Source organism: Lactuca sativa, chromosome 4 (genome assembly GCF_002870075.4).
Source record: "Lactuca sativa cultivar Salinas chromosome 4, Lsat_Salinas_v11, whole genome shotgun sequence".
Lineage (NCBI taxonomy): Eukaryota > Viridiplantae > Streptophyta > Magnoliopsida > Asterales > Asteraceae > Lactuca > Lactuca sativa.
The window spans coordinates 47,013,353-47,084,322 of record NC_056626.2 but is presented as its reverse complement, the minus strand read 5'-3'; the positions used below and the strand labels follow the sequence as shown (position 1 = coordinate 47,084,322).

Here is a 70,970-nt window from a genome sequence, read left to right as displayed (position 1 = left end):
AACTAGTTTATTTTTTGATTTTATTGTAATTTAAAGGTTGTTTAGAATTGATTTTTTAACTTCAAAAGTGGTTATGGACAAATCACAAAAGTCTTATTGATTTATGATGGTGCCACAAAAGCAAATAAATTAATAAATTAAAAATGTTTAGCTTAAAATTTTCTATTTTAAAATATTATGGTTTAGAAAATAAAATAAGGTTCAAAAAGTTAAGTTCTATATTTAAGTTTGCTAAACACTAAGCCAATAAATAGTAGTTATGAAATTAAACCCCAAACTTTTTTATTATTTGATAAGACCCTAAAAGTAGTTTATCATAACTTATAAACTAACTGTCATGTGAGTTAGTTTTTTGATAAACTTATAAACTAAAAATTAGATTTTCAACTACTTAGCCAAACTGAAACTGAAGGTTGATATTGTATCAATGTTACAAAACATAAGAAAAAAAAAAAAAAAAAACTTAAATCATATGTTGTCCCATGATTAGGCCGGACGGAGTGGTGAGCGGGGAAGCCACGAGAAACGATCACACACAAAGAAACACCGCATTGAGAGTGCGGGAAAGGAAACGTGGGTAAAAGGTGGGGGGAGGGAGTCCCGCACTCTCTCTCTTCACATGATTGGCTGGTTATTTTTTGTTCCTTTTTTTATTCCAAACCGCTATATAGCCGTTATATATATATATATATATATATATATATATATATATATATATATATATATATATATATATATATATTCTTTCCCTTTTCTTAACCTATAAATATTACAATATTCTATCTTTTTTTTAACCCATAACCTATATTTCTCTCCAAAAAATATTATTCAAAATGTTATCATCTTCATCATCCGATTCGACGGCTGTAGAGAAGGCTAAGTTTATCGGTTCCGTCATGGCGAAAACGGTTCATACTATCAAAACCGACTAGACGAAACATCACGTGGACGATATAACCCAAGAAAGCCGTCGTTGCGTAGAAATCACGAAGTCGGATACGATCGTCTTATAAAAGATTATTTTGCAGATGACGTCATCTACATTGTAAAGTTTCGACGTCGGTATGAAAGGGAAGCTCATTTTAATTAATAAAATGCTTTTTATTTTTAATTAAATTTTATGTTTAGTATTAATAAAAATTAGTGAGGGAATGGTTTCCCACCCATTCCTTGGGTTTTAGGGGAGGAAAAAGAAGTAAAAAAAAGAGGGGTATGACCCACAAAAAATAAGAAAAGCTTCCCTCTCATACCCTCCGGTCTTGGAGGTAAACCAAACCTTGAAATAGTAACAATCAAAAGTTTGTACTTCACCTCAAAACCTTCTTTATAAGATTTGACTCAACAACTTTAATGAAAAAAATTGGTTGTATACTTATATTCCCTACAAAAGCCATTTATTTGTTTACTATTTGCCACTTATTGTCATACGACATAAGTGACTTGTTTGGAATATATTTTCTTATACGGCTAACAAACATCCCTTAATACATTTGATACCTTTGGTCAAAACCATTTATAATCATCATTAAATAATACATGTAAAGCTACTATTATTTTCCTTGTTAGATATATTTTCATACCAAAATACCGTCTCAATTCAGCCGTTCCAAAATAAATTAATTAATTAATAAATAAATACATCCTTTCAAATATTATATTAAATTTCCATTTACTAAAACCCTAAAAAACTTGGAAGGTAACAAATCATCTAAATTAATATTGAATTGCCTTAAAGTTTTAGGGTGTGTTCAGCAAAATTAACTGGTAGCGGGTAACTTGTAGCGGGTAGCTTTGTAGCTTGTAGCGTTTTGTTAAACGTTACATGAAGTAACATTTGGATTTGGAGCGTTTTGTTTAAACTAAACGCTAGAAACTTGTAGTGCCAAACGAGACTTTATGTTCAAAACGGAACGTTTTGTCAAACGCTAGAAGCTAGAAGCTCTCAAACGCTCTGTGCCGAACACGCTCTTAGAATGCCTGATTAAGCCAAAGTTAGCATTCTATTGGTAGATAGAATATGTTTTGTTGATAGTTATAGAAACAACACATGTGCCTTGTAAAAAAGTTTGATTTTTAAACATTTATGAAAAATGTGCTTTCGCATCGACCCCAAATTTTCATTAGTTTGGTGAATATTAGATTTTTTGCCAATAATTTTAGCAAAATTGCACATGACCTAAACTATATTTTGGTCTAGCACATAACATGGTTCTATTTGTAGCGTAGGGATGATGGGTGTGGGATGAGGGGTACGGTAATGATTTGGTAGGGTTAAGAGTGTTTCAAAGCTAGTAGATGTATGAGGATTGTGGTATTTATAAATTCATTATGATTTTGGTTTTGAATGATCGTTATGTTAATCCATATCGCTTTTACATAAATTTGATGATGGTATTATATATATATATATATATATATATATATATATATATATATATATATATATATATATATATATATATATATATATCAAACTGACTAGATTAGAATAAAACTCGTTTTTTTGACAATTGTTTAAAGGATTAATGTCATAAAATAACAAATAATAATATATAATTTTCTATCAATTATCTTTTAATTGCATTCAGTGGACCAATCATTTTTTTCGTGTTCTCATTACATAATTCGGGTAGATTTCAACTGTGTAAATCGATACACAATCCAACATGATGTCAACTGTGACACCTAATATTTGCATAAGTTGTTCACTATCATGTCGAAAAAATAAACATTCGTTATCAATGTCGAAAGAAATGAACCTTCATCATCAATGTCTAAACAAAATTTCCAGATCCGAAAAATTCGACATTTCGACATTCAAGTCTTCAAAACTTCAACACTTCGATACCAAGACTTCATATCTTCGATAGTCGGGTCTTTAAAGCTTTAATACTCAAACTCACCAAGCAAACTTCGCAAGTAAGACATTTGAACAAGCTTTCCAAGCAAGATCTTTGAGTAGGCTTCGCAAGTAAGACCTTTGAAGCAAACTTCGCAAGTGAGAAGTGGCAAAACAAACTTCGTAAGTGATATCTTGAAGGAAATCCGTAAGTGAGATCTTGAAGCAAACTTCGCAAGTGAGAAGTGTCTAAAAAACTTCATTAATCAAAAACTGTTAGCAAAGTTTGACATCCAAAACCTCCAAGAACAAACTAAAATACAATATTTTTGGATTTTTCGAGTTTTTCTGAGGCTTCAAACAAAAAGACAAACAAAACAAAAATCTTTTTGAGTTTTTCAAAGTTTTGTGAGGCTTCAAAGAACAAAGAACAAAGAATAAAGACAAAAATCTTTTTGTGTTTTTCGATTTTCTAGAGAATCAGACCAAAAGAAAGATAAGAAACAAAAATGAAATAAAGAGAATGTTATTTGAGAAAGTTTTGCTATCAAAAGCAAAGGTCAGAGGCAAATGTTAAACATCGTCATCAAAATCGAAGCGTTTTATGCCTTCCCATACACATCTTTTCCAGCCTTCCCAAAAGGTTTGATTTGCACTCTGATGTCGAAAAATTTGAAAAAACTTCTTTATGCAAACCCTATCCAAAAACAAAGCTTGAAAAATCACCAAAAAACACTATGTCAATAGGTAGCCTTTAAACTACAAACCATCCATAACAAAGACTAACTATTTTCGATCTCGATATCCAACTATTTCGCTTCCCTAAAACTCATTAACGTCAAAGACACAAAGCCTAAAATCTTGCTTTCCAACAAAACACTCTTCCCAAAACACTTTTTTAGTTGGACACGAGCCCCAAAACACGTCAGTCAACAATTTTTCTGTAATTTCCAAGAAATGTTTTTCACCTTTTAATGAGACACGCATTGCAAATCTCTTTTTCTGTAGGTTATCTTTTTCTGACGAATACGATTTCCAAAATGTTGTAGACTCGTCGCAATCAAACTTTTTCTGATCTCTTACTTTTTCAAATGTGCAAAAGTCAACAACCGGCTGCCTCACTTCCAACTATAAATTTTTTTTATCAAAATCTTGAGATACGTGTATGTTGTTGTACTCAATATATCTTAGCTTGTTGATTTGTATGCAACATACATCAAGACATTAAAATCTCATAAACTTTTTATTTAATATCTATCCCATCATTTCCTTAACCGGTGGATAAAAGCAATAACCTTGCCTTTGTTAGACACGTGCTTTTTTTGTACTTTAAACTTGCATTCTCCCTTTTTGAATAAATTAATTCACCTTTTTAATAAACCCATTTGAGTTACCCATGGTACAACTCAATGATGTGAATCCATAAGAACTACGAATCTCTTTTAACTCCACTCATATCTCACCACCAACGAAATGAATTATCTCCAATAATAAGAGCTCCCCTTCAAAATAAGTTTCACCAATTAACATGAATTTTTAGGAACCCACTTGGACTTGAGAACTTGAGAAAATGCCTTGAAAATTCTTTTCCCTTTCAAAAAATATGAACTGAATAAAGAAGATCCTATATCACACTTATGAGAATAAAACGACTTATTGACTCTTTGGTGAGAACTAAAAAATTACCAAACATCACATTGTACCAATCATGACACTTTTTCTCACTACTCCAATATCGAAATTCGTCATCATATCGAATTTGAGAACCTTCGACATTTTTGGCTTTGAAATTCGACACCTTAACAACATTTGATGATTTTTGCTTAGGCACCCAAATTTTCTTGAATTTTCTCTTCTTCTTCTTCTTCTTTTTCGACTTTTTCGACTTAAAAGATTCGAAATCAAAAGACACAACATCTTTCTTTACAACTACGAAATTGCACTTTTGAATCACATCCTTTGGAGTTTGATACATTTGAACATCTTGACTTTTCAGCTTTCTGTAAAGCATTATTCCTTTAAATGAAACACAAGAACAAGAACAATCTTCAGTTTGAGTTCCAGCTGAACAAAACACTTTCACAACTTCAGGGGATTTGCTTTGAAATTCTTCAGTTGACACATCAGATTTGGAGTGTAGATCTTCTAAGTCATAAGAATTTCCCAAAACACCTAACTCCCCCTCAATATGAGCATTTGGAGTTATCTCCTTTTCTAGAACATCAAGAACATGAAGAACACTATGAACATCTTCAAGAAAATCTTCAACACATTCAAGAACACAAACATCTAACATCAATTGTTTATTTTCCCAATCCAAATGATCTTTGATAATATGAAATTGCTTCATCAATCTCTTATCATCTCTTAAACAACAACGATAAAGATCACAAGATGTGGATCAAATATCTCTCCATCAACAGAAAGATTATACATCTCAGTAACATTCTTCAAATAAGATGCACCAAAACGTTGCTAATAATGTCCCTTATTACCATTATAAATTGGATTTGTAACTTTTAATCCAATTTCTTTAATGGAGGATAACAACAATACTGTAGAATCCATTAAATCTTCAACAAGAAATCATAATTCGAATAGGGAGAAAACGGATCTGAAGTGAGTTTTAGAGAGAGAAAATAGATCTGAATAATATTCTAGAAAGAGAAAATATATCTGAATAATGTTCTAGAGAGAGAAAATTGAATCTAAATGAATCAAAGAAATGAATTCGATTTCTGGAACAAGAATTCCTTCCAAAAATAGAATACTTACAACACTCAAAGATCGATATAAGATTCGCGAGATCAAATTGTCATTTAGGATCATTTTCTTGAAATAGTTGCTTAAACCTCTAAGATTAAGCTTGATACCACATTTAAGATCCCATGGAAATGACATTGTAGAATTAATAGCAAGCAACATGAATCAAACAGTAATAATAAGAACACAAGGTGTAAATAATTCTGTTTAAGCTCAATTAATGTCTGGAATGTAATCTCAAGTGTACAAAATAGGAAGTGTAAGAACTCTCTCTATCTACACGTAAAGCTATACCACTATTTAGAGTAATGCCCTCAACAGTCAACAGACTTAAAATGGACAGTGTGACTAAGCTATTAAAGTACAACATGAAAATGCACATTAAAATACATAGATGTAACGAAGGACCTTCCCTTCGATATAGAAAACATCTATGACCTTCTATAGAGAAGTTGGGTCTCTACATGGACTTTAATAGAGAAGCTTCCCAATCACCTTTTCTATTGCCTTCCCAATAAGCCTTCTCAGCTGCTTCTCAATTTGGCATTCTCAACCGCTTCTCAAGTGGCATTCTTAACCAGCAATGCCACATCCTTAGATTCAATATTTCTTGATTTAACATATACCTCCCAATCGACAGGTAGAGTTTCGTATTAACTTGGTACTTGGTGTTGCACTGGTGGCCAAGGTACCCTATCGGCTTGACCCTCCTGAGATTAAGGAATTACATGAATAATTGCAGAGACTTATTGATAAGGAGTTCATTAGACTTATTTGTTACCCTTGAGGAGCCCGATGCTCTTTGTGAATAAGAAGGATAGATTGTAGAGGATGTGCATCGACTATCATGAGTTAAATAAGCTTACAGTGAAGAAATGTTATACTTTGCCGATAATCAATGATTTATTTGACCAGTTATAGGGAGCATCTTGGTTCTCCAAGATCGGTCTTAGATCAGTCTACCATCAGATGCGAGTGAAAGCCGAAGACGTTGAGAAAACAACGTTCCATACATGTTATGGTTACTATGAATTTATGGTGCTGTCTTTCAGCCTCATTAATGCACCTACAACATTCATGGATCTCATGAATAGGGTGTATAGACCGATATTAGATCGCTCGGTGATAGTATTCATCGATGATATTCTTTTCTACTCAAAGACAACGGAGGATCACATGGTGCACCTTCGGGATGTGTTAGAGACACTCAGGAAGAAGAAACTTTTCACAAAGTTCTCAAAGAGTGAGCTCTGGTTATGAGAGGCTTAGTTCCTTAAACATGTTGTAAATCAGAAAGGTATTATGATCGATCTGACCAAGGTCTCCGTAGCGATATAATGGGAGGTTGCAAAGACACCTACTGAAGTTCATAGTCTTATTGGGTTGGCTGGATATTACCGGAGATTTATTCATGACTTCTCCAAAATAGAACTGCCTTTGACCCAACTGACAAGGAAGACGTCAGCGAGCGACAGGCAACTTTCGAGGACCTGCATAGACGGTTGTGTGAGGCATCGATTTTGACACTACCTGATGAGATGGAGGATATGGTAATTTATTGTGATGTGTCATGATGGAACATCAGCCTCCGACGAGTCTTTTGGTCTTCTGCTGCGGCGGAGATCTGACATCACAATCAGAGAGACGCGTTAGAGCCGTCCCAGGGACTGTGCCCCGGGAGCGGGCTCCAACGGTCAAGTTAGATCAGCTAGAAGATCTGAGATGGTCCTCCATAGCTGGAGAGGGCCATCTTGGTGCTAGTGGTGGTGTATGGCGGTGGCGGGTGGCGGCTGAGCCACCCGGGCGAAGTATAGTGGCGGCTGAGCCATGGGGGAAGATCTGGGGAAGGTCTAGGGAAAGGGTCCCTCTTCATGGAGGAGGTACTGTTCATTATATAGGGGACAATTAGGTTAGGCCTTGGGCCTGCCCAATTCAGGCCCAGCTAGCAGGGAGCTAGGCAAGGCCGCCCGGAGGCACCGAGCGGGGCTGACGGGCGCGCACCAGGAGAGGATGGCAAGGGAGTGCCAGGCGGGGGAGCGCCTGGCCGAGCCGACAGGAGAATCCTCAGCAGGGGTGGCAAGGGAGTCCCCAGCAAGGGCTGGCAAGGGAACACTAGGCAGGGCTGGCAGGGGCGCGCCAGGCCAAGCTGGCGCGCTAGAGCAGTCTAGGCCACGCTAGTGGACCATTCCTCATCAAGTCCCCCCAGTCTGGTGTTATTGGTACGCATCCAATGACATCGGACTGGAACTAGTCATATAAACCAACAGGAGAGTCCCCAGCGAGGCTGGCAAGGGAGTCCCCAGCAAGGTTGGCAGGAGAACGCCAGGCAGGGCTGGCAGGGGCGCGCCATGCCAAGCCGGCGCGCTAGAGCAGTCTGGGCCGTGCTAATGGACCATTCCTCATCAATTCCCCCCAGTCTGGTGTTATTGGTATGCGACCAATGACATCGGACTGGACTTAGTCATATAAACTGTGCGTCGTCAAGTCCCCCTAGTCTGATGCGATTGGGTTGCTGACAATCGGATCGGACTAGTTAAAGCACCAAATCATTTAAATAATAAAGAGAAATGACCGAACCTTGCCCACGAACGTCGTGGGGTTATGCGATGAGCCAAACGCTGCTTGAGTTGACTTGATACTCCTTCGCTGAGAGTGCGAGCTGGTCGGTGAGATGCAACGTAACTGTTGCTGCGATCATGCGGACCGAGGCTGCTAAAGAGTGTTACGCAACACTGATGTTGGTGGAATGTCGGATCGGGGTAACTAAGAAGCGTAAGCTTGCCATTCAGTCCCTGAGACTGTTATCCGACGTGATTGTTGTGGTAGCCATATGAGATGGGATGCCACCAGTAACCATCTACATAGTCTACATTGCGACGTACCAACCCTATTCCCCCCCCCCCCTTCGTAAGGGATGCAAGGAATAGATTCCGAGAGCTTGGCGACTAGGTTGCTTAGCGAGGGTCACGTAGTAAGACTATTGTCGATAGCCAGACAATAGAATTGATAGGCAGCGAGGCTATAGGGTGGGGTTACGCAGCAGGACTGTTTCTGAGAGCCAGGAGACAGAGGTGTTGTGGGATCATAGGTAGTAGGGCCGCTGTCGGGATGACCTTCTTGCTGGAGAGTATCCTCACTATAGCAGGTTGTAATGCGAATAACACTTCACCGATCGTCCAAACACCAGAGAGCCGTGATGACTGTGAGATAAGAAACGCCAAGATCACGGTGTGGAAGAAGCTTGTGATGCGCGCTTATGATGCGCGACTTAGGAGAATAGCTTGGGCTTAGCAGCCAATGATCATGGAGGTGTTACGCGGGAGAGAATCGCACGGAATGGATCGGGTTTAGCTGCTGACGATCGTAGATAAATCACACAGAAGAGCATCATGTGGAGTGATCAGGGCATGTTGCTATACTGGAGTCGGGCTGAGAAGCCAGGCGACTCGAGGCGAGGGTACTGAACCTTGCATGCGGAGCTTGCCGCTATAATGGAGTCATGCTGGGAAGCCAGACGACTCAAGGCGAAGGTACTGAACCTCGCATGCGGAGCTTGCCGCTACAATGGAGTCGGGCTAAGAAGCCAGGCGACTCGAGGCAAGGGTGCTGAACCTCGCATGCGGAGCTTGCCACTAGAATGGAGTCGGGCTGACAAGCCAGGCGACTCGAGGCGAGGGTGCTGAACCTCGCATGCGGAGCTTGCCGCTACAATGGAGTCGGGCTGAGAAGCCAGGCGACTCGAGGCGAGGGTGCTGAACCTCGCATGCGGAGCTTGCCGCTAGAATGGAGTCGGGCTGAGAAGCCAGGCGACTCGAGGCGAGGGTGCTGAACCTCGCATGCGGAGCTTGCCACTAGAATGGAGTCGGGCTGAGAAGCCAGGTGACTCGAGGCGAGGGTGCTGAACCTCGCACGACTGGGCGTAGCACCCTACAATCTATGTGTCTAGCTCGTATGACCAGTCTGAGTTAAAGCAGAATGGTACCTGATGCTTTGTTGCATCGCTAGTCGTACCAATAAATGATGCCTCACTATCTTGGCTGTTTGCGGAGAGCTATGTGGCGGTGCTACTTAGAGCTTGATAGTGTAACTATTGTCAAGTGGTGCGTAGCGAGACTGATGTCAGGAACTGGCCAGCAGGGCCATTGAGACCCATGCAGTGAGCTGCTAGCGATAGGTGAGTAACGCGACTACTGAGAGTTAGACCACGCGGTTACTCTTTCAATTCGGAATACCAACGTCACCTCGGGGATACATCATCATTCATGGTGTCATCTTTTTATGTACTTTAACTCTTCTCCTTGGTAATAAAAATCACTTATACATAGTGTCGTACCAACCTTATTTCCCCCCCCCCCCCCTTTTTCTTTAGAGGAGGCGAAGACGGATGTATAGCCGCTGAAAGGTGAGATACATAGCTGCTGGAAAAGAGCTAGGAAACCGAAGTACTAACATAATTGGGTAGCACAGTTGGCGAGAGCTAAGCAGCGCAGCTGTTGGGAGTCAGACACAGTAGCTGCTGGTGGTTGGACTTTCTAGATGTTGAGCTAGGTCGTGTCGCTGTTGAAGGTCGAGCTGTGCGGCCACTAAGAGCTGGGCAGTAAGACTGGCGGGGTCGGTCAACATGGATGTGAGAGTTGATAAGCGAGACTTCCTGGGATTGGTCAACACGGCTGCTGATGGCCGCGCAACGCAGTTACTGATGGTTATTTCAGAATGCTTCATGAGTAGTAGTAGTGCACTGCTCCTCTCCATCCTTTTTTTTTTGAAATTCCAAGTACTCTTAAATGCAACTGACTCTTGACTTTTAAGATTAGCCCATGTAAGTTGTTGACGTGGCCTGATAATAAGAAGAGGCCCAAGACAAGTGTTGGCAGCCCATTTGCCAAAAGTAAACCCAAGGTAATTCTTTTTTTGGTGCGTATACGCACTGAAAGTGCCCCATAGGTCCATCTCTTTTTCTTCCTTTGCTTTCGGATCTTTTTTTTTTTAAAGTTCTGAGTGGATTGGACTGTGCTACATTTTCCTTTAAATTAAACTTTGTTGGAGCATCACGTGGTTAATTTACTCTTACAAAACAAGTCCATTGTTTTCTTTTAGCCCACCAACATTAAAATCAGATTTAAGTGGAAGTCAAAATGCTAAAAGGAGTCCAGTCTAAGCTTATTGTTTGAACCGTTTTAGGGTGTTAGGGTATCGGTCCAAAGGCAGTCACGAAGGATTTGAAAGATGAACAAAAGAAGCGGGGGAAGAGGGATCAATTCACGGCGACCCTTCGTTCCTCTCCCGTCGTCGGCAGCAGATAAGACCAAGACCAAGGGAAAGATCTGATGACGAAGGGGTTGCAACGGTGATGGCAGCCGACGCTGATTCGAGGTTTGATCGGAGGCAGGGGCTCGCCTGTAGTGTTGCTTGTGGGTCGGCATTGTTGTTTGACTGAGTCAGCCACAGGGGGTGGTCTGACTGCCCGAGAGAATAGATGGTCTGGGTCACGTCTCCGTTGGACGCTGTTGGAGACGCATTGGCGGGGTCGACAGGGACTGGTGAGAGGTGGTGATCATCGCTGTGGCATTTTGGTGGTATTTTAGTGATGTATTAGATCCGATAGGTGGCGACTACTCGAACACAGCAGGCCGGCGATTGATTGTTTTTGGGTTCCGTGTGCTGGGGAACGGCGGCGGCTTGCTAGGTCGTCGCTTGAAGTTGTTCAGCGATATCAGGTTGTCCCTTGGGGCAGCAAACGATCGGTCTTGTTGCGGATGACGCCTATTACTAGGACTGCCTCGCGATGGTGATTGGCAATTGGTGGTGATTTGGTTGCAGGTTATTTAGTGGTGACGATTGTCACTAAAGTTAGAGTTGTCATTGTCGGCTAGCCGAGAGACGCTGATGATGGCGGCTGTGATCTGCGACTCTAGAGCTTGGAGTTGCTTGTCGGTTGCAGGTGATCCAACGAGGTTTGGTGGGGGTTGTTGTTGCCTAGGCTGGGCCATCAGGGCTAGAGGTTGTCCACCAGATGCATCGTGTTCCAAGGAAAGAGTGTGCTAGGTGGGGCCCGACTGTTTTGTTTTTTCTGTGCATAAGGGATTGGATCAGATGGGGGTCCTTTGTTTCTGACTTCTGTAGACAACTATGCCCCTTGTCTTGTCATTAGTCTGGTGCACTGTGCACCTTTACCTCTTTTTTTTCTTTTGTCGTTTGTAGAGCTCATTGTTGTAATATTTTGTACAATAAATATGAGCTGAGCTGTGAAATTTTATCTATATATGCATCTTTTCATTTCTTTGCGTAGAAATCGCTTTCCGTCCCTCTTTTTTTCTTTTTAAAACCATTTACTGGAATGGTAAATGAAACATAAAGGTAACTTTGAGATGGGTTAAAAGTGAGTAAATGGTGTGTGAAATGCATACGAAATTCTCAGACGAGGATTCTGGAAATTTAAGAACATAAAAAAGTTCATTTATTTCTACTTCAAGTTTCAAGACTTCTCCTCCCATCTCTCTTTTTTTCTTTCCAGGTTTTGTAAAATGTACAAACCACACAACTGAATGTACAAATAGATGTTTCAAAGATTGAAATTATAACACATAGCTGGAGAGGACCATCTTGATGCTAGTGGTGGTGTATGGTGGCGGCGGGTGGCGGCTGAGCCACCCGGCCGGAGTCTAATGGCGGCTGAGCCATAGGGGAAGATCTGGGGAAGGTCTAGGGAAAGGGTCCCTCTCCATGGAGGAGGTACTGTTCATTATATAGGGGACAATTAGGTAAGGCCTTGGGCCTGCCTAATTCAGGCCCAGCTAGCAGGGAGCTGGGCAAGGCCGCCCGGAGGCGCCGAGCGGGGCTGACGGGCGCGCCCCAGGCAGGGCTGGCAGGCGCACACCAGGAGAGGATGGCAAGGGAGTGCCAGGCGGGGGAGCGCCTGGCCAAGCCGGCAGGAGAATCCTCAGCAGGGCTGGCAAGGGAGTCCCCAGCAAGGGCTGGCAGGGGTGCGCCAGGCCAAGCTGGCGCGCTAGATCAGTCTAGGCCACGCTAGCGGACCATTCCTCATCATGTCACATCAAGGATTAGGAGCCTTGCTCATGCAATGCAGTAAGGTTATGGCATATGTTTCTAGGTAGCTAAGGCCCCACGGAGCAAGGTACCTGACACATGATCTGGAGTTGGGAGTAATGGTCTTTACTCTCTAGGTTTTGAGGCGTTATCTTACGGGAGTGGAGTGCATGATATACACCGACCATAAGAGTTTGAAGTACTTAATGGATCAACAGAATTTAAATATGCATCATAGGAGGTGTTTGGACGTGGTTAATGACTGCGACTACGAGATACTTTACCATCCAAATAAAGAAAATGTAGTTGTAGATGCTCTTAGTCGAAACCCAGCTAGTGATCCAGTTTGAGGGATTTGTTTTTGAATGCTAGTGGTTATCCTATTGCTCGAGATGATTGGAAATGCTTAGGAAGTGGTGCTTCTTAATGAAATCCCAAGCATAAGAGAGTTTAGGGTGAGATTCTAATATTTTCCTGAGATAGTGGAGGTTTATTGACCAAATACAGACGAGTGTAGGTTCCTTTCATGGGAGGTAACAAGCAGATACTGATAGATGAGGCTCACAAGTCCAAGTTCTCCATTAACCCGGGGGAAACAAAGATATATCGAGACCTAAGGGAGAACTATTAGTGGCCCTGCATGAAGTTGGACATTGCTTGTGACTTTGGCTTCGACGATACATTTGATGTTGCAACTTCCTAATTCTTTGGATGGTGGGTTTTCCTTTGATCAATTCTTAAAGAGATTTGGCAACTCGAACGGTTGCTTCCAAAGTAGTTGCTAGTTTCACCATTGGACTGAAATCCGTTAGTAGTCTATTAGCAATTTTTTTTTATCTTGGAGAGTTCAATAAGAACCAAGTAAGGAATTAACTTCGTTTTCTCAGTAAAGGTTGCAAAATACTTTCTAACACTCATCTTTCCATTCCTCAAATCTTGAAAATCCTTGATTACTTCGAAAATGTTTCTTTTTGAGCAGTATTCCCTTTTTAACTGCACGAGGAAATCCCCCCACGACATCTTCCTTGTGTATTCCTTTGGCATAGTGTTAGCCAATCGTTTCCACCGACTTAACACTCCTGTCTTTAGTTGTTTGGTTGTGAAGATTGTTTTTTATTTGTTGCTACAGTCATAACTTTCAAACACAATTTCCATTTCATAGATTCAATCCATAACAGTCGTTGGTGTTGGTTCTACAGAAAGACTTGGTGGTTAGGATGCCATGAAGTCCTCATACTTGCATCTATTTTTGCCAACCTCTTCTTTTATGTTGTTTCTCCAAACCCTTCGTGGTTCAGTTTGATTTACAACTTTACTACATCTTCCTTCTTTGGGCCGAACTTCATTCAGCATGGGGTTCAATAATCGGTGCAATGACTTCTCTCCTATTCTCTTGGAGCATTTGTCTGGTCTCTTCCATTCGCTCAACTAGCATCGCCCACATCATGGCTTGAACTCCTGCCATCGTGATTGGTTTATCTCCTGTCATGACTTTTGATGCACTCTCGATCGTACGTTGAGGTTCAAGTTGTTGATCTTTGTTACTATTTCCTAGTCTGCTACATGTTCTCACCATGATGTTCTGTACCCCAGAATAATTATCCAGTTTACTGGAATCTCGAGTATATTATGATAAGGAAGGTTTTATTTATGTTTAAACGCATTTATTCTCCTTATCACTCTGAAAAATTACATGTCAGTTCTAATACATTAATTTATATGTTTAGAAGCCTGAACACATAAAGTTTCCATATCAAGGTCAGCAACAAAACTTAGACCCTTTCTAATAATAACAATCTAGGTAGGTAACCAAAGGCATGCTATAAATCATTTAACACATATCATCAAATTAGGCATCTCTTATAAAGTAAGCTAGTGATTTACATAGAAAGTAAGGTATTCAACCTAAGTTATGTTATATAATAACTTTATTATCACATAATTTTATTTAAGGCGTATACCGTAAAATATTCTAGTGCTTGTGTCTATTTAGGCATTCAACCTAAAATATACTAGACACATATCTCGCCATTATCACTTAATCACAAAGTTTAAGTCTAGGTATGAATCCTTATTCCTAGTTCGCTTAAACTAATGCTTTGATACCAACTCTGACATCCACTAATTTTCAGAACCACAAAGAACATTCTTTATGCTTTAAAAATCATGACACTTCATTTGTGGAAAATCCTAATATATAAAATCTTTTTGAGAACAAAGATTGTCTCAAATAAAATCATAAGGATGTCATAATCAATACATATATATATATATATATATATATATATATATATATATATATATATATATATAAGTTACAACGTAAAGATCTAATGGTCATGAACACCGTTACATGGTGTCTCTTAATCACTCGGCATCCTAATCAAGTTTTAGTAGCTTAAGTCTCAAATATAGATACCTATAAACCAGAAATACCCATCCCTAATCGGTCCTCACTGATCCTATTCCACGACTGTCGGTAAGATAAACCATTTTAGAGCAAGGGTTTGACTACACAACTAGCGGCTTCCTTTTCTAGTAAAAATCATAAAGGTACATGACCTATTAGAGTATTTGATGAATATTGTATCCCATGCCATCTATGTCTGTGGGTTATGAACCCACACTAGCAACATAATTCATAAGACCGTCTAAAATGATCAAGTGTTGTCATCTTATTTTGGGAGATGACCAGACATACCATTACAGCTGCCTGATCTGGACCCACCATGAATGGTCATCCAAAAAGGAATAGTATTTGTACTTCACTATGTATTTTGTACCATTAACACCAGAAAGTGTCATGGAACATAATTCTACTCTCTGTTCATAACTTAAGCATATTCTCAAAACGAGAAAACCCAATGTCAAACGTAATTTAACTAGGCATCTATAATAAGTCTTATCTTATTAACGGGAAAATATACTAGGCTTCCAATACCAACTATGTTTAGGCAACACTATCCTAATTCAACATATATATTTAACACATAATAATTAGCTAATAATATACTTTTATTTTTCTCTCAATTAATACTTCTATTATTGCTATCACATAATATATATATATATATATATATATATATATATATATATATATATATATATATTAACATATATAGAATCATATCTGGTTCACATATCGTATATCATCAAATACATTTCTAACACATATTCCAGGCAATAAGCATATAGCTCACATATAAACATTTCGACAGATATTCAATACTTTAATTGACATAGGTGGATGATCGGTGATTTTGGTAGAGTTTCGCCTAACACCTTAGGTTTTTCCTTTGACACGACCTAAGTACGATTAATACTGAGTCGTAGTCTAATGTTCCTCGTGACTAATGATAGTCTAGATTCCTCAACAATCCCATTGTCTACATCAGGATCTATCAAGTAAGGAATAACCAGGTAAGATCATATCAAAGGTAGGGTCCGTTTAGTATACAGACTATACTATTTGGAAATATCACTTTAAACACCTCACTAAATCTAGCCTAAAGATCATCCACATAAGTAGATGAATCAACATTTGGCATGGAATTACTGATAAATTTTATTTGGTAAATTCATAACAACGACTATGAATATAAATATAAGTTACAATAAAAGCAACATAAGTGTAGCTTAACTTATAGAGATTTTTCTCATAAAAGTCCAAAAATTGCACTGGTGGAACTTTGACTCGAAAGCTTCTACTCGTTGGGCTCTCAGAGACCTCAAAGCTTCACTTAAATACCCTAAGTACTTAGAGGATTTAAAATTTTTTAGAGAGATATTTCCAGAGAGAAGCTCTAGTGGAGGGAAGAATGAATGAGGGGTGTTGCTTTATTTATAGGGCAAAAATTGAGTTTGCGCGCCGCGTTCTCCGGCCACTTCGTTTCTCTTGCGTTGTGACACATGTCAACTTTCTGTTGGTCCACACCCGCTTGTCACTGGGCGCCATGCACTGCATGTGCTCAGGTGCACTCAAATTTTAAAAACTTTGAAAAATCGTATCTTCTTTATACGATCTCTGTTTTTTACGTTGTTTATATCCACGCGTAGCTATCCACGAGATCTACAACTTTTTTTTAGACTATATTGACTAATTTTCACTTTATTTTTAAAGTTATATTTTTAACAAACTTAGACTGTTAAATTCCATGCAAAAATCATAACACTTCCATACGACATTCGTTCTCAACTGTCTTTATATTGACAGACTCTTAATCATGACATCTTCAACTCTCCTTTAAATTGTTTTACCTAACAATCAACCATTTAATTTCGATTTCAGTGTTAACACAGTTGCGCTGAAATTTCGAAAAATCATAAATTCCTCATATGAAGTCATATTTGGACGTTCTCTATGCACATGCTCTCGGTTTTACGATTACTAAGACTTTCATTTAGATTAATTTGACTAATAAGCAATCGATCTCTGATTCACTTTTCATGATACACATAGCCGTGTCGGTTTGATCGCGAATTCGAAGAAACATAACTTATTCATATGAAGTTGGATTTAAGCGCTCCTTATACCCTCGAGATAGTCATTACGGATACTATACCTTTAGCTAAGATTATCTATTACACCTTAAATGTCTAGTTCGAACCATGACATCACTTCTCAATTCGCTACTTATCATGGTACTCGAACCATGACATCATTTCTCAATCCGCTACTTATCATGGTACTCGAACCATGACATCACTTCTCAATCTGCCACCAATCATGGTACTTGTACCATGATATCGCCTCTCGCGGCTATCGGATCCTATCCCATCATACCCTGGTGACTTCGTGTTGTTGAGCTCCCGGTACAACAACGAGTCACCCCCTCGTGGCCTAGCAGTTGCGACAGCTTCGGTGGCTGCAGCAGCAGTAGCTTCCGAAACAGCAACATATCGCTCATCGAACGTCTCAATCAGCGTGGTCTCAATAGACCCAAACATCTCGTGTATGACCTCACGTATGGCCGTGGCCACTTCATCATGAATCATCCTGCGAATCTCATCATTGCTAACTCTGCTGCTCTCTGGTGTCTGACGTGTACCCACCATGATGTCTCTGAAACACAACACAAAGATACTAGAGACTCGATCGAATATACTCACACTCGATAACCCAACCCTACTTGTTCCTTGGTACCCTAAGGATTCTTACTTGGACTGCTCATTGATCCGGTGTTTCCAGTAGTACGAGCCCTATACTACCTTTCACACCACATCAGTATTCCTACCAAGTCCTCTTCCTAGGATCCCAGATCACAAGTACTCTACATCTCGCTAAGCATAGGCTACCCTTTGGTAGACCTCTCATAAGCTCTTCACTGCTACCTACTCACTCTCGAAGCATCACATAGCAGCGGTAATCTCCTAGGCTAAGGCATCACAAATCAGGCCACTCTAGTCCTAATATGAATACCTAACCTACCCTAGCATGCATAACATATAATGTAAGAGTATTTTGGGAAATCACCGTTCGGGCGCTGACTGATCGTACACACTGTTCCTCCTGTTTTTTCTCAAAATCTTTTACTCTTTTAGAAAAATAGTTTCTTTTATGAAAAACTTCCTCAAATCCTCAGTTTGAGTTTAGTTACACCCGAAGGTGTATCCGAATCCCTCAAACCAAGGCTCTGATACCAACTTGTAACGACGTAAATTTCCAAAACAATTTTTCATTTTCAATCATAATAAATTTTATAAGAACAATTTCAAAACCCATTGTATCACATATTATCTCAATAAACAACCCCAAAATCTCAAGTACATAAATCTTCATCAGTGTGTACAAATCATGTCGGCGCCTTCCTACGATCCTCGCTAGTACCTGAAACACATATCATATAACACGGTAAGCATAAATGCTTAGTGAGTTCCCCAAAATACCACATACAACACATACGCCACTCAAGGCCATAGCTCTATGGGACCTTCCGATGCATGTGTCTCAGGGGACTTCCGTCCTAACCGTGGTAGACCTTCCGGTCCTACCCATAATGACCTTCCGCTCCTACCCATAATGACCTTCCGGCCCTCCTCATCGACCTTCCGGTCCGTCTCATCTTGACCTTCTGCTCCATACCGTGTTGACCTTCCGGTCCATTCCATGCTACTCATAACATACATAACACATACCTATCACATATCAACATATATCACATACTCTGCATAGCATATAAGACCTTCCGGTCACACATAATTACCACTCTAGGTAAAGTAAAGTGAGAAGACTCACCTCGAAGGATGTCTAGTAAGCTCTCGTGCTTGACGTCCTCGATCTAGCTTCCGCCTACCAACATGATAACATCTCTAATCAATATTTTTCTGTTGTCCTCATCTATAAATAATGGGTAGAAGACCATTCTACCCCTCCCTGCCCTCTCTCGAATCAGCTTGACCAAAACCCCATGGTCAACTGAAGTCAACTCTAGTCAATGGTCAAACTTTGACCAGACTCTTCGAGTGCACTCGAGTGACTCGGCGAGTCCATGCGTGTCCTCTGAATCCTCAAAAAGCCTCACTCGACTCATTGAGTTAACCTTTCACTCAACGAGTTACCACTAGTCACGAATCGCAGGGCAACCCGACTCGACTTGCCGAGTCCCCATATGGACTCGACGAGTTCCCTCTATGGCAACACTCAAATGACCTTCTGATGTCAGATCTGTTTCTCTGACTTATAGATCTGACCTTCTTACACCCAATAATCACGTAAAGGTTCAATCTTTAAGCTCATGCAACACTCTTATGCCCTTACATGAAAAAATAGCTCCTAAAATGGCAACCTAGATCCATAACCCTAAAGGGACTGCATAAAGCTGGAAGATTGGGACTCTCTGGACCTCTTAAGGTCCAGATCTAAAGCTTATTCCACATTGGGACCTCATATACTCCATATTCCTTAAAAAGAAAAGGGGCCAAGAAACCCTAGATTCATGCAATCAACACCATACAGAAGGAAAGGTCCGATTTATTACCTCAAAGTGAAGCTCCTTGCTTCAAAGTCTAAGAATGCCAACCTCCTCTGGTCCCTCATGCTAGAACCCTCCTTCTCCTTTGCAATGTCACACTAAAAAGGCTCAAGATGGCTCTTCTTCACTATCTAAGCTCTTTGGTTCGAAAGGAGTATCTCAAGGGTGTAGGTGGCCGCCACTACAGGTCGACGAGTTGAGGCGCCAACTCATCGAGTCACTCCTCATAACTCAAGAAGAAATACTCAAATTGTCATGCCTGGAAATCCGGATGTTACAAAACCCCTATCTTCAATTGTGATAATGGAAATTTGAAGATGAAAACAAAAGTATCCATGGTCAAAAATCGTCCAATTTAAGCTTTTTTATAGTCGTAGTGGCAAGGTACGAAGAAGACGGTGGTGGGTTAAAGGGATAGGTTTACGCTGTGCAAATTAACTGTCAATCGAGCAGGGGAGACAACGGTGGTCATCTTCTAACATTTTAAGATAGCAACGACGAAGTGTTATGACAAGAAAAGAGCGGAGACACGAGGAAGAGGCGAAAAGATTCCATTGGAGCAGAAAGCGGTAGAGTAAGAGAGAAAACATGTGATCTAGTAGACAAAAGAAGTCGATGATTGTACATCCTTTAGCCGAAGCTGATGAACAGTAATGAGCTCAACCAGTTACTGTTCATAAGCCTATGCAAAATTTATATGTATATACAATTACATAAAATTAGAACAAATGAACTACTTTGGGTTATATCATACTAGAGGAAGTGTTGTCATTTTTGATACATTTTTTTTTGTCTGCCACATCATCATCACGTGCATTTGCCACACCTCTTCAACATCTAATCATTTATGAGGGGTGGGTTCCCACACTTTTTATAAATTAAAATTAACAATTTTTTTTAAATATTTTTTAATTGCTAATAATAATAATAATAATAATAATAATAATAATAATAATAGTAATAATAATAATAATTAAAAAACCTAAAGTCGTACAACCTTACAAACTTTGAAAAAAAATGTACAAACATAAATACTTAAACACCTAAAAATAAATAAAAACTTAAAACATCATAACTACTACAATCTAATGGAAGTATTCATCTGAAAAATGACCTTCTAAATCATCGACCGATTCCGCGTTAAGATCGATGTGGTCAACGGTTCAAATATGTTCCGTCAAGTTTCTGCGAAAATCATGATGTATCTCAACATTATGAATTGTCTCTCTTCTTTCCAAGTAATATTTGCTTCCAACCTCAAATATTTGTGTCCGCGGAACAATCTCGTTTTGGTTATACTCACGTATTGTATTTCCTTCATCTTCGAGAATCATATTATGCAATATGATATAAGTATGCATCACCTCACATTTTATATGTATATATAATTACATAAAATTAGAACAAATAAACTACTTTGGGTTATATCATACTAGAAGAAGTGTTGTCATTTTTTATGCATTTTTTTGTCTGCCACATCATCATCACGTACATTTGCCACACCTCTTAAACATCTTATCATTTATGTGGGGTGGGTTCCCACACTTTCTATAAATTAAAATTAACATTTTTTTTAAAATATTTTTTAATTGCTAGAAATAATAATAATAATAATAATAATAATAATAATAATAATAATTAAAAAACCTAAAGTCGTACAACCTTACAAACTTTGAAAAAAAAAATGTACAAACATAAATACTTAAACACCTAAAAATAAATAAAAACTTAAAACATCATAACTACTACAATCTAAAGGAAGTATTCATCTGAAAAATGGTCTTCTAAATCATCGACCGATTCCGCGTTAAGATCGATGTGGTCAACGGTTCAAATATGTTCCGTCAAGTCTCTGCGAAAATCATGATGTATCTCAACATTATGAATTGTCTCTCTTCTTTCCAAGTAATATTTGCTTCCAACCTCAAATGTTTGGGTCCGCGGAACAATCTCGTTTTGGTTATACTCACGTATTGTATTTCCTTCATCTTCGAGAATCATATTATGCAATATGATATAAGTATGCATCACCTCACATCTTCTTCTCATCAACAAACATTGCATGGTATTTCAGTATATGTCAACGTTTTCAAGAGAACCAAACGTTTGTTCAAAATCTGTCATCGCCTTTTTCTTGATCTTTCTTAAACTCCAACTTCTTTTTATCATTAAGACAAGACATGTTAAGGACATTTATGTCATTCATGGAACCTGTAGAACCATAGAAGGTATGCCATATCCACAAATCTTGTACTGTCAGAACTTTAAGTATGATGGTTGGGTAACCATGATCACCTTGGATGTATTGACCTTGATATGCATTCATACAATTGCCCAATTCCCAGTGGAGGCAATCTAGGCTCCCTAACATTATTGGGAAGCCATCCACATTTGTGTGATGATCATATAATTGTTAGGCATGACTATAAGTAGGTTTATCTAAATATCGTGTATCATACAATCTCATAGCATAGTTGTAAAAATTGCGAATACTTTCTCGTGCAGCACGTACGAACATCCTAAGATTCTCATCTACTGCATAAGGGGGAAGTGACATATGCTAGTTGATGAAGTGTAGCTGTGCGTTTTTGTAAGCGAGCAAAACCTATTGTACATCTAACATATGCGCATTGTTTGAAAATATGAACATGCTTCCATGACGTTGTTGACTATACAATGAAACAAATGTTTGTACATACATATTCGCTGTCGAAAAAGTAGTCTTGGAAAATCACATGCTCATAAAATAATTGTGCATGAGGCGTTGGTGAGTTGCTTCACGATTTCTTGTATGTATCTTTTTTTAATCCACATTGCATTTTTGACATTCTGATGCAATTCTTCTATGTTTACTTCAACGGATTGAACAACATGCATAGACGTTTCTAACACGACCTAAAAAATTCCAGAAGATGAAGACGAATACATTTTTAGAGAGAAGAAAGAAGTAGATTTTAAAGTGGTATGACACGATGTGGTTTTTTTTTTGATAGAGTGGTGTTTAGGGATTGTATTTATAGGGTTTTAAAATTGAAAATAAATAAATAAATAAATAAAAATATAGCCTTTTGATGATTGGTGGTCGGAGGATATTGAACTCAATTATAAGCTGCCGAGTACCCATGCTGAGTTGCACCTTCCGAGGACGAAACGCGATATGCACCGAGTTCACTTAGGTGATGTCAGTTCGATGCCGAGTCCACTCCCTACGACCTAAGTTTTTACACAGTTGGAGATCATATCATATTTATATAAATGATTGAAGCTAAAACCCTAAGTCAAGGATATTAAATTGAACATTCTGAATAGGTGATTACGTTAATTTAAGGTTTATTCCCAACATAACTAACTATAACTATAATAAAAGTATAAATACAAAATCAATATCTTTTATAAAACACTTTTATGTTGTTTTTCTATTTTCTGAAATGGGCCGGCCCACGATTGCATAGCCATGTAAGTTCTAACTTCTAAGCTCGTATATTTAACAAAATATAAACCCTAGATTCATCTCCTTCACTCTTCAGCGCCTCTAACGCAACACGCACAGAAATTGTGCAAGGATCGATCGAGAGAGCAGCTCCAGCTTCGGAAAATGAGTTACAAAGTTAGTATTCTTCATGTTTATCTCTTAAATTGATTTCTCCAGATTAAACCTAATCTCAATTTTTACTTTTCCCTGTTATCGCTTGAACAAACTACGGTGTTTTCTTTTCTAGATTGCAATTTTGTATAGTAGAGTTATGGAAAGCTGACATTTGATTGTTTATTCCGTTGTCTTCGTTGCAGTTCCATCAGTTTCAGGTTGTAGGCAGAGCCCTACCGACGGAGACAGATGAACATCCGAAGATCTATCGTATGAAGCTTTGGGCTACCAACGAAGTCCGTGCTAAGAGCAAGTTCTGGTACACATCGATAATCTCATTTCACCTTTTTTGCTTTCGATCCAATGAATTACATGTTATACACACACACTTATGTATTTTGTTTGTTTATTACATGGATCGATAATCATTGTATGGTGTTGGAAATCAGGTACTTCCTCAGGAAACTAAAGAAGGTGAAGAAGAGCAATGGTCAGATGCTTGCCATTAATGAGGTAATACAAATTCCCACTATATTTTATTGGTTTTGTGCTGAAATCATATACTTTATTCCATAATATTTGTTGTACATGTACAGATTTTTGAGAAAAACCCAACGACTATTAAGAACTATGGTATTTGGTTGAGGTATCAATCGAGAACTGGATACCATAACATGTACAAGGAGTACAGGGACACAACCCTAAATGGTGGAGTTGAGCAGATGTACACTGAGATGGCTTCTCGACACAGGGTTCGTCACCATTGCATTCAGGTGATCAAGACAGCTACCATTCCTGCTAAGCTTTGCAAGAGAGAATCCACCAAACAATTCCATAACTCCAAGATCAAGTTCCCATTGGTGTTCAAGAAGGTTAGACCTCCAACTAGAAAACTCAAGACCACTTACAAAGCTTCAAGGCCTAATCTGTTTGTCTGAGTGACCACAACCCTTCTCATCGCATTTTGTTTTTCGTTTGGAATTATATGTTAGTTTCTACTCTTAATCTTGGATATTTGGTTTTTTTAAATGGAGATTGGTGTTGTTGCTTTGAGAATTACATTTTGTTACAGAATGAGACTTTATTTTTCTTAAATTATGCTTCGGTTCTCTTAACCTTGATTACTATCTTTGATTGGTGAAAACCTAAATTAGATTTTCATTTAATAAACATGTTTTTATATTGAATAATAGTTCTGCAAAATAACCATCCATGAACAAACAGAACAGTTGTCTATATCTTATTTTCAATCGAAGGTATTATTCATATTAAGCTCAGATTCGTATGAAATACCCAAAACTATTTAACACATATTGTCATATAAACAACTAAATGTATTCTAGAAAACCTAGATGGATATTATATGTTTGCAATGAATCGAAACAAAATTCACTGGTAAAACCTATATAATACGAAGTAAACTTGAAATCGTTACACTATTAATGACATAACTCACAGTGAGCATAATATAATACTTAAGATACTTTCAAATTTCAGTTTGTTTAAAGTATCTATGGTATTCAAATTAGGGTGCCAAAATTTAAATGCTTTGTTGACTTAATTTTTGATCTTTTAATTATTTTCTTAAAAAAGATATAATGTATTACATTAAAAAAAAATAAACAAACATGAAGATCTAACAATTTAGAAAATTTAAATTTATAAGAAAAAGATAAAATATTATTTATTAAAATTGAAGTGTTTATTTATCTTTTAAATTTGAAATAATAATTTAAATAAATAAACTACTAAAATAATTGAATTTAGTTTAAAAATTTAGAAGTTAAGAAAGTTGCGTTAATGAATCAAATGAAAAAAACTATAAAAATCTAAATTTATTACATTTAAGTATTATATGAAATTTAATAAAATGAAAAAAACTATAAAAATCTAAACAAACATGAAGATCTAAATTTAGAAAATTTAAATTTATAAGAAAAAGATAAAATATTATTTATTAAAATTGAAGTGTTTATTTATCTTTTAAATTTGAAATAATAATTTAAATAAATAAACTACTAAAATAATTGAATTTAGTTTAAAAATTTAGAAGTTAAGAAAGTTGCGTTAATGAATCAAATGAAAAAAACTATAAAAATCTAAATTTATTACATTTAAGTATTATATGAAATTTAATAAAATGAAAAAAACTATAAAAATCTAAACAAACATGAAGATCTAAATTTAGAAAATTTAAATTTATAAGAAAAAGATAAAATATTATTTATTAAAATTGAAGTGTTTATTTATCTTTTAAATTTGAAATAATAATTTAAATAAATAAACTACTAAAATAATTGAATTTAGTTTAAAAATTTAGAAGTTAAGAAAGTTGCGTTAATGAATCAAATGAAAAAAACTATAAAAATCTAAATTTATTACATTTAAGTATTATATGAAATTTAATAAAATGAAAAAAACTATAAAAATCTAAACAAACATGAAGATCTAAATTTAGAAAATTTAAATTTATAAGAAAAAGATAAAATATTATTTATTAAAATTGAAGTGTTTATTTATCTTTTAAATTTGAAATAATAATTTAAATAAATAAACTACTAAAATAATTGAATTTAGTTTAAAAATTTAGAAGTTAAGAAAGTTGCGTTAATGAATCAAATGAAAAAAACTATAAAAATCTAAATTTATTACATTTAAGTATTATATGAAATTTAATAAAATGAAAAAAACTATAAAAATCTAAATTTATCACAACAGGATATGTTGTATAATTACATTATTATTTTCATTTCTAAAAATTAAACAAAGTTTTATATATAGATTCCAAAGCTTTCGGTCTCTCTTAACTCATAATTCAAGCAAATGATAGGTACTATTAGGCCCTCATCGTTTAGTATTAAAATACATAATCCATGTCCATATAAATGCATTTTTCAAAAACAAAAACCAAATTACATAATTTCCAAAAGCCACTACAAACTGTCTTTAACTTTTATTACTCAATGCTAGCCTCCAAATGTTGTTTTGACTTAATCTCACGTCTAAATTGTTCTTTATGATGCAACACACATCGGTTTGTTGTTTTCATAAATTCAAGGTTTAAATGCAGAGAACGCCACAACGGAGTTATGTCCACCAAAACCAAACGAATTTGAAATTGCTGCACATAATAATAATAATAAGTTTGAATCAGTCAACTCATAATAACTCACGCCACAAATCATGACAAAAAAGTGCATAAACCACAAGAAACTCACCAACGTTGACTTCATGTTGTTGCTTAATATTTGCAACTGTGTCAAACTCAACTGCAGGCTCTGGGTTCTACAATATCACAAAAGATAAATAACATGCCATGTTACGAAATCATAAAAAGATAGAAAAATAAAACAAACAAAATTAAAACGTACAAATTGATTAATGGTAGGATGAAGCCATGAGGTTTGAATGGCTTTAATGCTAGCAATGGCTTCTAGACCTCCGGCTGCACCTAAGCAATGTCCAATCATAGACTGAAACAATAGAAAAAAAAAGATCCGAATATCCAATCAATGAGGTCAATATGGACATGTGAAAATTTTGCAAAGGACAAAATAGGGAATTCACCTTGGTCGAGTTCATTTTGATCCCATCCGTGCTTTTGAATACCTTCTTTACAGCATTTACTTCAGCCAAATCACCAACCAATGTCGAAGTTGCATGCGCGTTGATGTAGTTAACCTAAATAAATATATTGTTTACCAGATTAAGTCATTCATTAAGTAAAAGACAAATTCGTCCAAATGAAAAACAAAAAAACAAAACAATTAAACAAACCTCCTCTGCTGACACACCAGCATCTTCAAGACAACTCTTAATACAAGAAGAAACACCAAGCCCATCAGATCGTGGATCAGTCATATGATAAGCATCACAATTTACAGCTCCTCCTAAATATTCAGCAAGTATCGGTGCACCCCTTTTCATTGCATGTTCCAAGCTTTCCATCACCTACAACACCATTTCAATTTTTTTCTATTAAGACATTGTACTTTAAAATAAATTTATCTACCTTGTTTTTTTTTATATTATAGAAGAAAATAGATAAATGAAACTACATTTGCTATTTCTTGCATTTAACATACCAGAACACCAGCACCTTCACCCATGACAAAACCATCTCTATCTTTATCCCATGGCCTAGAGGCTGTTTGTGGATCATCATTTCTCTGAGAGAGAGCTCTACAAGCTACAAAACCACCCAAACCAATTGGAATAATGGCAGCTTCAGTTCCACCAGCAATCATCATATCAGCTTCGCCTCTACGAATATGATTTGCAGCAGCGTAAAAGCAGTAATTTGAAGTAGCACATGCAGTTGAAATCGAGTAATTTGGTCCCATAAATCCGATATCAATAGCAAGCAACGCTGAACCCATGTTTGTAATCGCATAAGGAATGAAAAACGGAGTGATTTTTCTCGGACCTTTTTCGATTAGAGCCTTGACTCCATCGGAAAACACAGTAAGACCTCCCATTCCTGTTCCAACGAGGACACCAGCACGCTCTTTATCAATCTGCGTAAACAATAATTCAAATTTCAAAATGAAAAGGAAACTTCAATTAAACAAACAACTTTACCATATTTTGGGAGAATAAATCGGGAATGGGTTATACGATTAACGAACCTTAGAGAGTTTATCGCCACCAAGATCAGCATGTTCAAGAGCTTTTTTACCAGCAACAATGCAATAACGGAGGCAATCGTCGAGTCTCCGATCGTTTTTACCGTCGATATACCCATCGGATGTAAACCCACGAATCTGACCACCGAATCGGGTCGGAAACTTGGATGCGTCGAACCTGTCAATCAACCCGATTCCGCTCTCTCCGGCTAACAATTTCTCGTAGTAGGTGTCAACGTCGTTTCCGAATACGGATACGAGACCCATACCTGTAATGACTACACGTTTTTTGGGGTCTGTTTCGCGTTTAGGTGCGGAGGCGGACATTACGATGGTGGCTCTGCGTGGGGTTGGGAGTGCGAGGGGTTTGACATTGATGTGGAATGAATGGTGGCGAAGAGGGTCGAGAGGGGAGACCCGAAGTTGGGTTGATTGGAGAAGAGCTTGAGATTGCATGGTGGTGTCGATGGAGAGGAGGCGATGATGAAAAATGGTGGAAGTATTAATAGCGCAGCGCTGATACTTGTAACTTCAGTGTTTCATCGATACAAACGATGTTGAGGAGGAGTGGGCGGTGATGTTTGTTGACTGCGTGGCTGCGCGTGGCTCTTAGTGCGTATCAGAATGTTTTATTGGGATGTTTAAGTTGGATTTTATTTTTAGAGTAACATACAAAATTGGTTTATGTGTTTTGTTATTTTCTTCAAATCAAAATGTTTTATAAAAAAGTTAATCCACATATATTTTAGAGCATGATACAAAAATATTCATGCGTTGTGTTGGGCTGGCCTTAAAAAATCTTTTGATATGAACAAAGTTTATAAAAAGGCAAAGGGTAAAATTCTTGATGGTAGATATATATATATATTTTTGAATGGCAATAAGATAGTAGAGATTGTTATTCATTAAAAATATCATAAATTGAAGAAGGCTCATATATTAAATTAGTCACAATTTTAGCAGGTATTATAGAATGACCATGTGGTCCGTGAATTTACGAGTTTGTAATCAAAATATTGTAGTTGAAAAAAATATTTACAAAAGTATAGTACTTTTGAATTTATTTACCATATAAACGTATTTTTTTAATAAAAAAAGAATTATGTTAGGTCTCTTGATACCCATCAGCTTCTATTGAAGACTGAATATGGTCACTCCATACCGCTAGACCATTGGCCCTTTGGTAATAATCTCTTATATAACCACTGATTACCGGGATTTATTCTTCTTCTCTAGTATTCCATTTTCTTGATGTCGTTGCACCACCGCTGAACTACTCTACAAACATTGATGAACCGTCGTCTGCCATTAGCCCATTACCAATGTGGGATGACCACTGATGAAACCCTTGTCGGTGACGAATCCGTCCTCCTACAACGTCAAACTATCTCCCCCCCCCCCCCCCCCCCCCCCAAACACACATACCACCGTCAAGGAACCATTATCCACTGGCGGAACCAAAAAGAAAAGCCAGAGGTTGCACCACTAGAAAAAAACACATTTCCGAACGAAGTTTCCATTACAAACTTGTCACTAAACCGACAAATTTACACTGAATTCACAATTATTAGACTTTGTGATGGATCGCCAACAGATTCGTGACGGATTTTCGAAAATTTTTCACTAAATTTACATTTGACGGAAATTTTTTAGGCGTAGCCAGTACTACCCGTTGCTACATAGTAGTTCCGCCCCTACCATTATCGATGCTGTGTCAAAATCAAATATGTTGATTTCTTCATATTTTGCTAGATTTTGTGGAAAGCCAAACATAATCGAACCTGCTTGTTTTGTATTTAGGTATAAGATGCAATTTTATAAAATTTCTAAAATTCCTTACTAACCCGATGAAATCATGCAATTTGGCCATTGAACTATGCAAAAAAAACAAAGGACCATGCCGGTGAACAGTAAAAATGATTTGTCTGTCTTTGTTTTTCTTTTTAATTCTCTATAAGGTGGGCCTACATCAAACTATTTCTACTATTGTTTTGTAAATATTTTTCAAACTACCATATTTTTGTTGTTAAAAGGTTATATATAATACAAACTTGTCATTTATAAAGGAAAAATGTTGTGGTATATATTGATTTTTCAGGTGTTTACTACGCGGGTTGTTTAACTTGGATCCGGGTTTGACCCGGTGTATATAAAGCTGATTATCCTTCATTTGTGTAGTTCAGATTACAGATTCACTCTCTCACAAAGATTGTTCGCTATAGTTTTAGGGTTTGTACCAGGGTTTCAGTTCATATTCTTTTGATCTTGTTCTTGTTGTTCATTAGAGAGCTGAGAGTTATTGTAGTGAGGATTTCTGTGTAATCTGTATGATGAAAAACCAACTGTTTCATATATAAATGAAATGTTGATGTTGGGAAATTCTGAGTTTATGTTTTCGTACATGGTATCAAAGCTTTAGGGTTCTTCATCTTCGTGGTTGATGATCATCGAAGGTTTATATCTTCAATTGGTGTTCATCGAAGGCTACTTCATCTGAAGACGTCATAAGAGGTTGTTTCTACTTCTTATGTTCAGTTTCTTTTAGATCTGTTACCAGATCTGTTGATCGATCGTTTTTTTCTGTTGGTCGATCGTTTTTTTTCTCTCCGATTAAGGTTTTTTTATCATTTTCTGTTGATCGATCGTTTTTTTCTTTTTATCGTTCTTCGATCTTGGTACTGTGAGTTTCTTTTGTGGTTCATTGCAGGTGGTTGAACCTGATTTGTATTCTGGCCGTGTGATAGTGGAACATCGGAACTCGCAATAAACGACACTCCATCAATCGATCAATCTGTTGTCTGAAATAACTCACTAGGGGTCGGATTTCATCACCGATCAACCCTATGTTGGGAACGGACAAACAGAGTCGGTTTGTTTTTCATCCCGTCTTATAAAGCACTGTGAGGATTTTCTTGTTCTTTTTTTTCTCTCTCTCAATTATATTTAGTGATTGGAAGATCCTGGTGTTTTGTATACACCAATTATTTTTTCCTTCTTCTTTGTTCGATAGTTTTCTGTGTTTTGTTGACTCTGTATTGATTGTCTTGGGCCCCAACAAACGTGGTGACCATCTGGACTTTAGGTCGATACATGAGTCTGTTTTTTGTGTGTCTAATTGTTGTTCTGCGTTTCCTATTTGGCTGTTGTTGTGCTTTGCTTCAGTCTTGAGTTTGTCTGTCTAATTGATTGACTGATAAGTTTTTTAAATGGCTGGTTCTGCTGAATCTCCAAGTGGAAGTGGAAAGGATGATTCAATCATTTTTGATGATCCTCTCTATGTCCATCCTTTTGATAATGCTACTACAACTATTATTAGTGTGAAATTGTCTGGAAATGAAAATTTTCGTATTTGGAGAAGCTCCATGTCTAGGGCACTTAAAGCTAGAAACAAACTAGGTTTTGTAGATGGTACCTTTAAAAAGGATAATGTTGAAAAAACCAAAGAGTCTAAATGGGAAAGAGCTAATGCTGTTGTGTGTTCTTAGTTATTGTCTTCCATTAGTGACTCAATCTATGCTAGTCATGCTTATTCAGATAATGCTCAAGAAATCTGGGAAAATTTATTTGAAACATATAATAAAGCTGATGGGTCTGTTGTGTTCAATGTTCATCAAAGAATTAATTCTTTAAAACAAAATGGTATATCTGTTTCTGATTTCTTTAATAAACTTGATGCCTTATGGAAGGAGTTTGATGGTTTAACTAGTCTCACAGAATGTACTTGTGAGGCTGCAGCTAAACTAAATGATCACTCTAAACTAATGAAACTCATGCAATTTCTGAGTGGTTTAGATGAGTCTTATAATCAGGTTAAGAGTCATATATTGCTTATGGATCCACTTCCTAATGTGAAAACTGCTTTTTCAATTATATCTCGTGAAGAGTCCCTTCAAAGAAATGGATCTCTTTCTAATGACTCCCAATCTGGTTCTAAGAGTCAACCTAGTGCTTTTAATAGTAAATTCAACAATAAATTTTCTAATAATAAAAACAAAGGTTCAAGCCTTCAATGTAAAAATTGTGGTCTAAAAGGACATACTGTTGAGAAATGTTATAAACTAATTGGATATCCAAAGGATTATAAACCTAGAAGTGATGTTAATCAAAATAGTCAAGTTAAAAACTTTAAAGCAAACTCATCTGTTGTTACACCTGGATCAACTGATTCTGGTGAATCTGAATTTCCTCAACTAACTAAGGATCAATATGCCAAGTTTCTTAGTCTAATAGGAGAAAGAAAGTGCTATGAGGAAGCATCTATCAGTTCCAATATGGCAGGTACTTGCTTGTTTAATGTTTGTGGTTCATTTTATAATGATAATAAATGGATTGTTGATTCTGGTGCTAGTCAACATATGATAGCATCAGAATCTCTTCTGCATGATACTGTAGATGTGTCTAAGCTTAACCTTCTTGTTAGTCACCCTAATGGAACTTGTGCTAAAATAGAAAAAATTGGAAATTTAAATATCACAAACTCTTTAACTCTGTTTGATGTGTTTGCTGTTCCTGAGTTTAATGTTAATCTATTGTCAGTTCACAAAATTTGCAAAGATAATAAGTGTGAAGTTGTCTTTAATGAACATAGTTGCAAAATTCAGGATTTACACTCAAAGGAGATGGTGGGGAATGGTAGTGAAACTGGAGGTCTCTATTATGTTGATAGTGTACCTTCTGGTAATTCTTTTACTTCTAATTCTGTTATGTGTTATGTTTCTAAACTAACTTGGCATAATAGACTTGGTCATCCTTCTGACCAAGCTCTGAATTCTTTAAAAACTCATCTTAAATTTGAAAATGAATCTTTACCTCCTTGTGATGTTTGCCATAAGGCTAAACAAACAAGGGGTTCTTTTCCCACTAGTCAACATGTCACTTCTTGTTTAGGTGAACTTGTTCACTTAGATGTGTGGGGTCCTTATAAAGTGGTCACTTCAGAAGGGTTTAAGTTCTTTCTTACTATAGTGGATGATTTCACTAGGGCAACTTGGATTTATTTGCTTAAGTCTAAAAGTGAAGTTTTTTCTTGTGTCACTACTTTCTTTAATCTTTTATTGAATCAATTTGAAGTCAAAATTAAAAAGGTTAGGTCTGATAATGGCACAGAGTTTTTGAATTATAACATGAAAACGTTTTTTGAAAATAAAGGTGTTATTCATCAAACGTCGTGTGTCCATACACCTCAACAAAATGGGGTGGTTGAAAGGAAACATCGATATATTCTCAATGTAGCTAGGTCATTAATGTTTCAGTCAGGTTTGCCTTTGACTTATTGGGGTGATTCTATTTTAACTGCTGTGTTTTTGATAAATAGAACTCCCACTTCTGTTTTAAATGGAGCCTCTCCTTATGAACTTGTTTATAAATCTTGTCCTAGTTTTGATAAACTTCGTGTTTTTGGTTGTCTTTGTTTTGCAACTAAACTGAATAATTTTGATAAATTTTCTGAACGTGCTGAAAAGTGTATTTTACTTGGGTATTCTTTGGAACAAAAAGGTTATAAGGTTTTGAGTCTTGATTCAAATTTTGTTTTTGTTTCCAGGGATGTCAAATTTTATGAATCAGTGTTTCCATTCAAGCTTAATTCTTTTTCTGGTGATAAAACTACTAGTTTTAATAATCCAAGTGACCCATTTTCCTTCATTTGTCTAGTTATCTTCAAGAAAATAATGATTTAGGTGATTTAGGAATAACCCTTCATTCTGAAGGTAATGAAGCAGTTCATAATTTGGATGAGACCTCCAATGATGAGGTCAGCAACCAAAGTGACATGGCACATGTGCAACAGAATGTTGTGGATGTTCCTAGTTCATCTAGTATGTCTGAGGATAGTATCTTAGAACAAAATAATCTTTCTGATGACCACTCATTAGGTACTACACGATCTGGTAGAAATGTTCGTTTACCAACAAGATTTAATGATTTTGTTGTGGAAAGTTCACACAAATATGGGTTAGAAAAGTCTGTGAATTATTCTTTGTTAGCTAATGATAGTAAATGTTTTGTTTCTAATCTTAATAAAACATTTGAACCTAGCACTTATTCTGAAGCTTCAACTGATCCAAATTGGATCAAAGCTATGAATGAGGAAATGGAAGCTTTATATAGGAATCATACTTGGGATATTGTTGATCTTCCAAAAAACAGAAATCCTATTGGTTGTCGGTGGATTTATAAAATAAAATACAAATCTAATGGTGAGGTTGAGAGATATAAAGCTAGATTAGTTGCAAAAGGATATAATCAAAGAGAGGGAATAGATTATGAAGAAACTTTTTCTCCTGTTGCTAAAATTGTTACTGTTAGGATTGTGATTTGTGTAGCTGTTAATAATTCATGGCCTCTCTATCAATTGGATGTTAACAATGCTTTTCTATATGGTGACTTGGTAGAAGATGTATATATGACATTACCTGAAGGATATCACACTAAAAATGATAGTAGAGTTTGTAAATTGGTGAAGTCTTTGTATGGTTTAAAACAGGCTCCACGAAAGTGGAATGAGAAACTTTGCTCTTTTTTGTCGGTTTTTGGTTTTGTTCAAAGTATAAATGATTATTCTTTATTTGTTCGCTCAAAAAATAACACCATTGTTATTTTGTTAGTATATGTTGATGATATAATTCTAACAGGTAACAGTTGTGTTGAAATTGAAAATGTAAAATCATTTCTTAAGTCACAGTTTAGAATTAAGGATCTAGGGTTGTTGAAATATTTTCTGGGAATTGAAGTTTTGTCTACTAGTAATGGTGTATGTCTAAATCAAAGAAAATACTGTTTGGAGTTATTACATGAATTTGGTATGCTGGCATGCAAACCTGTTAAAACTCCTTTGGAAGTCAATTTTGTGTTTAACAGAGATTGTGATGATAATACTGATCTTATAACTAATATAACAGAATTTCAGAAACTTATAGGAAAATTGATTTATCTCACTGTTACTAGACCTGATATTAGTTATGCTGTCCAAGTATTAAGTCAGTTTATGCATAAGCCAAGAAAATCACATTTAAGTGTTGCTTTCAGATTATTAAGGTATTTGAAAAATTGTCCTGGTAAAGGTGTTTTGTTTTCTAAATCTAATAGTTTTGATGTTGTTGGTTATGTGGATGCTGATTGGGCCAAATGTCTAACAACTAGGAGATCTGTTTCTGGTTATTTGGTTTATTTAGGAAACACTCTTATTTCTTGGAAAAGTAAGAAACAAAGCACAGTGTCCAGGTCATCAACAAAATCTGAATACCGTGCTTTGGGTTCTGTAACATGTGAAATTTTGTGGGTCTTAAAGGTTTTAAGTGATCTTGGTTTCAAAAGTTTAACTCCTGTTAAATTGTTTTGTGATAATGAATCTGCTATTAAGTTAACTTTAAATCCTGTTTTTCATGAAAAAACAAAACATTTTGAGGTTGATGTGCATTTTGTAAGAGAAAAAATTGAAAATAGTGTTTTAAAATTAGTTAAGATTAATTCTTCTAATCAAAATGCAGACATTTTAATTAAATCATTAAGTTTTTTTTCAGCATGAGTTCTTGTCAAAGAGACTTGGTCTTGTAAATTTGTTTTCTGGTAAATAAATTTGTATAAATTGATAAGTTTGAGAGGGGGTGTTAAAAGGTTATATATAATACAAACTTGTCATTTATAAAGGAAAAATGTTGTGGTATATATTGATTTTTCAGGTGTTTACTACGCGGGTTGTTTAACTTGGATCCGGGTTTGACCCGGTGTATATAAAGCTGATTATCCTTCATTTGTGTAGTTCAGATTACAGATTCACTCTCTCACAAAGATTGTTCGCTATAGTTTTAGGGTTTGTACCAGGGTTTCAGTTCATATTCTTTTGATCTTGTTCTTGTTGTTCATTAAAGAGCTGAGAGTTATTGTAGTGAGGATTTATGTGTAATCTGTATGATAAAAAACCAACTGTTTCATATATAAATGAAATGTTGATGTTGGGAAATTATGAGTTTATGTTTTCGTACATTTGTAAATATATTTTTTAAAATACTATCCTTATGTAGAAAACTTGTGAATTGACAAGATAATTTTTCTTAACAAATGATTTTTTTTTTATTTAAATTAAACAAACTATTTTTGTACTAATTTTTTTTTTGGTTCTTAGAAAAATCCAAGAACTATCTTATCATGGCAAGTCTTTCATTTCTTTAGAAAACTAGAGTTATTTTTCTAAGTCCATTGAAATGACAAAACTCACTTTACAAACATTTTTTTTCTTCTTTCACGATTTTGATCTTTTATTTAATTTTGTTTTCCAATATGTACAAACAACTGATGCGTACTTTCAAAAATATTCTTTGTTTACATAAATATACATGGACAATGAGACCAATATAAATATTGTACTGATGCAAACTTCTAGAAATTAAGATCCTTAATTAATAGATCCGACTACATCTTCATTATGGTTGAAAACAAGGTTAGTTATAGAAGAAGTATAAGTATATCACAATTCCATATTCAGCTAATGAAATAAGTCTATAGAAGAAGTATAAGTATATCACAATTCCATATCCAGCTAATAAATCAATATGATATGGGATGTTAATTATTACCACATGTCCTCTTCTCATTCATTTGGACACATGATATTTTCTAGAATTTTTAAATTTTCTATTTTCCACTTGTCATTTTATTGTATTTTTCATTTTATTAAATTAAAATTCCACATTTAATATGTAAGTTAATATATATATATATATATATATATATATATATATATATATATATAAAGTATTTATTAGAAATGGTTTATATATGCAATGTATTCAATACATTAAAGTCTCATTAATTTTAATAATTTAAAATTTTTCTTATTTTTCTTATAAATTCAAACTATTCAAATTATTAAAATTTCATATTTTTTTTGATTAAACCCATGTAATACATGAGTCTCACACCTAGTTCTCAATATTTGCATAAGAAATGACTTACTTCTTTCGATCCACTTCTTGGTGGTGTGACTCCATTCAAGATTAGTTTTGTAGAAGTGTGTGAGCATTTGTACAAGTGATACACACATTTTGTGTCTGAGTGTACTAGTTAGCAAAACTTGTACAAGGTTTTAAGACTACCTAAAACTTTTAATTTATAGTTTTAATGTATCAATCATCGATGGTGTACCAGTGGAGACGAAAAGAGTATCTTTGTCGAAGTGGTTAAACTCTTAGTGTAGAGTCCAACCGCTATAATTACTTGTTTATAGTTCTTTTTTCATTTCTATCTTCCCCTATTTTGTCTTTTCCCTTTTTGATTGGAGCACATAGATGATTTGGCTGAAGTCTTTATGACAAATGGGAGAAAGACAAACATGGTCAAAAAAAGGCCCAATTTAAAATGAGCATAACTTTTGATCCGTAAGGAATTTTGAGGCGTGTGATATATTGACGGAAAAATATCGACTCCTCCCAGGTCAACGAACGGTCAACTCTCAAATTCCACCGTTTAAGCCCCCAAATCTCAGTTTTTTATGATTTCGAACAATTTCAATTTTTATGTTATTCTGTTTTAACGGCAGAATATCCGTTTTCCTTGTTTTTTGAAATTCAATTTCCCAAATTTGCTTTATAAAAGGTTATTGTAAATCTTTAGATTCATCTTGAATTTCAGTAATAAAAATATTTTGAATTTCTTCCTATTGTTTGCTTTCGTTATGCGTCACTTTTGCACATACCTTCCAATTAGAGAGAACCCAAAAAAGTTATTTTAAAAAAAAAAAAGTGGAAAGTGGAAAGTTAGAAGCTGAGCCTCCTAAAGCCACTCCGTCCTAAAGTTGTCCACATTAATAGTTGATCCATTAGTAGTCCAGTCTTTTCTGATAAAGAAACTTAAATACCATGTTTTCCTCAACCTTTTATACAGAAGACAGTCACAATAAAGATCAAGTTATTTTTTAACCAGCACCACGAGCAGCTAGATTTGGCATGGTGGAGTTAAATAAGAATACTTTATAACTAATTTCTGGATGCAAATTGAATAAATGTACGGTTTTGAGATTCTTTTTTCCAATTCAGAACTACATCAACACTTAATATCTTATTGAAGACCTGAAAATTAAGATATTGATATTGAGGCATTCTGTACCCCAAACATGTGTTATGGTCTTATGAACCGTGTTTACGCATGGTTGATGGCTGGTGATTTTAGATTTTTAGCAGTTTGTTGTAATTTGTAAACAATGTAAAACCAAACACAGTATAAGTCATTACATCATACATATGTTCTGTTCTCCTTCAGACAAAAAAAAAACTAGTTACGTGTAGAATTAAGCCATTTCCCAACAAAATGAATCTCACAAAACCTAGAAGCCCTTGGAAACTTCAACAACTGTGGACAAAACCGCAATTCATCCTTCATGGTCAAGCTTTCGCATGTGATTGTTAGCATTGTGAAAACCTCTGCAGTAGCCAACATGTATTCTAGAAGCTGTATATCACACTTCCACCCATGCAATTTTTAATTTTCATGGTTCTGAGGTTCGAATGTATACAACTGGGGACAGATTCTGGCTCAATCCAGCAAGAGTCTCCCACCTTTTTCTACATCACAAAACCAGATATAGAACTGAATGTTATACATAACTTGGAAAACATAGAATAAGACATGTCAAAACTTACAAACAAGGAAATTACCTCTTCAATACATAAATGCTCCAACCCTGGAGAGTTTTCAAGCACTTGAAAAACTAGCAACCATTAAAAATTGAAACAAACCTTCAATTCCAAGTGCTTCAAATTGGAAAATTCGGATAGAGGTAAAATCACTTGGGACCTTCAACAAAAGGGAAAAGTAGTGACGAATGAAAACAAGAATCATTCAAAGTGTAAAGCATTAGTAATAAATAACCAATTAAAAGTTGAATGTTTTCTAATGCGATCTTACATGAGGAGTTAAATGGAACAATGAAAGCGATTTAGCTCCACTTATTCCTTTCAGAAGGTCAATCGGAAATTGTAGATGATAAATCTTCCATCACAAAATTTGAACCTAACATCCCATCGACATAGAGGTATTCAAGATTAGGGAGATTCAAAACAACTTTGTGTCTAGATATGAAATCATTTGTTCTTAGTTCCAGTCTCTTCAAAGTAGGGATGTTGAAATTGTAGTCCCCGACTTCCTGCGGTAATATTAACAGAGATAAACTTTCAAGCACCGGGCATCCATTGATGAGTCTGAATGCCTTCACAAGACGTTTACTATGAACACTAATGTCGAGGGTTTTCAGACAAGGAAGTATGACTAGAGGTGGAACATTTAAAACCCCAAAATTACGATATCTCGCAAATACTTTTAGATTTGTGAGCGTCTTGCAAGTGAAGAGGCTGAGGGGAAGATCAAACAGTTGAACGTTTATGTCAAGCTCACAAACGTTTAACTTAACTGCTTTATCGATCCACTTTGACAAAGATGACTTTGGCACCATAAATCGAGTGAAATATAATCGGCATACTTTAACTTGGGAATTTTTACAGAGCTCTAATACCCGATCCACAAAATTCAAAAACCAATCGAGACTACAGATGTGTTGAGAATCATTCAAGTCAAGGTTTGTGACAAACGTCCAAGTGTATTTCCATCTTTTGGATAAAATGCTAGTGCACAGCAAAAATTGTAGGCATTAAAGAGAGTATATGTGAAAGAATCTCTTCAGGCAAAGAGCTAAACCTGTCTTCATTCTTACACCTGAAACTCATTTCTCAGACCTCTTCAATTCCTAATGATTTAAACAGAGAACAAAAGTGTTTACGTCGAGTGAGGAGATAGATGGCGACTCCGTGGTGGCAGACGGCGGTTGGGGATGTTTTGAGACGGTGGCTGGGTGACTCGGTGAGGGCAGAATGCGATTGAGGTAAAATATTTTAATTTTAGTTAATATTTATGTTCTAACAAAATGATAATATTAAGAAGATTTTGTAATCTATAACCAAGGAAACATAAATTGTAATTGTCTACCATATTTTTATGTCTATATATAAAATATAAAATTATATTTTATACTTCGAATACAATATCATCAAAATTCATTATATTTGAAACGAGATTACATTATCATTTCTTAATGTTAATGTGTACCCATTATCTGAATATGATAATAAAATGTTTATATATTTTAAGATTTCAGGATTTCGATTACATTAGAAAATATACGTCTATCTGTTTATATTCGGTTAGATATTTGGTTCAAGATGGTTGAAAAATACTGAAATTTGGTTTAGCTCATTCTAGAGTTTTCGGAAACCAATTTTCAGTTTAATCCGATCCAAAATTAAGAACCGAACTTTATATCTCATAAAGGCCTACCGAATCACTTCTAAACCATAAGTACGATTCTGCATTGATTTGTTTTTAATGTCAACTATTTTATTAAGCTAACAATGTGCTATATATAACGAACAAATTACATCAATGAAATAACAAGGAATAATGACTTAAAAGGGTAATATATTTTTCGATTTGTTTTTTTTTCGTCTACATTTACCCCTTTAACTTGTTGAACTGTACACATTTAGTCATTATGACCGGTTACTTCAGGTTAGTCGGGAAAAATGATTGAATAGGGTAATATATTTTTCATTTTGTACACATTTAGTCCTTAATATTTTTGTACACATTTAGTCCTTAATATTTTTTTTGTTTCAAAATAAGTCATTTTTGTTTTTGTACACATTTAGTACTTATGAGTGTTTTCTTTAGGTTTTTCTCACAACATTTTACATAGGACAATCATTGATGAAGTGTGTGAGGCTGTTGATGTTTATGTGTAATTTCTCATTTTCACAACCAAAAAATTTCATTTTTAAATAAGGCAAAACTCTCTAATTATAAATCCATTATTAAGAAAAAACGTTTATTCCAAAATATATTTAGCGAAAATCAGAGTAATATAAGAAAATGTGTAATCCTCAATAATGTTGATGGGTGTGTATAGCTATGCATTCGCCTTCCCACGACCAACGATAGAACCTGAAAACATAAATAACTGGGTAAGCACAAAGTTTAGTGAGTTTCCCCCAAAATACCCAACACAACAAACGTATTATTATGCATAACAGACCCACACTCATTAGATTGGTATACCTTGGCCCAATCAGTCATCGGACTGGAATGCCAACATGCAACAGGTCCAATCAGTAATCGGACTGAAATACTCAGGGTTTGTTGGTATGACGCCTTAATCCAACCGCTCTTCTCGAGTCTTCGTGCCTACAACTTATAGCCGACCCGCACCAGGTATCTTGGCCTACAACATATAGCAGGACCACCTGAAACTAAAAACCTAAATAAATCATTCATAAGTACTGATGAATAAAAAAATGACTTATTTTGCAATAAAAAAATATTAAGGACTAAATGTGTACAAAAATATTAAGGACTAAATGTGTACAAAATAATAAATATATTACCTTATTAAGTCATTTTTACCGGCTAACCTGAAGTAGCCGGTCATAAGGACTAAATATGTACAGTTTAACAAGTTGAAGGGGTAAATGTGGACGAAAAAAAAACTCAGTGACTAAATGTGTAAAAATCGGAAAATATATTACCCCTTTAAGTCATTATCCCAAATAACAAACTTAGGTCTTTGCAACCAATATACCTAATTAATTAACTTTGTCTTTGATTCCTATCAAACAACAAAGAATTTCTAAACAACCAAAAATACTTTCACATTGTATTAAAAAAAAAACTACTTCAGTTGTGCCTTTTACACCTTCTCAGAGAAGGAAAAAAAAAAGAACCAACAATATCAATCATCATAATAACTAGAAATTGGAATAATCAAACTGCACCACCGATCAAGCTGATATAAAAGATGAACACCAGGCAAAGAAGAGAAGGAACATCCAAGCCCCGATCATCTAGGTTAAGCCTAATGGGGAACGTCAAGCAAAAACATTAACTTTTATAGGAAGAATTCAGAACCACAGTGTAGGAATCTTATTAATGACCAACATGTGCTTATCGTAATTGTAAATTTACCTTACGCCAAAAACACGAAAACACCCACGGTCGTTGAGAGAAGATAAGAAATTGTTGATGACATAGACATGAGACCACCTCCATTGTTGCACCCAAGGTTGTCAAAATCAGGGTCGTATGTATGATTGTCTTTGGATTTGCAAGATGAGGATCGGGATCTTAAGATCCCACAAAATAAAACATAATTTTAATTTATAATTTTAAAACATAAAAAAATCTCAAACATTGGATTTTCCATTTAAAAGGTATAAAAAATTCAAAACATTAGTCATAACTCACAAAAAAAAGGTAAGGTAGGATAAACGGTAAACTAAACTAGTAAATGCAAAAAAGCATAAAGTGGTAAATTCATTGTTTTCATTGTCAAAAAAAAAGAAAAAAAGAAAAAGAAAAAAAAGAAAAAGAAAGAAAGAAAAAATATAAGGTAGAATCGGATTGAATCCCGATCTTACGTTGTTAACTGCAACCCTACCCCAAATACGATTCATATACGATCCAGAGTATGACACACCATTTCTGCCTAGCCTAAAATCATTTGAATGAGGAAATGTTTCGAAGGGACTTGACGAGTCGGTGAGCTGACTCGACGAGTCGGCTAGGGTTTTTCTTGACGTGTCTGGAAATGTGTAACTTGGCGAGCTGATGAGACAACTCGAGGAATTAAGGTGGATTATTTCAGAAAAGTTTCATTTTAGTCCCAAATTTTATTTTTTGAACAAAAAAGTCCCAATTATTTCATTTTGGCTCAAATTAATAAAAATGTCGTTTTTTTCTTTTAACAGAACATGACATATTATCGTGTAAAATCAAATAATGAGGCTTTTATGTTCAAAAAATAAAATTTAGGACTAAACTGAAACTTTTCTGACAAATTCCCATACATAGAACATACCAAATAGAAAATTTCAAGTTACCCTAATAAAATAAAGAATAAGTGAGTCTTATTTTGTAAGCCAAGTTATTAGCCATTTGGCTTCCTTTGAAATTATTTTAATCAATACCTATCTTCCTTTTTTTTTTTCCTTTTGCAATTAGTTTTTTTATTTGTACGTAAAATTATAAACTTTCCATAGCACAACCCTCCGTTTTTTCTCGACTTACCCTATTTCCATAGGAGGAAAAAGTCTTATTTTTTTCTCAGTCAATCCAAGAAACATCTCTAAAGAGTTAAGAAATATGAAAAATTAAAATGTTCAAATTATAAAACTTGGTCAACGGGGACAACAACAAATTGATAAAATATATGTCAAATGCAAAACCAGGAAGATGCATTGAGAAATTTAGCAATATTTTTCAATAGGTTTTATTGGAACTTGGTTGACTATTAATCAATTTCCAGAAGTCTAGAAGTCTTGAATTTGTGGATGAAGTATTTACTGCAGTTTTAGTTGGCAAATATAAAAAGGGGCAAGTGCAGTTTGAAGCATCTAAACCAAAGTCAATTCAACTAAAAGAAAAACAACCAGATCATATATCAAAATAATATTTTTCTTTTGATTTCTTCACACACTTCAACTTATATTATAAATTCAAACACACAGGAGTTTAAGAAAACAACAAAACTCGTGTTCTTAATAGTGTAAGGCAAACAAAAACGTATCAATGCAAACAAAAAGATTGTGAATTAAATATTAAAAACAATATATATATATATATATATATATATATATATATATATATATATATATATATATATATATATATATATATATATATATATATATATATATAGGACAACACCATTAATGTATGTGTTCAAGTCATGGTTAGGTACTAGGGACATCCACGTAATCAACAAGGATTTTCTCCGTTCTTTATTTGGAGATTGAAAGATGATCATAGAGTTGTGAATGGATAATTTTGGAAAATCGATGGAGTTAACGAGGCTTGTGAGTGAGATTTTTGTTGTTGAGTTTGACGACACCGATAAAAACACAGTGAGCCTAGAAGAGCATAAGAAAGAAGACATGTAATAGTATATATTAAATTAGATCATATAATATATATTAGTTTAAAGGTAATCTTCAGAAAAGTCCAATATTTTGGTTTATTGGTAATAAATAATGAAAAAACCCTAAAATTTTGATTAATTAATGAAAAAGCCCTAAAATTTGGATTAATTAACGAAAAAAGACGAGATACCGGCTAAATCCGTGAAACCGGTCATGAAGGGTTAATCCGAAATTTTAGCCGGTAATCTGTCCTTTTTTGTAAACAAAATTTAATTTGGGACTAAATCGTAATCTGACCTAAAATATTGAGACTTTTTCGCAGATTTCACATTAATGTTATGCTAGTTAACTATTTCAGCTTCATGACATTATATAGTATAAAATTATATAAAGAACATTATACCTTATATTCATCTTACTATAAAACTTTTCAATTATAATATTCTTGTAGTCATATATATCGTTAATAAAATAAAAACGAGAAATCAAAAAAAAAAAAAAAACTTGATTAGTATTTCTGAAGTGAGAATTTCAAAGCAAAAATTTCTTAAGTCAAAATGCTAAATTTATGAGAAAGGAAAACCAAACTGATGAACCAAACAAAAAACTGGTGGTTTTGTACTGCATAATTTAGGGTTTGGTTTTGAATTTAGTAAAAGAAACATAACCATTTTCATATCTAGTGATTAAATTACGTTGAATTCTAAAAGAAGTTTTGAAAATATTTTAGACATTATTTTTTTTTCAAAGATTTTAGAAATATATTAGCTTTTTCTGAATAAACAGATAAAAATATATTTTTTTCATATAAAAATATGAAAATGTAGTGGTCTCTTTTTTTTTTTAACCGCCAAAAATATAAAGAGAAAACGAAGCTACATCTTTTTCGTCTTTTTTTTTTTTTTTTTTTTTTTTTTTTTTTTTTTTTGTTTATCGGTAAAACCCTGATTAGTTTTTGAATTAGGGCTTTTGAGCTTTGAGCGCTTCACTTCCACCACCGCTATTGGATCCTTCATAAGCTAATTACACGAATCTATGTAAGCGATTCCACTTCCTTAATGGAGTTTGATTAATAGTTGTTCATCTTTTGCAGGTTTATATACGCTTAAACTAGAATATCTTACTCTCAAACGATCTGCATTTTAAAATTTTCTTATTGGAAGTGTCTAATTCATAAAAACGTGAAGTACCAAATAATTTTATGAAAAATCTTTAAATTGTTGATTCAAACGCAAACAACTCCAGTTTCTAGATATAGTTTCAAATCCTAAACCATAATTGTTCGACATTTGTCTAAATTTACTTCAATCTGTTCATCTTTGTAGGCGAGACCTTTTCATTAACAGGTTTCCACCATGAAACCCTAAATTAAGTTTAAATAGGAATACGTCATTAAACAACAGTTTACTTACAAATGAAAAGGATCAAATTTGACATCATATATAACAGTATACATTTTGAGATGATTCTGAAATTTGTTTGTTCAAAATCTCAGGAAGAGGTGGCTTAAACATGAGTTCCACAAATGCAAATGTTGATAGGCTTAGCCTTTTGCCAGATGTGCTTCTTGCACACATACTCTCTTCAATGCCTACAAAATCAGCAGTGGGAACAAGCATCTTATCCAAAAGATGGAAATCCTGCTGGACATTGGTCCATAGCTTTGACTTCCATTACATTGACCACATCCCTAATTCTGATACGTTTTTGAGTTTTGTAGATCGGGTGTTGAAGCTTTGTAAAACATCCCAAGTTAAATTATTCCGATTACACTGTTCTGAATCTTTGATTGGAAACACAAACGTACCAAAGTGGATTAATGAAGCGGTTAAGCTAAACGTATGTGAGCTTGACATACAAGTTATCATACGCGAGTTGCCACTTAGTCTGTTTACTTGCAAGACACTCACCACATTAAGATTAGCCATTGGTGGTTGTGATTCAGATGTTCTTAATGTTCCAACTATTCCATCTGGAGTCACACTTCCTTGTTTGAAAACCCTTGACATCCGTGTGTTTAATGAACCTTTTGTGAATGTATGCAAACTCATTTACGCATGTCCAATACTTGAAAGTTTAAGTTTATCTCTAGAAAAACGAAGATGGCGTGAAGACAACCAAGAGTATAGTTTCAATATTCCTACTTTGAAGCGATTTGAACTAAGAACACCAAGATGCACATCAAGTATTAGCAAGGTTGTTTTGAATGTCCCTAATGTTGAATACCTTATTCTTGGTGGGTTCTTGTCTTCGGTTTTTTTGATGGAGGATTTGATGTCTCTTGTTGAGGCAACTGTTCGTATTCTGAAGTCGAATATAAGCATTTGGTGATTGAGCTTTTAAAGGGATTAAGTGGAGTTAAATCACTTTCATGGTCCACTTCAACTTTTGGTGTAAGATTCCCCTTTCAAAAACTTCAATTTCTTTCATTATTGGTTAGTAATTATTTACTATTTTGACGATTCTTATGTTTTGTCTTTGATTGAAGGTCCCATTGGATTTCCCCTTGCCTAAATTTCGCAATTTGAAGCGCTTGGAGTTTAAAAGGTTTTCATGTTTTGGATGGTTTTTAATGTTTGAAGTTCTTCAACGCTCTTGTGAGCTGGAACATTTATGTATTGAAGAGGTAATTAGCCTTTTTTTTTCTAAACTTTGACATGTTTTAATTTATTCTTTTCATTCTAGTTAACATTTGGTTATTTTTCTTGTAAAAAAAGGCGGAAGAATTTTTCTGGAAGGAGCCACAGTCAGTTCCCACATGTGTGCTTTTGAAGCTTAGAAGCATGAAATTTATAAGTTTGAAGAGGGGAGAGTGTGATATAAAGTTCATAGAATACTTGTTGGCGAATGCAAAGGTTTTGAAGACACTAACTATCATTTCAGAAATATGGCCCCCAGCAGATGAAATGCGGTTGTGTGAACAGTTTATGAAGTTTCCAAGTGCTTCGGGTTGTTGTGAGATTCAGTTTGTTAGGAAGTGGTCTCATTTCTACAATAAATTAGCTTGACACCTTTGATGGACATGAATTTGATTAAGAGTAAGTTTATTATTTTGGCCCTGTGGTATATGATTTTGAGTCAAAGTTATATGATTTTGTTGCAATTATTGTCTTTGTGGTTTCATTTTGATATTTTTATTATTGGTGATCAAACTTTAAATGTCAATCCACACTTGACAAAAAGGTGATTACCATCTTCACTTTGTAAACCGAAACACAAACATAAAACGAAATCCCTATGGATTCCCCTACTATCCAGTAAGAATTTGATCTTTTAACACCCTCCAAGTGCAAATAGTAACCTTTTAGGCACAAAACAATTTTATCTAGTTTTATCATTTTCATTACTCGTGAGAGAGCATAACCACATAAATATGATGTCTAGTGGCACTAAGAGAGAAACTTTTGACACCACCCAAAACCCTCAAGAATCTCACATATGTCACAAGAATATCAATCAACCCATTCATTTGTGTCTCCTCGGCTCCATCCCCAACCAGAAAAATTAAAACCAACATGATGTTGCTGATCTTGATCGCTAAAAGATTGCACAGACGAAGCTCCCATCTTTAAAGGATTTTATGTCGCTCTAAGGTTGTAAGCTTCAACGTAAAACCTCAAATTTTAATGTAGAATATCCTTTATTCCAACAGTTATGGAAGAAGCGAAAAATGCAAAACTGACTACTCGTAAAAACAAAAGAACCGGGAATTTGTTGTTTCAAAATTGCAAAGGGAGCGAGAGGAGAGCAGGGAGAGATCGAATGATCTAGGGTGAAGAATACAGCTCCAGGAGAGCTTATAGAAACCCTAGAAAGCTGCCAGAAAGCTAGGACCGGTGACAAAGGCTACCCTATCACAATATATATGCCAAGTGTAATTCGTGTATGTTGAGTCATGGCCTTTTCCTTGATCGAATTTCGACACCATATTTTTGTATGATTACTAAAATGTAAAGAAAATGGAAAAACAAATAAAAAATGAAAAATAGTCATTTCAAGCCCTTTAAATTTTTTAAAGGACCACAATCACAAAACAATTCAAATTTGAACCATTAGTCCATGTCCAAACTTGTTTGGAATGAAACCACAAAAAAAAAATGACAACCGCGCTCTAGAATAAATAGTCAATTTAGAACAATAGAACAAAATGAAAGACAATTTAACCAACATCACAAGCACGTGTTATATGATTTCTGTGTTTAACTGTAACTAACATCAATTGAATGGACATGGATTGTAATTTTAACCCTTCCGTTTTCGAGATTAATTTCCTATGAGCAATAAAAAAAAATTAAACTCCAAGGAATTATCCCCGATTTTAACTGAGAAATGGAATAAAAAGAGGTTTAAAAGCCTCCGTAGCAATGCATGTATTTGCTGTGTTATAAATGAAACTAGTTACGTAAAGAATTAAGCCATTTCCCAGCAAAATGAATCTGACAAAACCTAGAAGTCCTTGGAAACGTCAACAAGCGTGCACACAATCGCATTTCATCCCTCATGAGCAAGCTTTCACATGTGATTGTTAGATTCTTCAAAACCTCCGCATTTCCCAACATGTATTCTATGAACCTTAAAACACAATTACGCCCCTTACATCTTGTAATTTTCAAGGTTCTAAGGTTCGTAAGCATCCAAGATGGAACTGACTGCGGCTCAATCCAGCAAGATCCTTCCGGCTTTTGTTTTATCACAAAACCAGATAGAGAACTAAATGTTATGCTTGGAAAAATAACTAATTAAGCATCGAATAAGACATGTCAAAGCTTAGAAAAAAAGTACAATTACCTCTTGAAAACTTAAATGCTGCAACTGAGAAGAGCTATCAAGATGTTGAAAGACTAGCAACCATGGGGAACCAAAAGAACCCTTCAATTCCAAGTGCTTCAAATTGGGAAATTTGGGCAGAGGCGACTGCAATACGACCTTCAATATCAACAAAAGGAGAATTTAGTGAGTAATGAATGAAAACAAGAATCATTCTAAGAGTAAAGCACTACTAACAAATAGTAACTTAAAAAGTTGAACATGGCATGCTCTTAATTAAAAATTTAAAAGATCATGTACGAAAAAGGGTAAACTAATCCACCGAAGCTTTTTAAAGGTGTCTTACATCAAGATATGGAATGGACCATGAAATTGATTTAGCTCCACTTATTCCTTTTAGAAGCTCAGTAGCATTCAAATGATTAAATCTTAATTCACCACGAGAAAAACTAACAGTTGCCTCAACCAAAGATGACAAATCTTCTATCACAAAAAGTGCACACAAATCCCCACTAACACCAAGGTATTCAAGATTAGGGACATTCAAAACAACTTTGTAGATAGATCTGTAGCCACTTGTTGTTAGTTGTAGTCTCTTCAAAGTAGGGATGTTGAAGTTGCAGTACACTTCTTCTTTATCATTATAATCATTTATTACCAGAGATAAACTTTCAAGCATTGGGCAACCATTGATGAGTCTGAATGCGTTGACAGAAGCTTTACGATTAACAATGAAGTCAAGGGTTTTTAGACTAGGAAGCATGACTAGAGATGGAAAAATAAAATCTTGCCATACATTATTCGACCCAATTATTTTTAGTTTTGTGAGAGTTTTGCAAGTGAACAGGCTGAGAGGCAGATCAAACTGCTGAACATTTACTTCAAGCTCACACACGTTTAATCTAACTGCTTTGTCGATCCACTTTGACACGCTTGACTTAGGCATCACATAACGAGCAAATCGTAATCGGAATAATTTAACTTGGGAAATTTTGCAGAGCTCCAATGTCCGATCCACAAATTTCAAATACCATTCCAAATCAGAGATATATTGAAAATCGTTAAAGTCAAGGTCTGTGACCATCATCCAAATTTGCTTCCATCTTTTGGATAAAATGCAACTTCGCACAGCAAATTTTGTAGGCATTAAAGAGAGTATATGTGAAAGAACCTCTTCAGGCAAAGAGCTAAGCCTATCTTCATTCTTACTCCTGAAACTCATTTTTCACTTCCTAATGAATTAAACAACACAAATTTCAGAATACTCTAAAGACCTCGTCACATTTAATATCAAATTAAATTCGCAAATCCAACAATCCAAATGGCTGTTTTAAAGTTCTTGGTAATTACAAACATATTGTATTAAAATAGGCAAAAATCCATATTAATTTTAAGGAAAAAGAAAGTGTGAAAGTAAAACGTCGTTGATAAACGAACTCAAAATATGGTAGGAACGTATCAAGAAAAACAAGGAAGCACGAACTGAATGTACAACGCACTGAACGTTGACTAAGAACGCGAAACGAACATTAACTACAAAAAATCGAGATGCAAAAACATTAGACACTTTAAGAATGCATGAGTGATGCAAAACAGAGAAGAAAAATGCTTACGACGAGTGAGGCGATAGATGGTAACTCGGTGGTGGCAGACGGCGACTGGGGGTATTTTCAGACGGTGACTCGGTGATAGAACGGGTCGACGGAATATATTTTAATTTTAGTTAATATTTATATTCTAACAAAATGATAACTTTGAAAAAGATTTTTTAGTCGATAATCAAGGAAAAAAAATTGTAATCGTTTTTTATTTGGATGTTCCTTTCCATATCCCCTCACTTCTCTTCTAATAAAAAGAATCCTATAAAACCGTGTGTATTTATTTAAAATTCCGTTTTTGCCACGTGATATCTTTTGGTGAAGTGTTCTATTCTTTTCATGCTCAAATGCATACATCTATCTCTTCCTAGTTCTAGCTTCGCTGCTCTGAAATGGTTCCCTAAATGTGGATGTAGACGCATGAGTTGCGTTTAATTCTTCAGGACTAGTGAGAAATGAATGGTCAGGAACACTCGGCGTCATGTGGCTGATTTGATGATGATTTGTAGTCAAAGTAGAGAGATAAGCATATGTGTTGGAGCGCTTGAACGACTTGTATCATAATTGATGGATTCTTAGTTATGTGATTTTCTATGATTATATTTAGATACAAACTAATTGAGTGAAAGGATGAAAGAGAGTACAATGATCTCCGATGACCATGTTCTAGATAATTCAAAAACAATGAAGTTAACAAAAGGTGCTCTGAAAAAACAACAATGATATTTTTTTGAATATTTTGGAAACTTCAATGATATTTTTTGTACTAAAATGTGTACTTCGTTGATATTATGTGTACAAATGATATATTTTAATGATATTTTTTATACTAAAAGAACAATGATATCTTTTGAACATTTTGGAAACTTCGTTACAGTTTTAAGTCATTTTTTCAATTGCCTGAGGTAACCGGTTACCACAAGGTTTTATTTGAACAAATATGTATTTCGTTGGTATTCTGTATAAAAAATACTTTAATTTATTTTGTGTACTAAAAAAAACAATGGTTTATTTTTATACATTTTGAGAACTTCGTTACATTTTTAAGTCATTTTACCTAATTTAAAAGTTGAAAATGGCATGCTCTTAATTAAAAGGTCTTGTAAGAAAAAGGACAAACTAATACACTGAAGTTTTTTAAAGGTGTCTAACATCAAGAGATGGAATGGACCATGAAAGTGATTTAGCTCCACTTATTCCTTTTAGAAGATTAACAACATTCATATGATTAAATCTTACTTCACCATGATAAAAACCAACAGTTGCCTCAAACAATGATGACAAATCTTCTATCACAAAAAGTGAGCAGAAAACCCACTAACACCAAGGTATTCAAGATTAGGGACATTCAAAACAACTTTGTAGATAGATCTGTAGCCACTTGTTGTTAGTTTCAGTCTCTTCAAAGTAGGAATGTTGAAGTTGCAGTACACTTCTTCTTTATCATTATAAACATTTATTACTAGAGATAAACTTTCAAGCATTGGGCAACCATTACCATCAACACTGATGTCAAGGATTTTCAGACGAGGAAGTATGACAACAGATGGAAAAATAAAATCTTGCCAAACATTATCAAACCCAACTAAGCTTAATTTGTGAGTGTTTTGCAAGTGATAAGGTTCAGAGGCAGCTCAAACTGCAGAACATTTACGTTTCACACACGTTTAACCTAACTGCTTCATTAATCAACTTTGAGACGTTTGATTTTGACATGATTGACTTTGACCCGTTTTTCATTAGCACCACACATCCATAAAGCCTTAACTGGAATAGTTTGATTTGGGATGTTTTGCAAAGCTTTATTACTCGATCAAATTTTTTTTGACAAACAATCTAAACCATAGACAGGGTGATAACTGATAATTATCAAACTCAAGGTTTGTGACCAACGTCCAATTATACTTCCATCTTTTGGATAAAATGCTAGTTCTCACAACAAGTTTCGTAGGCATTAAAGCTAGTATATGTGAAAGAACCTCTTCTGGCAAATTGCTGCTTCAATCTTTCTTCTAGAACTCATTTTCAGACCTCTTCAGTCTTCACTTCCTAATGAATCGATCTCTTCACTTCCTAATGAATTAATACAAATTTAATATCAAGTTTAATACGCATTTCACCGCAAATCCAACAATTCAATTGGTTGTATTTGATACTATATACAACAAATATCTCAAACACTTTTTGGGTTCTATAACAAAGGATGGTGTTTCGAATGTGTACAAAAACAACAAAGACTTATTTTATAATAAAAAAACATTAAAGACTAAATAAGTACAAACTGAAAACTATATTACCATATTAAGTTATTTTTTCTGGCTTAACCTGGAATAGCCGGTTATAAGTGTTGAATGTGTACAAAAACAATAAGTTCAAAGACTTATTTTTCAAAAAATAAAAATAAAATAAGGACAAAATATGCACAAACTAAAAACTATATCACCCTATTAAGTCATTTTCCTTTGATTCCAATAATACTAGAAGAACTTTAGAGCCCTCTAATGGGTGATCATTCAAGTACGTGTAGCCAATAATACTAGAAGAACTTTAGAGCCCTCTAATGGGTGATCATTCAAGTACGTGTAGCAACGAATTAGTTTGGGTATTGGGTAGGATCCAAGAGTTATTTTGGGTAGGATGGTTTTGGTAGTTGCAAAGGACAAAACTACTTCTTTCCACACCTTATCGTCCACAATCAGTGTGCAACCGATAGTCATGGATGGGTGTGTCAACAATACTTACAATGTTGTGTCCCGAAAATCATTACAATGGAGAAAATGACTTGGATGGGTGGAATACTAGTATAATACAACACTCCACGACTCTCTAAATTAGTCACCATTCAAGGCATTGTATGGAAAGGATTCTCCAACGATCTTAAATTACACAGAAGGGAACTATACAGCAAATATGTTGAAGACTAACTTTTTTTTGACTGGACACGATATATTGGATGAATTACACATGCATTTAATTTGAGCACAACCAAAAATGAAGTTATACACCCAAAAACGTCCTTAAGGATGATATTTTTAACATTGGAGAAACGTATCTACAAATATCTTTACAATCAAAGACAAATAAGAAGTTGTGAGCAAGATTGCATAGACCCTTTGAATATCTTGAACAAATTGCGAAGGTTATGTCTCATATTACATAATGTTTTTCATATCTCACAACTGAAAAGAACAATTGTATCATGTACTTCGTCCACCATATATATTACCACCACCATAGTTGACAGATCAACTAGAATTAGTTTAAGTATTACAGTGTCGACGCATAAATACAGGGCAACGGGAAGAATTGATTAAATAGCAAGATTTGGATTGATCAATTTCCAGAATTTCACCTTGAGTACAAGGTGAATCTTCTGGGGGTGTCTCTTACTATTTACATATGCTAGAAGAATGTAGTCAATTTCCATATGTTGCTTTCCATAGCTTTCTTTTCCCTCCTAACATTGTGTATGATTCGCCTCAACGCACATGTAAAATCTACAACATTTAACCAATGCCAATATATTGTCAAGATGATCAATAACTTCTTATGTGTCTTAATTTCAATAAAGTTTGTTATTTGTAACCTGTTAAACTTAACCTAAACCTACTTTCTCAAGAAATTCAAGATATGTGATTCCTAATAGATTGATTGCTAATGGGCTAATGGCATACAGAAGTAATAGACAAGGAAGATGATAAAAATATATACATTTACTGTGATTATAATAAAACAATATAGAATTGTGTGCAAACAGCAACTGTTGTGGTATCAAAACAAACTATATAAAAGATGATGATTCACTATACCTAAAGGAAAAACTTAGATCTCTGAACACTCACTTCTGTTTGCCATTCAATTGGACATGAAATTAAGCTGTCTGGCTAAATGTAGAAGAATCTGTTGAGGTAGGTATGATGAATTGATTGACACTATTATTTACCCCTTGTGGAAATTGGGATTTTTCAGATTGCTGAGAGTGGTTGGAATTCCGATTCTGGAAAAACCTATTGGGATTCCCATGACTGGAATTTAATTGATGAACCTTTTGGAGTACGTCTTGAACTGGAGGAGGAGGTCCAGGTAGTTTTGCATGTCTATATCGACAATCAGGACCATTGGGACAAAACCCTAATTTATACCTGCGTTTTTCAATTTACTTGTCACCAAAAACAGGAAGTATGGAATTGAGGGGAAAACAGACGAATTGAAGATAAAGAAAGAAAAATTACATGTTACACTCTTTGATATCTTCGGTGGTGTGTTTATAAACGCAGTCCTGTTGTCGGCACTCTCCGTACAACCGGAAGAATCGACATATCGGCATTCTTGATTTGTCATATTGATGGAGGAATCCGCAGGCCTCGCCTTTCATACAAAGACCGCGGAGCCAGTGGCGACATACGGTCTGACGGTAGCTCCTCCGTCCGGGAAAATTTGAAGCTGGGTTGTCGCCGGAGGCTGAGTTCACGTTCACTGCAGAAGCGGATGATACGTTATTATCATTATTACTATTGCGATCAGCGGATTGGTGGATTGCAGCTAAAGATGCGGTAGGTTCTTCGAAATCAAAGCTTAGACCTCCCTCTGTTTCCTCCATGATTTAATCGAACTACAAAACCCTACCGATGATGATTCTCAATCGGAAGAGGTGATTGAAATTGAGAATTGGGTAGGAAGAATGGTTTGTGTTAAATCTTGAAGATGGTGCAAATCGGAAGAACCGATGAACCTTCGCGACACCGGGGAAGATGATTCAACGGTATTCTTGATCTGTGTGCAAAAACGTAGAAATGAGCCTCAAAAGTCAAATCTCTGCCTTTTTCTTTTTCTATTTTGGACAAGGTTTTAAAACAAAGAAGTAAACTACATTTTTCGTCCTTTAAGTATAACTTATTTTTATTATTTTGGTCTTAAAATGTTTTCTTTTACAACTTTGGCCTTTCATTCATTTTTATGTAACGTTTTCGGTGTATACTTCAATTCTTTTGTATATTATTGTTTGGTTTGCAATTCTAACGAAGAATTTAGACAAACAACAAACAACGATAAATGACAAAATTACCCTTTACGATAACTGAAACCGCTCATTGACTTGTTTATCAAAGTTCTCTAACATGTTAACAATACTCGTTCTTAGCGGATGAGAAGTATCTCCCGCTATAAACACATTTTTCCTCCCATCAACTTCAATCCAACTACAACCCGCGGGTTTTTTCAAATCCTTCCTCTTCATCAACTTCCTTATTTCCAAAACTTCATCCCATTTATCTTTAGCAGCATAAATATTCGACATCACAACATAATTCCCCATATTATTATCCTCAATTCCCAAAAGATGATCCGATACAACACATCCCATTTCCACATCATCATGATTCTTACACGCGCCCAACAACGCCCCCCACACGTTCGCATTCGGTTCAACCGCCATATTTTTAATAAAACTATACGCCTCATTAATCCGACCATTTCTTGCAAGAAGATCCACCACACAAACATATTGCTCCATTGTTGGTTGTAATCCATGCACATGATCTATAGAGTCAAAGATTTTCAAACCTTGGTCAACTAACCCTGCGTGACTACAACCAGAAAGAACCGAAGTTATCACAACATGATCTGGTTTTCCACCATTCTCAAGCATTTGAAAGTAAACCCTAAGAGCTTCTTCCCCCATTCCATGCATCGAATACCCTCCAACCATAGATGTAAACATAACCAAATCTTTATAAACACTTGTCTCAAAAATCTTACATGCATAATTTATGCTTCCACATTTTGAATACGAATCCAACAAAGCTCCTTTGAGTTGAACATCTTGAAAACAAGCTCTAACCACATATCCATGACACTGTTTCACCATATCCATAGATACCATTTGATTAACAACAGGAAGTATGCTCATTATGGTCATGGAATCCGGTTTTATTTCATGATTTTGTAATTCATGAAGCAAATTTACAGCTTCATCAGTGTAACCATGTTCAGCATACACCCGAATCATCAAATTCCAAGTGGTTAAATCTCTTTCTATCATGTTCTTGAATATAATACTCGCATCCTCATGGGACCCACTGTTGACATAACCAGATAACAGAGAATTGGAAGTGATGATGTTTCTTGTTGATAAGTTTTTGAATACTTTTAACGCATATTCCATGTTTTCACTTTTAGAATATGCATCAATCAATGCGTTTCCAAGTGTAGGTTCTTTACTGTTGAGTAATAAATGAGATCTAAGTGAAAAACCATGAGCTTCTTTAACCATACCCCTAAGTTGAAGTGTGGTTATGATAGTTATGGAGTCGGGTTTTACACCTTCCATGAACATGGAATGTAACTGGTCAAGAAAGTCAACAACAAGCTGACCTTCTGCAAGTGTTAGAAGAATCGAGTTCCATGATATCAAGTCTTTGGTTTGAATCAATGAGAATGTGTGAAATGCAGATACCAAATCGCCACATTTTGAGTAAAAGTTTATTAGGGAATTACTAACTGATGTCATGTTGTATAGATTAAAATGACGGATTATATAGCCATGGATTTGTTTCCCAAACTTCAAATTCTGTAAGTTTGTGCAAGTAGAGAGAAGGGTTAGGAAAGTGACAGAGTCGGGTTTTGCTAAATTCAATGAATTGAACTTTTGAAAGAATTCCAAAGCTTTTAACCACTCACCATTTGAAGTGTAACCTGCAATCATGGAATTCCAAGAAACCAAATCTTTTGAATGCATTCTTTTGAAGAGAGATTCAGCTTCCTTCATTTGTCCGATATTTGAGTAGAAACGCAGAAGTGAATTCGCAATAGAAATGTCAAGAAAGAGTTCTTCCCTTCGTATTGTGTAACAATGGATCTCTTTCCCAAAATGGTATGTAGAAACAGGGAGTATGTTGGCTATTGTAGCGTAATTAGGCGATGTTCCTTCCACTATCATCTGTCTAAACATTGAAAAAGCTTCAAGAAACAATCCATTCTCCACCAACCCTGCAACCATGGCGTTCCAAGATACAACGTCTCTTTCAGACACTTCATCAAACACTTGGTATGCATCACCTGAAACACACCCTAGCTTAAAATACAGAGAAACAAGAGCATTTCCAACAAGGGTTTGCGACTCTAGTCCTGACTTTATCACGTACGAATGAATACTCTTCCCTAAGCGCAAACCCTTTAACCTTACACAAACAGGAAGAACAATAGCAACCGTAACTGAACTCGGCTTAAAATGCTGTACCAAATTCATAGTTTTGTACAACTTCATCACCTCAATATCATGAACCCGAGTGCCCGCTAAACCAGACAGCATAATGTTCCAGGTGACAGCATCCGGATGGGTTATCTGGTTAAAAAGGATATGGCAATCGTCAAGAGCCTTACATTTTGCGTACATATTAAGCAGTGATTTGGAGACGATGACACAAGATTGTAAACCTAGTTTGATTACAGAGCTGTGAAGACATTTTCCGAATTTGATGTTGGCTTTTGCAGCAAAAGATTTAATTGTGGCTGCGAAGGTTTGGTAGTTAGGTTCTGAATATGATTTATTCATGGTGAAATCTTGAAGTTCTGAACAACGATTGAAACCAGGTTTTCAATTTTAACACAATTTGACAATTTCTTTGTCAGAGATTGGTTCGAACAAGAAATCCTACATTTTTCAAGATGTCAATCAACTATCAATTGCCGTTGATTTCAAATGGAGGTCTTTGATATGTAAAGTTTGGAGTCTATAAAGAAAATGTTTAAACTTTAAAACATTGAACGACCCATCTTAAATTGTCTCGATTTTTTTTTCGGATAATTTTAAAAGAACTAAAATTGGACAAAATAATTTAAGGGAAATTGAGTAATCTAAACCATAGTTGTGCAATCCTCACGGTGTGATCCTAGGTATAAAATACGAGTTGTATCATAAACGCATCATATTTGTGGTAGAATAATAGAATCGAGATTCGATCCGATCCCATATTTCCTTGATTTTTTCTTTTTCCTTTATTTGATGATGAAATTTTTTTCACCAATTTATGTCTTTTATTTTTTATAAAATTTACCGTTTATTATCTTGTGTTGTGACTTATGATTAATATTTTGTAGTTTTAATAACTTTTGAATAAAAAATTGAATGTTTGAAATATTTTTCATGTTTTAGAATTATAAATTAAAATTATATTTATTTTTTTGGGTGAAACATCCCAAAAATACGAGCCAAAATTTCATTTTTAAAACATATACTTAGCAAAACATTCGAAATAAAACGTTCACCGACCATAACATTTCAAAAAGATATCGCATGTCTGGAAAAACATTTTCATAAAACATAATAATGTCAGAGTACAAATCCCCAAGAAGATCTCATAGTGCGGAATATGAGGCATGTGTGTAATGGGCCGCTACCGCGCCAACTCTTTCCCCTTCGAAGAAGAGGTACCTGAAACCAAAACTGAAAACTGTAAGCACGAAGCTTAGTGAGTTCCCCCAACATACCACATACCATACAATCACATAACATACAAATATTGTCAGGCATATCTGGATGCCCGACCTACCCCTTCGGTCCTCTCGACCGGATACTGTCTATTATATCTGGGAACTGGCCTCCCCTTTGGTCCTCTCGACCGGATACTGACCGGTATATCTGGGAGCTTGCCTCCCCTTCGGTCCTCTCGACCGGATACTGACTAGCATATCTAGGTGCTGGTCTCCCCTTCGGTCCTCTCGACCGGACACTGGGGACTATTTCACCCCCTACTACTACTACCACATAGCACATATATCTCATAATCTATCTAGCATGGCTGGGCATGACCGCCCCTTCGGCCCTATCGATCGGTATTCTGGGGGACTATCTCCCCCTACTGTCACTAGCACATAACATCATATCATACTAGCACAATAACATATCACAGGTAGTAGCAACCCTAGATGAATATCACAGAGACAAACATCTATCATACAATCCTACTGGTGGGTCGACATTGTGGCCGTAGACCCACCGCTACTGGAAGGTAACTCACCTCAAAGTAGCTGCTGATCGGTGTGGGAACTGACTGTCTTCTGCTGCTGCTGCTCCGGAAATCCTCCGACTATAATTCCCACAAAACCCTTAGTCAAATACTGCTAACTGACCTCAGGGTAAAATGACCATTTACCCCTAACCAAACCAAGAGTCAAAGTCAAAGTCAACTGCCAGTTGACCCGACTCGCCGAGTTGGCTTACCAACTCGCCGAGTCCCTATCCCTTTGTCTGACCATAAACCCGTATCTACTCGTTGAGTTAAGCATTGACTCGACGAGTTTTCCTTCTAAACTAAAGGCCAATAGTCCTTCATCCTACTCGCCGAGTTGTATGAACAACTCGCCGAGTTCATCTTCATCCGAAGAGCACTCTATGCTGAGACTCGTCGAGCTGTATGAACAACTCGCCGAGTCTGTTCTTGAGGCAAGAAGATTGCCTTGAACTCACCGAGTCATGGCATTGACTCGCCGAGTTACTTCATGAGTGAGTCTGGCTTCGGACCTACTGAGTCACATCCCATGACTCACTACTCCAACCCGCAACACAAAAAGGGGGAAAACTCGGGGACTCGCGACTCGACTCGCCGAGTCTGCCACATGCAAATACTATAAACCCGATTTTGCTTGAATCCAACTCATGCCATACATAGATCTGGGTTTCTAGGGCTTGATTAACACGTAAAGTTTCCAACTTTACGTGTAAATAAACACCAATGAAGGTTTTAGGGCTCAAAATGCACCAAAAGAGTAGATCTAGGGCTTTCATGCAATATGGCTCCATAAAGGCAGTAGATCCAAGCTCCCGGAGCTCAATCATGCCTAGATCTAGAGGCTAAACAACTTATTACAAACCCTAATACACAATCAAGCTTGGGGAAAGGCTCAAGAAGGACTTTCATGGAGCTATAAGGGACTATAAGCATGAAAACAGAGGGAAACTGAGTTATACCTCAAGGAAATCACTGAGATAACACAAGGATGCCTGGCCTCCTTCTTCTCTTCTGGATCTACTCCCCTTCCCTCACAAAGTCTTCAAGAAAACACACCAAAATGCTTCAATCTCACAAGGGACAAGGCTTGGACGAAGTAGAGAGTTCTGAGGGTGAAGGGGGCGAGCTTGGGGGCGGATAAGAGGGTTTAAATAGGGTGCAAACCCTTGAAATTTAGGGTTTCATCAGATAGTTAGGACTCGCCGAGTCCAGAAAGTGGACTCGCCGAGTTGCCAACTTAAACGTGCTCCCAAACCCGTCTCCACTCGGCGAGTCGGGCCTACAACTCGCCGAGTCCAAGGCTAAAAATGTAAAATACTTAGATAAATTTTACGTACCAGGAACCAGGTGCTACGAATCTCCCCCACTTATTTTAGACTTCGTCCTCGAAGTCTGCTGCTCGATCCTGAAATAGCTCGGGGTAATGCTCCATCATTTCTTCCACCGGCTCCCAAGTCCATTATGAACCCTTTCGGTGCTGCCATTGCACCTTTACTAATTCCACCCTCTTGTTCCTCAGATCCTTCGACTTCCGGTCGAGGATTGCGACTGGGCGCTCAATGTAATTCAAGCTGTCATCAACCTGTATATCCTCTAGCGGCACCACCGCTGAATCATCCACTAGGCACTTCCGCAGCTGGGAGACATGGAAAGTGCTGTGGATCTGACTGAGCTCGGCTGACAGATCCAACCTATATGCCACCTTGCCCACCCAGGCTACAACCCTGAACATACCAATGTATCTCGGGCCCAACTTGCCCCGCTTCCTGAATCGAATGACGCCTTTCCAAGGCGACACTTTCAGGAGAACCATATCCCCAACCTGGAACTCCAGGTCTGAACGACGCTTGTCGGCGTAACTTTTCTGCCGACTCTGCGCAGTCTGAAGCCTGCTTCGAACCTGCTGGATCCTCTCGATCGTCTTGAGCACCTCGGTGCTCCCTATGACCCTCTGGCCAACTTCATCCCAACATATCGGGGTCCTGCACCTCCGTCCGTACAACATCTCGAATGGGGGATGGTCAATACTCGCGTGGTAGCTGTTGTTGTACGAGAACTCAGCCAAGGGAAGATAGGTACCCCAGCTACCACCAAAATCTAGCACACATGCCCGCAACATATCCTCCAAGGTCTGGATGGTCCGCTCGCTCTGACCATCCGTCTGCGGGTGAAAGGCGGTTCTAAAATGCAGACGAGTTCCCAACTTATCATGAAAATTCTTCCAAAACCTGGAAGTGAACCGCACATCTCGGTCTGATATCACTGACACTGGCACCTCGTGTCGCGCCACTATCTCCCTGATATAGATATCGGCCAACTTTTTGGCCGAGATACTCTCCTGGATCAGAATAAAATGGGCGCTCTTGGTCAATCGGTCCACGATGACCCAAATCGAATCTACTCCTTGCGCAGTCCTGGGAAGCTTCGTGATAAAATCCATCGTAATATCTTCCCATTTCCACAAGGGGATGTCCAATGGCTGCATCTTGTCATGCGGTCTCTGATGCTCGGCCGTGACATTCCTGCAGTTCAAGCACCGTTCGACGTACCACGCCACATCCCGCTTCATGTAGGGCCACCAATAGTCTAGACGAAGATCCCTATACATCTTCGTCGCCCCTGGATGAATAGAGAATCAGGATTTGTGCGCCTCCTCCATCAAGATCTGGCGCACGCCTCCGTGATACGGCACCCACACCCTACGGTGTAGTGTCAATAATCCTCGGCTATCATAATCAAAGGAGGTGACTTGACCCACTATTCGCTCGCTCTTCCGATATTTCCTCCTTCATAGCCTCCTGCTGAGCTTCCCGAATCTGCTCTAACAGTGGAGTCACAACCGTCATCCTCATACACACATCCCTGATCGATGCCGCCTTACGGCTAAGCGCATCGGCCACCACATTGGCCTTCCCCGGGTGGTAAAGGATCTCGCAATCATAATCCTTCACCACGTCCAACCACCGATGCTGCCTCATGTTCAGATTCGGCTGATCCATGAGGTACCTCAAACTCTTGTGATCCGTGTAAATGGTACATCGAACCCCGTAGAGGTAATGCCGCCAAATCTTGAGGGCGAAAACCACCGCCCCAACTCTAAATCATGCATCGGGTAGTTCGCCTCGTGAGGCTTCAGCTGCCTCGAGGCATAAGCAATGACATGTCTGTAACGCCCGGGTTTCAGGGCTAAGCATATTTGTAAATGTAATAGTCTAGGTCAACTATTGTAACTCTTTTTGAAGTAATAAATATGAAATATTTGAGTATTATGTGAATTATGTGTGTTATTGTGCTTATTATTTAATTATAAATGTATAATTAATAAAGAATAAAAATAAGTGTTAAAATTAAAGTGTGAGATAAACCCGATATCTCTACATAAATTTGTATTTGTCGAAACAAGGATTCTGGGGATATAAGGAACGCCGAAATCCGAGTTATAACAAAGAAGTTATGACCCGTCGAAGTTTCGCGACAGAACCGGCACGATACCGGAAAGCGTAAATAGTGAATTTACGATAGAGCGAGATTTAGCCTTAGAGCCCTAAATGAAAGTCGTAGAATATGTTAAACTAAGAACATCGATAAAAAGAACGCCCAAATCTGACTTCGTATGAGGAAGTTATGATTTTTCTAAGATTTAGCATAACAGTACACAGCCCGAAATCTGAATTTTAGATCGGTCGATTTTTAGCCGACGGGATCTAAATGAAAGTTGTAGTACTCGTAAATACCAATGCGTGGATATAAATAATGTCGATAATAGAGCTCGTATGCAAAAGATATGGACGAAACTTAGTACCTACTTTTCGAGCACGGCGAATTCGATACAGTTTTGTAAATCCGAGATAGAATGAGAATTAGCCAACGAGGTCTAAATGAGAGTTGAAGATCTCATTAATAGGAACTCAACGGTAAAAAGACAGACAAAAACGGAACTTGTATGCGAAAGTTATGGATGAAGCTTAGTCTCTACTTTTCGAGCGCGGCGAATTCGATACAGTTTTGTAAATCCAAGATAGAATGAGAATTAGCTAACGAGGTCTAAATGAAAGTTGAAGATCTTATTAACTCAACGGTAAAAAGACAGACAAAAACGGAGCTCGTATGCAAAAGTTACGGACGAAGCTTGGAGACTACTTAATATACAGTTCTTATAAATAAGAGATGAACTCTTCATTATCTCCTCACACCTTCAAACCTTTCTCTCTCTCTCTCTCTCTCTCTCTCTAACTTCTCTCTAACCTCCCTAAACCCCTCCCAAGTCTAGGGAACCTACCTATCACGAGAAGAAAGCCCCGGAGCGCCCGACGGCTCCGAGAAGAAAAGCTTTCGGCTCAGAAACGCTGCTTCAGCGAAGCCCGGTTTTTAATAAAAACCCGCTGTAAGTGAGTTACGCCTATACTATATTTAATATAGCTTTTATTTAATTACAGTAACATTATTAGGACCTTAAAATAATTATTTGGGCTATTATTATGAGTTATATTGAGTGTTATTTAACGCTTATATAATAGTAATAATAGCTAGACTATTAATTAGTCGCGATTAACGTTAAAACTAAACTCTAGTTGTATTAATACTAGGTTTTGGTCAAGGAAAAATTGTTTTAAGAAGTAACGAAGAGCTGTCCGGGTGTCGAGTCACCACCTTACCAGGTGAGTGCATAGTTACTTTCAGCTTACACATAGATATGAAGTATTTTATATAAATTACGTGCTATGTGTGCATATTATCTGAACACTTGCTATCTATGTTGGATGAACATTGTTATACATGTTTTCAATGATTTAAACTGTATATGTATTTTATATCTTCGAAAATGTTGGGGTAAAACATGGGTAGATGTAATAGGTGATGTGTGATAAAATGGTGAGAGGCCTCGATGTTGATGTTGTTGATTCTGTCATCTAGCGGAGTATGGATGACGACCACGGACTCTTCTAGACAGTCCAATGGAACACTAGCAGGCTCGCAACCTGTAGGTGTTTGTGAACGATGTGTTCACCGGTGTACTCCATCCCCCACATGGTTGCCTTTAGGACATTTATTGTTAAGGAATCCCCTTAGCAGTAGTGTCCATCCCGATGATGATCTTTAGACTAGGTCCCTTATGATAGGTGTTTAGGGACGTAAAGTGAGGATAACAGGAACGGGTAATCAGGTTATTGTTGATTGATGAAATTAATAAACTTATTTATTATGGGTTGAAAACCCTATGTGCTCACCAGGCTCCCAAGCCTGACCCACTCAGTTTTATGTATTACAGGTAGTGGCGCTTGAGCATAGATATGATGTTTGGACGAGGGATTACGGATATAGGCCTGTAGATATGAAATAATGTAGTAAGGCTTATATTGTACTGTTTATGCTTTTGATCTGTATGAACATGACATCCCAAGTCTTTTAATGAAATACATTTCTATGAAAATGCTTTTGATAAATCTTTATCATATTTTGTTTTGGGACAAATTCAGTGTGACAACCCGAAATTTCCATTCTGAACAAACCATTTGAAGCCAATAGAAGTAGAACAGTTACAGTGAAAAACTCAGATTTCGAGTATAAGTTTGGCAGTTTTCAGGATTTTACACTTAAGGAGATATTAGGTGACTGGATACACTAGGGTTTTGTGCAACACTGTTATTCCAATACTCTAGGACATTAGAGTTCGTTCCAGGAATAAAAATATTTTCTGCCAAAAATATCTCAGGACTATAAATAGAATTCTGAACCCAATTGGTTCATTTGTTGAATTCCATTTAGAGAAAAGTCAAAATTCTCTCTCACGGATCTTCAGGTTTTTATCCCAAATTATGAGTAACTCTTTCTAGTAGTGTTAGAAAGCTTTAATTATGTTCATAACATAGATTACATAGCTAAATCATCCGATTTAGGAGTTTACTCCCCAAGGTGTTCTTGGGCGGTAAACTCCCAAAACCAAGCCTAGATTGTCCCCCGTGATTAGTAACTACCTTGGACTTGTATAGGAGTGTGTTAGGGACATGAAATCAACCAAGAACCACCCAAGTTTAGGAGTTCACGGCCCAAGAGTAGCTTAGGCCGTAAACTCCCTTGTAACATGCTCAAATGGTGCTTTTAAGGCACCTAAGGCTTAGAATTTATTTTAGACAAGTACCCTAAAGTGTTTAAAGCCTAGAAAACATAAGGAATCACAAGGAAAAAGGAGTTTACGGCCAAGATAAACTCTTGGGCCGTAAACGCCTATAAAGGGGTCAAATGACACCCTAACTCCTTCCTTATGCTTGGAACCCAACATAGATCATTACCTAGAAATGTTTGAGACTTGAAAACACCATAAAAACCCTCCCAAGGGAGTTTACGGCCGTAAAATCCAAGGGAATATGGTCTCTGGGCCGTAAACTCCCCAAAGGAGTTAATATGGTACCCAAACACTTGTTATAGCCTTGAAACAATTCACCACATGAGTTGTAATAATTCTAAGCTCCATTTAGGGCCTTGGCTGAGAGTTTACGGCTAGGAGTTTACTCCCCTGGGCCGTAAACTCCAAGGAATATGGTCATTAGACCTTAAACTCCCATTAGGGGCATTGCACTCCTTTGTTGCAACCCATTAGGCTCCTAACACTTGACCAAAAGTGTTTTCCTCGCGTTTAAATGTTTATACTTGTATAATTAGTGTTTTAATCACTAATTATTTATATACATATGCTTTCATATGAAATTAGGATCATTGTGTGTGTCTAAGTCTTCACTTGACACCAAGCACTTGTCCGATCCTTCCGTACGATAACAATCCGTTCAACTCCAGTCACTTACTGCAGGTGAGTTCATACCCCTTAACTAATGTTTTAAACTATTTTTAAATGTTTTATGGGGGGGGGGGATACAAGTAGAATCATGCTGCTTCTTATATCAATCACATGTGATTAATAAGTAGAATATTGCTAGTTATTACATCAATCACATGTGATTAATATACAACATTCAAATGATTTGGCTACTCATTATCCGTGTTACCAAACAGTTTCCTTCAAATGATTTTTATAAACATTTTATATGTTTTAAACTCCTTATTACACTGTATATTTTACTCTGTATATCACATTTCAAACTTATTTACAATTGTGTTTCAAACAAATGTTTCTTTATACTAAACTGTTTTATCAAACCCATGCCTTCAAATTGTTTTATAGGTTGACATCAAGTCGATCTTTTCTTAAAATAATAATTATGTTTCAAATGTTTTACAAAACTTATTTATGCTTTTATATTATAAATTGCATGCCTCTATATGTATAGTTATATAAGAAATGTTTAAAAGACTTAGGAAGGCTATCCACCCTATTTCCTTTTCGCGCTTGAGATGTGGTCTGGTGGGATATCGGGTACTCGTCCGAAGGTCGTTTAAATATTAGTTATATATCATGTGTACATATATAGTCATAAAAGGTCCTTCCAGTTCATCCCATGCCCTTGGGTAGCAAGGGTATACATCCATGTTCATACGTACCCGTTAGATTACTAGTAAACTACCGTATGGGTAGTTTAGGAAGATACTAGAACAATTACTAGAACGCGATATCATACAATGAGTCAGTTCATTCATGAGTCAATACTTTCTAGAACATTACAGTACATTACATATACGACTATACTAAGAAGAGAACATATACAACTATACTAGAATGATTACAATACTATACTTGCTAGGTAGAGAGCACGTACATTACAGCTAGAACAGTTCATTACATTACACTTACACGAATACGTTAATAAAATTGTGATCCACTGTATGGGATCATGCCTTAATTGTCATGACCCGGGTTGTAGCCAGAGTCTCTTGAAGGGAGAGCGTGAGTTTGCGTATAGATTTATAATGGATTGACTATCCTACACCTTGCTGCTAGCTACAACGGGACCTGCAAGTCTGCGGGTGCCAAACGTCATACCTTATTTTCGACTATACGTTGTCGTATTAACCAGTCTATAGTATGAGTTTGTGTATAGATCTATACTGGATTGACTATCCTACACCTTGCTGCTAGCTGCAGCGGGACTTGCAGGTCTGCGGGTGCCAAACGTCATACCTTATTTTCGACTATACGTTGTCGATGTTACCGGTCTATAGTATGGTGCAACTTATCACATGTTGCGTTAATATAAATCCGGTTTAAGGTAGTTAGTACATCAGTAGTTCTTATAGAGCTACGTTTTAGTACTACATTAATTTTCCCTGTACATATATTTAGTGATCCTTTCACTTAAACTGTAGATGTAAAAAACTATATTTTGTTAATAATAGTTACACTTGGGAAAATTACACTATTTTACAAGAAACGAACATATAGAACAGTTAAGTCTTGGTAGAAGACTACATAGAGATCAGTTAAGTCTTGGTAGAAGACTCCCTGTTATAATAGTAGGAATCATAGGGATTTCTAGGGTTTTCAAACGTTTACAGTTGTTTTACAAACATCTTCATACTTACAGTTCATATACAAATTCTTACATACAAATTAAGACACTAAATACTTATGATCTCACCAGCTTCAAAGCTGATATTCGCTATCAAAATTACTTGTATCCTCAGGTCATCATAGACAGGTATCGATGCAAGGAGAAAGGAAGGTGGAGCTTGTTCAAGACTTATCTTTCATTTTGATTTATGCTTTAGTGTTTATCAAAATTTGACAAAACACATTTGTATAATAATTATATTATTAATGCAATTGATGATGTTGTTGCTTGTTTACTACTTTACATTGTTGGGATATTATACATGACGTCCTCCGCCCCAGAACGTTTCCGCCGTTCTCGGTTTTGGGGTGTGACATTCCGCAACACTTTTATTTAAAATGTTACTCTGATTTTCAAACAAAGCATAAACAAAATCGGTCTTTTCTGGCCGTGAAAATGGGGATGTCACAGTTGGTATCAGAGCATTAGTTTAAGCGAACTAGGAATTTGTAAAATTTCTAGACTTAAACTTAGAATTCTAAGCGATGATTGTGAGGTGTGAGCACTAGCTTATTTTAGGAATTGTGCCTAAAATGCTTTTATGTGCTAAATGCTTTGTGCATGATATGTTGTTATTTGTTCGGATCTATGGTCTGTTGCCGACCGGATCTGGAAACCTTATGTGTGTAGGATTCTAAACGTACGACTACAATATTAGAACTAGCATGTAAACGTTTCAGAGTGATAAGGACGATTTAAACGTCTATCCTAAATAAAGATCTAAATTCACCGTATTCGTTGTATAGATCAAGATGGCAAGGACCCGTAGCGGAAATGCAAATGGAGATAGGAACCAACTCCCAGCGGTTCAACAAATACCTGTTGTTGAAGAAGTTGCACCTGAGCCAATCACGATGGCCGGAGTGCAAGCGATGATCCAGGCGATGTTGGATCGTCAAATGGAGGAAACCAGACGTTTGCTCCAGCAAAATTGAGAGGAAGAGACTATTCAGATCGAACAGCCCGAGTTGAACGAAGGGCAGACTGAGGAGGGAAACTACAGTGGGATTGTTGGTCAAGCCAACCCACCGATAGTTAGGCAAAACCACCAGGATGGAGGAAATGACGGACGTGGATGAAAATACAAGGATTTCATGGCATCCAAGCCACCGAGTCTATCTAGAAGCCCGACACCGGTGGAAGTCATGAACTAGATCTCTAAAATGGAGATGATGTTTGAGAGTTGCGAGTGTAGCAACAGGCAGAAGACCACTCTCGCCGTTCCTCTGTTGAAATATGGAGTACTAAGCTGGTGGAAGCTACTAGCTGATTCAATGCCCAAAGGTGAAGCAAGCAAGATGTCGTGGGAGGATTTTCTGGTACAGTTGAAGATGCAATACTGCTCTGAGCAGGATCTTCTGGAGATCAACAACGAATTCCAGAATCTGAAGAAGGGAAGAATGAGCGTTACTGAATACGCTGCAAGCTTTACTGAGAAAATGAAGCTTGTTCCTCACCTTGTTCCAACTGAACTCTCCAAGGTTAAAAAATTTGCCCTCGGATTACCAGCGGACTTCGGTCCAATGGTCAAGAAAACTACCACTCTGAAAGCCGCCATTTGGGCTGCTAAGAATGTGGAGACCCAGATACGAGAGAAGGGTCTGGAGAGAGTGGAGGTGGGAGAGAAAAGGAAATCTGACGAATCCTCGAGGTCCGGTAAGAAGGGTAGATTCTCGAAGTTTGGTTCGAGAGGAGGAGGATCAGAAGTGAAGTGGTGTGACAAGTGTAAGAAGAAGCACTCTGGGAAGTGTGACGGAGGGGTCACTTGTTTCAAATGCGAAAAGCCTGGGCACTATGCCAACGAATGCACGTTCACTAAGAAGGTCTGTTATGAGTGCAACGAGGAGGGGAACATTTCAAAGGATTGCCCGAAGAAGAAGGAGGCAGGAAGACCCAACATACCACCAAAGCCGAAGGCGAGAGCCTTCCAGATGACGCTCGAGGCTGCGAAGGAGGCAGCAGACGTCGCTTCAGGTACCTTTCTTGTAAATGGTTTGCCTGCGAATATACTATTTGATTCCGGAGCCAACTACTCCTTTGTGTCGCATAAATTTGGTGGGAAATTAGCATTACCTGTAGAAAAACTAGATAATACCCTGATTGTAGAAGTTGCCAGTGGCAAATTCGTACCTGTTAGTAATCGTATTAGGAACATCATCATTGACCTAAACGGAAACGAATTCCACAAAGAGCTATTACCCATAGAGTTAAACGGTTTCGAAATAGTTTTGGGTATGGATTGGCTTAGCGCCAACGATGCTGAGATTCAATGCCGAAAGAAGATAGTAAGGGTGAACCCACCCGGAAAAGAATCATTTATGGTATACTGGGACAAGCGCAGAGTGAATTTTGGAATCATATCCCTGATGAAAGCCAGGAAATGTTTGTCCAAAGGATGTGCATCGTACTTGGCATTCATAATCGATGCTAAGAAGGAGAAGAAAGATGTGCAGAATATACCGGTTGTGTGTGATTATCCGGAAGTCTTTCCCGAAGATCTTCCCGGATTACCACCTGATAGGCAAGTGGAATTTCGTATAGACTTGTTACCAGGAACAACACCGATAGCAAAGGCACCTTACCGATTAGCACCGACGGATATGAAGGAGCTTATGATGCAACTTTAGGAGCTGTTGGACAACGGGTTCATTCAACCTAGTTCATCACCTTGGGGAGCTCCGGTGTTATTCGTGAAGAAAAAGGACGGAAGTATGAGAATGTGTATAGACTACCGAGAGCTGAATAAGGCAACGGTAAAGAACAAGTATCCATTGTTGAGGATTGATGACCTATTCGATCAGCTGCAAGGTTCGAGCTACTTCTTAAAGATCGATCTTAGGTCTGGATATCATCAGCTTAAGGTGAGAGAGCAGGATATTGAGAAGACTGCATTCAGGACAAGATATGGACACTATTAGTTCTTGGTTATGTCATTTGGACTAACCAATGCTCCTGCAACATTCATGGATTTGATGAACAGGGTTTGTAAACCATTCCTCGATAAATCCGTGATAGTGTTCATCGACGACATTCTCATCTACTCGAAAAGCCAAGAGGAGCATGGCAAGCATCTATGGGAAGTATTAGAAGTTTTAAAGAAGGAGAAGCTTTTTACAAAGTTCTCCAGGTGTGATTTTTGGATCCGAGAAGTTCAATTCTTGGGTCATGTTGTTAACCAGGAGGGAATAATGGTGGACCCCGCAAAGATCGAGGATGTGATGAAGTGGGAACGTCCGAAAAGTCCCACGGAGATTCGAAGCTTTCTAGGATTAGCCGGATATTATCGACGATTTATCCAAGGCTTTTCTTCGA

General features: G+C 36.5%; 7 protein-coding genes, 1 non-coding gene and 1 pseudogene across 10 annotated transcripts; 3 read left to right on the top strand and 6 right to left on the bottom strand.

The window, feature by feature from the left end:
• Nucleotides 1-23,068: 23,068 nt before the first annotated feature.
• LOC111914733 (60S ribosomal protein L18a-3) lies at nucleotides 23,069-24,262 on the top strand. Its single transcript, XM_023910444.3, has 4 exons — nucleotides 23,069-23,227; nucleotides 23,410-23,525; nucleotides 23,656-23,719; nucleotides 23,803-24,262. Exons 1-4 carry the CDS (start codon nucleotides 23,216-23,218, stop codon nucleotides 24,142-24,144), a joined length of 534 nt encoding a protein of 177 aa, XP_023766212.1. The 5' UTR covers nucleotides 23,069-23,215; the 3' UTR covers nucleotides 24,145-24,262.
• A 1,758-nt stretch (nucleotides 24,263-26,020) lies between these two features.
• LOC111914732 (3-oxoacyl-[acyl-carrier-protein] synthase I, chloroplastic) lies at nucleotides 26,021-28,441 on the bottom strand. The gene is made up of 7 exons (XM_023910443.3): nucleotides 27,835-28,441; nucleotides 27,292-27,723; nucleotides 26,984-27,157; nucleotides 26,774-26,887; nucleotides 26,578-26,679; nucleotides 26,425-26,491; nucleotides 26,021-26,327 (listed from the first exon to the last, which is right to left on the bottom strand). Exons 1-7 carry the CDS (start codon nucleotides 28,285-28,287, stop codon nucleotides 26,260-26,262), a joined length of 1,410 nt encoding a protein of 469 aa, XP_023766211.1. The 5' UTR covers nucleotides 28,288-28,441; the 3' UTR covers nucleotides 26,021-26,259.
• Nucleotides 28,442-38,788: 10,347 nt separating this feature from the next.
• Nucleotides 38,789-39,274, bottom strand: LOC111914597 (FBD-associated F-box protein At2g26860-like). Its single transcript, XM_052770841.1, has one exon. It carries the CDS (start codon nucleotides 39,272-39,274, stop codon nucleotides 38,789-38,791), a length of 486 nt encoding a protein of 161 aa, XP_052626801.1.
• A 6,022-nt stretch (nucleotides 39,275-45,296) lies between these two features.
• On the top strand, nucleotides 45,297-46,115 carry LOC122194428 (F-box/LRR-repeat protein At3g59200-like). Its single transcript, XM_042901591.1, has one exon. The coding sequence runs from the start codon at nucleotides 45,297-45,299 to the stop codon at nucleotides 46,113-46,115; it is 819 nt and encodes a 272-aa protein (XP_042757525.1).
• A 51-nt stretch (nucleotides 46,116-46,166) lies between these two features.
• LOC111914731 (uncharacterized) lies at nucleotides 46,167-46,895 on the top strand. The gene is made up of 3 exons (XR_006190259.2): nucleotides 46,167-46,177; nucleotides 46,273-46,410; nucleotides 46,502-46,895. It is a non-coding gene; the product is annotated as an uncharacterized LOC111914731 (transcript).
• Nucleotides 46,896-48,077: 1,182 nt separating this feature from the next.
• Nucleotides 48,078-50,291, bottom strand: LOC111914729 (F-box/FBD/LRR-repeat protein At4g26340). 2 transcript variants are annotated; one of them, XM_042900938.2, is made up of 5 exons: nucleotides 50,165-50,265; nucleotides 50,035-50,084; nucleotides 48,898-49,783; nucleotides 48,573-48,710; nucleotides 48,078-48,463 (listed from the first exon to the last, which is right to left on the bottom strand). In XM_042900938.2, the coding sequence occupies exons 3-5, from the start codon at nucleotides 49,771-49,773 to the stop codon at nucleotides 48,179-48,181; spliced, it is 1,299 nt and encodes a 432-aa protein (XP_042756872.1). In that variant the 5' UTR covers nucleotides 49,774-49,783; nucleotides 50,035-50,084; nucleotides 50,165-50,265; the 3' UTR covers nucleotides 48,078-48,178. The 2 variants fall into 2 exon arrangements, with proteins under 2 accessions (XP_042756872.1, XP_023766207.1); XM_023910439.3 differs by lacking the exon at nucleotides 50,035-50,084 and having other exon boundaries at nucleotides 50,165-50,291.
• Nucleotides 50,292-51,286: 995 nt separating this feature from the next.
• LOC111914616 (F-box/FBD/LRR-repeat protein At4g26340-like) lies at nucleotides 51,287-52,866 on the bottom strand (annotated as a pseudogene).
• A 275-nt stretch (nucleotides 52,867-53,141) lies between these two features.
• Nucleotides 53,142-55,073, bottom strand: LOC111914730 (30-kDa cleavage and polyadenylation specificity factor 30). Of its 2 annotated transcripts, none has more exons than XR_002857912.3 (3): nucleotides 54,382-55,067; nucleotides 53,959-54,291; nucleotides 53,142-53,646 (listed from the first exon to the last, which is right to left on the bottom strand). XR_002857912.3 is itself a non-coding variant. In XM_023910441.3 (3 exons), exons 1-2 carry the CDS (start codon nucleotides 54,747-54,749, stop codon nucleotides 54,021-54,023), a joined length of 639 nt encoding a protein of 212 aa, XP_023766209.1. In that variant the 5' UTR covers nucleotides 54,750-55,073; the 3' UTR covers nucleotides 53,142-53,646; nucleotides 53,992-54,020. The 2 variants fall into 2 exon arrangements, 1 of the variants encoding a protein (XP_023766209.1); XM_023910441.3 differs by having other exon boundaries at nucleotides 53,992-54,291; nucleotides 54,382-55,073.
• Nucleotides 54,783-57,917, bottom strand: LOC111914728 (putative pentatricopeptide repeat-containing protein At5g08490). The gene is made up of 2 exons (XM_052770217.1): nucleotides 55,215-57,917; nucleotides 54,783-54,922 (listed from the first exon to the last, which is right to left on the bottom strand). The coding sequence occupies exon 1, from the start codon at nucleotides 57,699-57,701 to the stop codon at nucleotides 55,218-55,220; it is 2,484 nt and encodes an 827-aa protein (XP_052626177.1). The 5' UTR covers nucleotides 57,702-57,917; the 3' UTR covers nucleotides 54,783-54,922; nucleotides 55,215-55,217.
• Nucleotides 57,918-70,970: the final 13,053 nt, after the last annotated feature.

What these genes read in the sequence shown, in the direction of transcription:
- LOC111914732 (XM_023910443.3), bottom strand. Translation starts at nt 28,287, where the DNA reads ATGCAATCTCAAGCTCTTCTCCAATCAACCCAACTTCGGGTCTCCCCT. An exon ending in GTGAAGGTGCTGGTGTTCTG is followed by an intron (nt 27,158 to 27,291) that starts GTATGTTAAATG and finishes ATGGTGTTGTAG; the next exon opens with GTGATGGAAAGCTTGGAACA. An exon ending in CTGGTGTGTCAGCAGAGGAG is followed by an intron (nt 26,888 to 26,983) that starts GTTTGTTTAATT and finishes ATATTTATTTAG; the next exon opens with GTTAACTACATCAACGCGCA.
- LOC111914733 (XM_023910444.3), top strand. An exon ending in CGTGCTAAGAGCAAGTTCTG is followed by an intron (nt 23,526 to 23,655) that starts GTACACATCGAT and finishes GTTGGAAATCAG; the next exon opens with GTACTTCCTCAGGAAACTAA. An exon ending in AGATGCTTGCCATTAATGAG is followed by an intron (nt 23,720 to 23,802) that starts GTAATACAAATT and finishes GTACATGTACAG; the next exon opens with ATTTTTGAGAAAAACCCAAC.
- LOC111914597 (XM_052770841.1), bottom strand. Translation starts at nt 39,274, where the DNA reads ATGGTGCCAAAGTCATCTTTGTCAAAGTGGATCGATAAAGCAGTTAAG.
- LOC111914728 (XM_052770217.1), bottom strand. Translation starts at nt 57,701, where the DNA reads ATGAATAAATCATATTCAGAACCTAACTACCAAACCTTCGCAGCCACA.
- LOC111914730 (XM_023910441.3), bottom strand. Translation starts at nt 54,749, where the DNA reads ATGGAGGAAACAGAGGGAGGTCTAAGCTTTGATTTCGAAGAACCTACC. An exon ending in GATATCAAAGAGTGTAACAT is followed by an intron (nt 54,292 to 54,381) that starts GTAATTTTTCTT and finishes TGAAAAACGCAG; the next exon opens with GTATAAATTAGGGTTTTGTC.
- LOC122194428 (XM_042901591.1), top strand. Translation starts at nt 45,297, where the DNA reads ATGAGTTCCACAAATGCAAATGTTGATAGGCTTAGCCTTTTGCCAGAT.
- LOC111914729 (XM_023910439.3), bottom strand. Translation starts at nt 49,773, where the DNA reads ATGAGTTTCAGGAGTAAGAATGAAGATAGGCTTAGCTCTTTGCCTGAA. An exon ending in GGTCCATTCCATATCTTGAT is followed by an intron (nt 48,711 to 48,897) that starts GTAAGACACCTT and finishes TTGATATTGAAG; the next exon opens with GTCGTATTGCAGTCGCCTCT. An exon ending in AGCATTTAAGTTTTCAAGAG is followed by an intron (nt 48,464 to 48,572) that starts GTAATTGTACTT and finishes ATAAAACAAAAG; the next exon opens with CCGGAAGGATCTTGCTGGAT.